The sequence below is a fragment of the Castanea sativa genome, chromosome 9 (assembly GCF_040712315.1).
Source record: "Castanea sativa cultivar Marrone di Chiusa Pesio chromosome 9, ASM4071231v1".
Taxonomy (NCBI): domain Eukaryota; kingdom Viridiplantae; phylum Streptophyta; class Magnoliopsida; order Fagales; family Fagaceae; genus Castanea; species Castanea sativa.
The window spans coordinates 13,825,023-13,897,111 of NC_134021.1; the positions used below are offsets into that span (position 1 = coordinate 13,825,023).

Consider the following 72,089-nt stretch of genomic DNA (forward strand, 5'->3'; position numbering starts at 1 on the left):
TTGTATGGAGCTATGAACTTTGTGTTGGAGCTCAAGCCATGCTAGACCTAGGCTGCCCATGAATGTGTGGCTGGATATAAGTATATAGCTATTAACATATTGAGAATTTTCCTTCAATGATTGTTCATTTTTTCTTATTCTCTCACTCTTTTCTCCCATTAAAATTTTGCATTATGCAATTGTGTACTAAATATATATATTATAATTCACGTTCTTTCTTTTCTCCCATTAAAATTTTTGCATTATGAAATTAAGTACCAAATATTATATTGTATGAAGTATTTTGAGTGCAGTCACTCAAGCATTCATGCTAGCTACCTTTTAACTTTAAAGAATATGTTAAAGTTATTACTAATTTTAACTATAAATGATTTACAAATTAATGTGATATAATAGTTTCACTTCAATTACATAATTATTAAATATTGTTTAAATCATCTTTTATGTGATTAGTAATATACTAATTTGCAAGCTTTATGTAGTTAATTAATTTTTTTCATATCTATAACATCACTTTAACTTTGATTTCACATAATAAACCCGACACTAAATATTTTTATCATATGTTAAAGTTATTATTAATTTTAACTATAAATGATTTACAAATTAATGTGATATAATAGTTTCACTTCAATTACATAATTATTAAATGTTTAAATCATCTTTGACGTGGTTAGTAACATATTAATTTGCAAGGTTTATGTAATTAATTAATTTTATCATATTTGTAACATCACTCTCACTTTAATTTCACATCACAAACCTAACACTCAAAGTCAGAAATCATCACAAGAGACTCAGTTTTCCCACGAAGTCAAGTCATGTGATTTAAGCTTTTTCTCAACTTTCGATAATATATTGAATTTTTTTTTTGATAGTGACGGAAATATATTGATAAGACTAAGACTTGCCACGTTTTCAATTTTAGAGCTCCATAATAATTGCTTATAGAATTATACTTAGTATGATTAATTAAATCTTGTAATTTATATTTCTCAAGCAGTTTCATCTGTTTAAATCATTTTTTTCCTTCTAATAAAAATGATTTGCGAGGATATAAAATATCAACAATTAAATGAAATCAAAACCATAAACCAATCATATTTCATTTAATCCGAAAGCAAAAGTCTATCATCGGTTGAAGAATCATACCACCTAAAAAAGAAGAAGAAAATGAAGTACATAGATATTACACCCTCTAGTTGTTACGAGACCACTGTGCATTAATAGTAATCTCTTAACAAACTCATTAAGACAATTGAGTACTTTTCAATATTGCTTTCAAGTTTTATAGTCTAATTCATTCTCAAAAAAAAAAAAGTTTTATAGTCTAACATGTTGATTTTGATCTCTGGGTAACGTGTAAAGGTGGTGCTGAGAAATACTACCAGACTCTGTTCAACCAAGCCCATTGTCACCGTGAATGGGAAGTTTCCAGGACCCACACTTTATGCCAGGGAAGACGATACAGTGCTAGTGAAGGTCGTCAACCATGTCTCGTATAATGTCTCCATCCACTGGTAAAACTACCAAATCATCCACTTCAACACTATAAATTACTCAACCTTTTATGCCAATATATTCAACATGCATACATAAAACTAGCCACGATAGCGAAGCATGTGGAATGAGATATTTTTTTTCGTGGTCCTATTTTGTAAAAAAAACTTTGTTTTTATTTTATTTTATATATATAATTTTTATTTTGAAAATATAATTTATAAAAGGATAAAATAATTTAAAAATTTACAGAAAAGTAGTTCTATTTTTTAGACAATATTTTAATAGGAGTTAGAGTTGCATTTTTAACAGATTATCATGTAGTTTTATCTCTACTTAAACATAAGAGTATAAGAGTATTTTTAAACTAAAAAATAAAGAATCCAAATATGAGAAGCCCTTTAAATAATAGTATGGATATTTGAATAAGATAACTAGTCATGGAAGCTTATCCGCATCAAATATAATAAATCAATCAGTCTATACTCTATAGACAAACAAAAATTTCACCATTGTAAAGACAATAAAAATGACATCAGTGATGGACCGTATAAAATTTTTAAAAGGTGCTACATTCACAACAAATTATAAGTAATTAATTGTTATTAGTTCAAATTTGAATATAACACTAAAATTATTTTCTTGCTTCGACAATAACAACCAGTAACAACTTGTCACTTAAGATTTGTTGTAAAAATGTTGTAGATATATCATTTTTTCAAAAATTATATTACAATAATCACAATTAAGTGAATAACTTTGTTTTCTTAATGATTTGGTAGGCATGGAGTTAGGCAACTCCGAACAGGTTGGGCAGATGGGCCAGCGTACATAACTCAATGTCCAATCCAGACAGGGCAGAGCTATGTGTACAATTTCACCCTCACCGGCCAACGGGGAACACTCCTTTGGCATGCACATATTTTGTGGCTAAGGTCAACTATCCATGGTGCCTTAGTTATCTTGCCAAAGCGTGGTGTCCCTTACCCATTCCCTAAGCCAGACAACGAAGTCGTTGTCATATTAGGTGAGAATAACATTTTTTTTTTTTCTTTTGAAATTTCGTATAGGTTGGTCAGTCAATCTTCTTTCCTTTTTTTTTTTTTTTTTCCTTCAAATTATGTAATTAATGGAACGTTGAGCTTTCTATTCTTTGAGAAAGTATTTTGTGTACCAGTTTCATGGAGCGGATCGTTAACAAGGATGTGGGCTAATAGTGTAGGCCCAAGTGTTTGTGATAGTCTTGCTTCATAAAGTGGGTGCACAAGACAATTTTTGCTATTCTTAGGGGCAAAATTGAGCTAATCTGATATTTTAAAGATGAATATTGAGCCAAACCAATATTTAGAAACCAAAATTGAATTGACTTCGTTGATAGGGAAACAAAATTGTTTCATTTTTTAAATTCAAAAACAAAAATCCCAACTTTTTAAATTTGAAGAACCAAAACCAAATTAATACTATAATTTACCCCATACAAGTAAAATGCTATCCACATTCTCTCTCTGCTTGTAACACGTTCTGGTTAACTTGGATACAATTATTTTTACTATCCTACAGTAATTCAAATGCAAACTCCTAAGCAATTTTATTCTTTCATATGAGTTGCAGCTGAATGGTGGAAATCAGACACTGAAGCCGTGATCAACGAAGCTCTCCAGTCCGGACTAGCTCCAAATGTCTCGGATGCTCATACAATTAATGGCCATCCAGGGCAAGTCGCTAATTGTTCCTCAGAAGGTACTTTTTAATAAATATACCCAACAAATCACATAAAAACTTCTATTCTAAGTTATAAAGCAAACATTCATTGCACAGAGATGTTTGGTAACTTATCTCAATCGTGTGCAGGTGGGTTCACATTGCCAGTCCAAAGTGGTAACACCTACTTGCTACGCATAATCAATGCTGCGCTCAATGAAGAGCTATTCTTCAAAATAGCTGGGCATAAACTCACAGTAGTAGAAGTAGATGCTACCTATGTAAAACCAGTCAAGCTTGACACAATTCTGATTGCCCCTGGCCAAACCACCAATGTCCTAGTAACTGCTAATCAAAATTCTGGAAAATACTTAGTAGCTGCCTCACCATTCTTGGACACTCCAAATGTTTCTGTTGATAATGCAACAGCGACCGCCACATTGCACTATTCAGGCACACTAGCTAATTCCCCCACAACTCTTACTATTCCACCCCCAACAAATGCTACAGCAGTTGCAAACAAATTTATAACCTCTCTCCGAAGCCTTAATTCGAACAAATACCCCGCTAAGGTCCCATTGAAGGTTGATCATAAGCTTTTGTTCACTGTCGGACTAGGAATCAACCCTTGTGCTACTTGCAAAGCCGGTAATGGAAGCCGGGCAGTGGCTTCTGTTAACAATGTCACATTTGTTATGCCAACCACTGCTTTACTTCAAGCACATTTCTTCAACATTAGTGGTGTTTTCACTACTGATTTTCCTGGCCAACCACCACATGCTTTTAACTATACGGGTACTCCACCATCAGTTTTACAGACCAAAAATGGGACAAAGGCTTATAAGCTGTCTTACAATTCTTCAGTTGAACTTGTTTTGCAAGACACTGGAATCATTGCCCCTGAGAACCATCCAGTCCATCTACATGGGTTTAATTTCTTTGCTGTTGGTAGGGGACTCGGGAATTATAATCCAAAGACAGATCCCAAAAGTTTCAACCTTGTTGATCCTGTTGAGAGGAACACAATTGGTGTGCCATCTGGTGGATGGGTTGCAATCAGATTTCTAGCAGATAATCCAGGTAATGTTTATAGGTCCATCCACATTAACTCAGGACCCCAGCTTTTAAATTTGGCTCCTAAATATTTCTTCAATTTCATTCTCACTAGTCTCTACTTGGCTTCTTGATAATTTTTTTCCCAAATAAGTATAGGGATATATATAACATTTTTTATAACTGCTAACATAATCTGTTGTGCTTGGCGCATAATAAAGTTGTATGTTGCTCACAAGAAGCTATAAAACATTGATACAACCAATACCACAATTGCTGAAATGGTAATCTGTGATTGTAAAAACATTGTGAAAAGTTTTGATTGATTAGACTTAACTGTTTTTGAAGAAGGTTCCTTATTGACTTCTGACTATTGTGCAATTGTAGGAGTTTGGTTCATGCATTGTCATTTGGAAGTGCACACAACATGGGGACTTAAAATGGCATTTGTCGTGGACAATGGAAAAGGACCAAATGAGTCAATTCTACCTCCTCCAAGTGATCTTCCTAAATGCTGATCCACGGAGAATATATTTATAACCATATTTGTAGAGAAAGCATCACCTGAAAAAAGAGGGTGGAAGAGATAGAGGCAACTCGAAGAAAGACTTAAATAGTTATAATAAACAACTAAGACATAAGATTCAATTGTTTCTTGAGTGAATAAAAATGTTTGCTCAAGCTTTGTTTGAATAAATTTGTGCAAGCATTTTAGTTCTTGAAATACAAATGCGTTTTTCTTTTTTGCTAATGTAAGTGTATTTATTGGAATTTGCATGTCTAATTGTTATCTTATTATAAAGTTCCAATGGATCTTGCTTGTGCCTTCTTCTTTTTTTTTTAATTTATTTATTATTTAATCAAAGCCATTAACTGAAACAACACAAATTGAATCATTATAATTGATAGCAATAATAGTTTGGAATCGAGATCTTTCGTTTCATTTGTGCTAAGTGCTCAGGAGAATAGTTGTTAAAGTTGAAATCTCATTTCCGATCATACGATCTTAATAGTAAAATTCGCACTAACCTCTCTTTAAGTTTACTTGAATTACATTAATCTCCTCCTAGTTTTAGATTGTACACTAATAGCCCATATTTTCAAAATAAATTACACTCACCTCACCTACACCTTAACACCGTTATATATCTACTAACGGAAATTAAACAATTAATTAGAAAATAATTTTTTTAGAGGAAGTTAAATTCCAATTTTACCTTCCTTGAACTACACCTAAACAAAACTTTCGAACCCTACACGTGAAAGAAGCTTTCAAATCACCTTTACCAAGCAAGATGGCCTCAAGTCGAGACCATGATTGATGATATGACATCTATAATAAACTTACAGTGCGATCCATTGCTAGCTCCACATTTACGACTTCACCATAGTTACCTATGGAGTCAAAACTCTAGCAAGAATACCACTAATTAGAAAATTGACACATAAATCATCATTAGCTTCTAAAAGTCCTTATGATCAATAATTAACAAGTGCTTTGTTCAATAATTACTTACTCATGTGAAGCTCTTTACTTTACATATTCAATAATCATAGGGCAGAATTAATTTCACGTTAGAAAAGGAGAAAAAATAATGGGAACAGAAAGAAAGTTCGAGTGAGTGGAGGGTAAAATGGGAAACTTCACCATTTTTAAGTGAGTGTAAAATGAGAATTTCAATAAAAAAGTGATGGTGAAAGCATAGATGTATTTTATCATACTATTTTGAAAGTAAGGACGGTTAGCGTACAATCTTATACTAGGTGGGAAGTCAGTGTTACTTGAATAAATCTTAGGGAAGGGTAGTGCAATTTTCCTGACTTTAATATACTACAATCTTAATAATCGTTAAACGAACAATATCGCTTTAGGATCCATAATTATTAGAGTTCAAGAGGTCATTATTGCAAAAATCATAAACGCCTTGGAACTTCAAGCTTCTTGTAGTATGTTGTCTTATAGTTAACGCAGGAAGACAAGCACATTTTTCAAGCTCAGTGGCGATGCCTGGTTTGATGCAGCTGATTCACAGAATTCCACTTCTTTAGTTCTTTATTTTTTGGATAATTAATTTCACTTCTTTAGTTGTGATTGCCTGAAATGAAAATATTAATTTTTTTAAGGTCGAAATGAAAATATTGATATTCTTAAAGCTTGGGACAAAAGTCATTAATTTGTTGTGTGATAGTCTGTCTACAGAAGCAGTTGATATTGTTTGGCATCTTCATTTGGCTAATGAGGAAAATTTCTAAGTGTCATTGTGGAAAGAGACACAAAGATATGTATGGATGCCCTTAACAGTGCTAATGAGGATGGTTGCTGGCATGTCTATATCTAAAAATAAGTTATGCTTTAGAGCTAAGCAAGTTGTTTTCTGTCAGTACTTTTGAATGGGTTAAAAGAGAGGCAAATGGAGTAGCCCTACCCAATTAAAATCTAGCTAACTTAATTAATTCTCCCAATAGTTATGTCGGTTGTAAGTACTCTTTCCTCTTGGGTCCTCTCTTAGATGCTCAAAAGAAAGACAGTTTAATGAAAGTTTGGATTTATGCTCTAAGAAAATAGAATTAGGGTAGAATACTAGAATCTAAATCTAAATAATGGGATTGCTGAATACAAAAAAGTCTCTAATATAGATTTATCGACTCTACACCACATGAAGACAATGGGTAATACTATGTGTACCACTGACTTGATGAGGTTATCATCATAGGCACAACGCATTTGTTGAAGCGTCACTACTCGAACCGCTCAATTCTTACTAAATATTATGTGAAACGATACAAAAACTCTTACCACCAAACCACACCCCACAGTGGTGATAGGATCGATATCATAACCCTGCTATGATCTCAATGCATCCTACTATCTAATTCAAAAGATACCCATACTAATTAATCCTACGTAGCATGTTCACAAGCCACAAAATCAATAATCTTAAATTGAAATTATCTTAGGCAGTCAAAAGTGTATGGCACATTGACAACCCCACAGTGCCAAGTGCCCTCCTTTTAGCCGGGAGCCCCACATGCATGACCACACTTACCTGGAATTTGGTAGGGAATATATAGTATTACTATTTTCTTGGGAGCAGCAGCATATACTATATTCTATATATATGGCTTTGCAAGTTGCACTGCCACTAAGATGAGCTAATGCAGTAATGGACATCCCCAGTAGTCAGAAGATTATATTATTTTGCTCATAATAAAGAAGAAGAACAACAACATACAGAGAGAAACAAGCTTATTAACATGACCAAGTATAATCAATTGTCATTGTTTATGGAAATTAGGATAAGAATCTTTGTTTAATTTGTTTATGGAATCCTCTCTGCTTTGTTTAATATGTAGTCATTGTCATTTCCAACGAACACTAAGCTTAGAGTAAACCCTTTCAGAGGTCGGAGTGGGAGACATTAACTTTTTCAGATTAAGGAAAAAAAATATGTATGTATATTACTATTCTTCATGAATTCAAGGGTGGATCGAAAAGCAAGCAGGGCCAATGGGGCACCGCCCTCCAGAAATAAAAAAATTAGTAGGGTTTACCCTATTGGACATAGTGCTTATCCCCAATCCAAATGAATATTAACCATAACATTGCATTACTATATTTTTTTAATAATTCAAAAATTAGGTGCAGGGTTTGAATCCTAGTGTCTCGTGTATTTGAAACATCTTGGAATTACCCTTAAAAAATTCATTCCTTAACAATGTGGTGTGCGTAAAATGAGAAGGCTGCATACACTTCAGAGAATAATCAGATATTCGAAGAAATTTAGATACTCTTATTTGTCAAACAATTTTTTATTTTAAAAAAAATTATAAAATACCAAGTTACCATCTAATTAAGTTATAAAAATCTTGGCCTAAAATTACATTATTAATAATTAGAAATATTTATATAAAAAAGTAAAGAGATACCTATTTTTCTATATCATAGTAATTCTAACAAAAAAGAGTCTCAATAAAAAAAGCAAATAATAAACAACAACAATAAATTAATTACAAAAGTACCGAAGTTCAAACATTCATAATTAGTGGTTGGATCTTTTGCTCCACTACACATAAAAAGTATTCTCTCTTGTCACTTTTTTAGTTTCTTATTTCCTTAAGTTTTTATTTGACACGTGTGGGACTAAAATGTAAATTGCTGCACTTAAACTTCTATACAATTTGAAATAAGAAAATTTTGTACGATATTTTTGGCGTTTCCTTACAAATGATTAGAGCGCAGTCATAATACATAGATCTATGGCTAGCTTTTGTTAAATTAAATGAAAATCAATGTGAAATATGTTATAATATAAAAAAATGGAGAATGATTATCTTAAAAACTGACTTATAACTGGAGGAAACACTCAAACAAGTGGAAAGTTTTAGTGAGACATAATTTTAAATGATATTTACTTCTACAAAAGAATGATAGGTTCGACTCAACTCAAAATAATGGGTCAAAATGGGGTTTTATCCCTTTATGCAAATCAAGTTTTTAATTGAAACTCAATTTTTAAAAAATCGAATTTAAAACAAAGGCATATCATTAAATAGTTTCAAACATGGCATGTTTTGCTGGAAAGTTTCAGCGAAAGAGGTATATCCCTATTTTAGCCCAAAATAATGGGTTGTATTTAAAATTTTTAGTTTGTTTATGACTATTTTAGTTCATTTAAGGTGCCATTTGAATTGCAATTCTTCAATTAAGTATTTTCTAAATTCTCTTAATAATTAATTAATTATTAAAAAATGTTCTACATTTTATGAAACATATACTTTTTAAAAGTCTGTCCAATACTCCAATATTTATTCAATATCCATTCTTTCACATAAATCATCTCATCATGAAGTTTACGGTTTACCTATAAAACCCATTATCTCAAAGTACTAAATAAATATTCGTAGTAGTTACTCCAAGATTGAATTATTGCCCTCAACTTTGCATACATTATAGGAATTTTTATATAAACAACTTCTCAAACTCAAACTCCATCAAATGCATCCAAATTCTCTTAAACTAATTCATGCTTTAACCATAATTTGAATAACTTCGTGACAATTGTGATTGAAGTCTATCAATTGAATGGCAGGTCCTTCCCAGAGTTTTTCAATTAATAAGTTACTTTTTCCTCTCTTATTATACTGACCTAGAAATATATTGTGGATCACATGCATGTACACGTTAAAATGTGATTCAAAATACCTTATCGTGGCTGAAAGAGCTTATTAACAATGCATGTGCTAGTATTTTTTTACGTTTAGGCTAACATTGACAATGTTATGAAACACCCTCCCCAAATAAATCACCCTCAAAAATATCAATCATGTAAAATTTTTTAATGATAATTAGTATATTATATAGTAGTATTTATAAAGACATTGACCAATGTATTTTACTTTTTCATCTTTTTCAATGAAAATGGTAGGGTTTTTTTTTTTTTTTTTTTTTTTGGCTTTAAACAAGTAGGTAATGATGGATTTAAACCCTAATTGACATTGAATTTCAAAACTCTTGACCAAAAAATAATAATAACTTTGAGTATTTGGGAAGATGGTAAAAAGGGGAAACCATTACATTTTAAATTTAGAAAGGGATATGATTGAAACAGATGTTGCAGAAGTTTTCAAATAATTTAAATTTTAGTTTAAATGGGTAGTTGTGAGTGTTTAAGAGATTGAAAATCTCTAATTGTCAAATTTGAGAGAACTGATTAGTAATGGTAGTTGTGGCAACTAGTTCAAATTCAAATTATAACATGATTTTACAATGAATATCCTTAAATTTTAAAAAGATTAAGTTTTTTATTTGTAAAATAAGGATATTAATGAGAAAATAGAAGTTCACTATAGCTTCAGCTTCACTTGAGGATTACCTATGGATAATAGAATGTATACCTGTGGATTGTTCTTTGTTTAAGAGAGAGAGAACTTGAACACCAAATTGATTCACAGAAGGGACAAAAAAAGATGTATTTAATAATTTGGAACAGCAAGTGGAGCATATGAGTTAGTGGAAAAGGGTTCTGGTTGTTAGTTGTGATTGTATTTTCCTATTAGTAAAGAAATAAAGAGAACATTTTTGCTCATATTTTTATGAAGATAAAGCAGAAGCTACCTATATATGTAGGCTACAGCCTACAAATAGAACCAACTACTGTTATATGGATTGAAATCCGGTGTTGAGATTAAAAATTCAAAAAAGAAACTTTCAATCTCAACCATTGAATAAAAAAAAGTTTAAAAAATTAAAAAGTGAAAGTTAAAAAATGAAAATGATAAAAATTAATGTAAGAGGGAGTGTTGTAATTGCATCTAGTGCAATACTACTGAATCCAAATCCCTATTACATTTAAATATTTAAATACAATTTTTTACTGAAAAAAAAATGAAGCCACAGAAGTAATGGTGGTAATGGTTTACCTATACTTTATTCATTAGTCAATTGCATGATGATAAAAAAGAATGAAAAAAAATAATACACCAACTTAGGAAGCCATTTTTGTAATGTATCAAGTAATTTCTTGATACCTTAATGTTGTTTGTGAATAGTATAATATTGATGTCCACAGTGTTGTCTACCTAACCAATAATTCTTTAATCTAGCATTTTGTTTATGAGTAATGACAACCTTTACATACCTTTTGAGTCATTAGCCCCAAGTACCATGAAAAATCTCCTTTTCTGTTAAAGTAATCAACAGATCCCACTTTTGCTCCCCCATTTCATTTGGACCCTAAGATCCCTATGTGTGTGTGTGTGTGTATAAGTGTGTAACCTAGCTTTAGCAAAGCCATTTTGCATTTCTTTATAATTAATTAATGTGACTAGGAACATTATTAAATACAAAAAGGGTGGTTACTCTGATTAGTCCAACAAAAGGTTTCATTAAGATTGATAAATTTAGGTTTTATTTTATTCAAAATGTTAGAAGTCTCTTATTATCAAATAAAAGAACTGAGATTTAATTTCAATTATAAAAAAAATATATGAATTTAATGATAAAGAATAATTATCATATAAAGAATGTTATAGTTTTAAATTTTATCTTATCTATCTAAAATAATTTTAAAAAAAATGCAAAATTATTACGTTTGAGCTATTATTTGTCCTTAGCAAATTAAAATGACTATTAATTTGGAAATTTTATATGAATCATAATGAACTAAATGTGGAGAAAAATTCAACATATTTTTTCTTAGCGATGAAATTATGTGACTTAAAAGACAGATTCAAAAGCCTCGCGATTTAATTGGTTGGCATTTCTTATATTCCCATCGAGACATTTAGGGTGTATTTGGTTTGAGCAAAAAATGGAGTATTTTGTATTCATTTTCAGTTTTTTGTGGGACTCACCACTAAAAATCTTGTTTGGCTTTGTATTTATATTCAATTTTTATTTTTAATATAAAAAATAGGATTTGAATACAAAAACTAAATATAACTTTTTGGTGTTTACATTTTCTTAAAAATGAATAAAGTGGCATTTTCGTAAAAAAATCAAATTTTTAAATCCTACTATCACTGACTTGTCACATCAAAAAACACTTTTTCTTTTTATTTGTTGGTGGTTGGCATAAAAAGAATTAAAGGGGAAGAAGAAGCAAAAAATGATACCAAAATAAAAGAATAGATGGAAACAATACAAGATTTAAGTATAAAAAATAAGTTTGACTTATCTCCAGTACTTTTTTTAGAAAAAGTCTAGGACTACATAATTTTTCACATTTTTTTGCCACAACTGAGATGTGGCAGAATGTAATTAGTAAAGAAAAAATAGTGAGTTCATGTGTAAGTGATAGTTTTTTTTTTTCTTCTTGAGAAAATGTGTAAATGATAGTTAATTACTCATAATCTGCCATATCAAAATTATAATAAAAAAAATTATGAAATAATTTATAATCTTAAAACTTTTTTTTTTACCGAAAATCTCTTTCTGTTTCAAATACACAACAGCAACCAAACAGCCTTAGGGTCTAAAACGGGACGAAGTATTACTATTACTATTACTATTGATGTTAACCCATCAATGGGTTATCAACGAGTGTAGTGGACCATTAAAGACCGAATTAATTAGAGCATGTTGTACCCGTACAACTGAAGCCGGTAGCACTGCAACACATTAATGCATTTTGACAGGGAATTTTGACTCTGAGCATCCGTCCCAACATCATGATTAATTGATTATATGCCACAAGGTAAATAGTAAAAGCATATATAATTATCAATATGATGGGCTGTGCGTGTGATTAAGAAATAGTAAAAATAGTGGATTTCAGTTAGTTCAACTGGTAAAGTTTCTGATGGTTGTATAAGAGATCTGAGGTTTAATTCTCGCTTATACCAAAAATTGATTAATGTCTTAGTTTGATGATAAAAAACTATCATCAGGAGCGGAAGCCATAGGTTTGAAACTCTCTCTCAAAAAAAAAAAAAAGTAAAAATAGTGTTAGTGAATATAAATAAAAGTGATTTTATTCTTACTATTAGAATGTTATAATTGTGTAGTTAAATAGTTAAATTTATTTAAGTTTTAATAGTTTAAATTTTTTGAAAAATCGTTAATTTAATATGGTATTAAAGTAGGAGGTTCTGAGTTTGATCATTGTCTCCTCTGCTTTATTTCTTATTTAAAATATCACATGTTGAGTCTTATCTATTAAAATAGAGTTTAAGCGCACACGTGAATGGGAGTGCTAGAGTTATGTAGTTAAATGATTAAATTTATTATCTTCATATAGTTTAAATTTTTTGAAGAATCAATAATTTAACATATAAGACTATTTTTAGTTGATTAAGATTTAGGTTAAAATGCAAATTGTATTCTCTAAGTTTGATTAAAATTTATTTTAGTTTTCTAACTTTATTTCATTTAATTGAGTTTTCAAAGTTTAAAATTTTATTCAGTTCAAGCATTTCGTCTAATTTTATGCGAGATTTCTTTTTTCATTAGTTAATTGCATACTTAATGAAATTTTTTTAAGAGAAATAATATGTCTACAATATTTTCACAATATTTTTACAGCAAATCTTGTTACTGGTTGTTATTATTAAGGCAAAAAAGTAATCTTAATTTTATGTTCAAATTTGAACCAATAACAACTAATCACCTATGATTTATTGTAAAAATATTGTGAAAATATTATGGACGTAGCACCTCTCAATTTTTAACGAAATTAAAAGAAAAAAATTGAATAAAATAAATTTAAAATTTAAAGGACTCAATTAAATGAAAATAAAATTAAAATGCCAACATAAATCATTCCCTAATATTTGTCAAAGCTATGGGATTCATCATTGTAACTTATAAAGTGGATGACGGCTTGAATAAAAAAGATGAAAAGAATTAGTCCTACAACTTATGTAATTTAAATGTTGCTTTCCAATTGGTTAAGATTTTCAACTTGCAATTGTTTATTTTGGGAGAGAGAAGGAATAAAATAGCTGCTTTGGATATCCTCACTTTTTAACTTTTAATGGACACCCACAATAATTAAGTATGATATAGTCCCATTAGCTTTAGCTTAGATCTTGCTTTGTAGACTGTAATTCAGTTATTAAAAATAATATGTTTAACATAACTGTCTGAACTCATTTGGATCAATAATTTAAACTTCTTTCCTATCTTTTAAATCTTTTGCTTTTCCCTCTCTCAATAATGTGTTCTAATTATTTTTGCTACCTTTTTTACTCAACTTTTTGAGCAACCGAATGAACTAACAAAGCCCCCCTATATTCTCTCTTAGAATTTCACATCAAATTTTATATTATTAGTGAGTATTAGGTATTTGTAAAGTGATGATTATTATAATAACAATAATCTTGTTTTGTATTTAAATTTTTAAAAAAACTACCGCCTATTTAATAGAGTATTGAATTCAAAAAAAAATATTGAATAATATGAATCTTCTTGGATAGGTTGAAAAGAATGGATAATGTTATGCTACGATTGAAGAAGAATAATTTAAAGAAGATTCAAGTTAGTTCAACGGGTAAAATCTATGTCTCTCTCTCTTGCTATAATTTTAAATTCTCATTCTAAAAAAAAAAATTAAAAGACAAAAAGATCATCCACAATAAAAACGGATTTTTGTTTCCCTCCTAATTAGCTTAGATCTTGCTTTTGAATAACTTGGTAAAATTCAATTAATCAATTTTAAATTGTATGGATAGAATTTGCAATTATCAAGAGCAAACTTTATAAATTAAAACTTTCCCCCTAAAAAAATGAATAATTTAAAAGACAAAAAAAAAAAAAGATCATCCATAATGAAGAGAGATTTTTTCCCCTGGTAAGTATCTATTCTAGTTTTTGAATAACGTGGTAAAATTCAATTAATTAATTTGAAATTGTATGGATAAAATTTTAAAATCTTCATGATAAACTTTAGAGAATTTTGAATCAAAGAATCAACAATAATTTTGGTTTGCCATTAGGACATAATGCAGTTAAACGTCAACACCATTGGCCAAGGTAGGTCTACTTAATTAAATTTAGATTGTAGTTGCCACAGATAGAATTTTAAATGCTTCATTAATTAGATTTACCAAAACAAACTATAATGAATCTTAACCTAAATTATAGAATTAATGCAAAATTCTAGTACTAATTCTTTCAAAAAAAAAAAATACTAGTACTAATAATAATTAAAAATTCTGAGGTGATGTTAGTGACATGCATTTTGACATAACAAAGATAAACGTCAACAATCCGTGTCTCCAGCTTAAATAATTAATTTATTTTATTATTCAGTTTATTTTTGTTATTATTAAAGGACCTTACTGTACTTTTTGGTACTATTTATATGTCTCACTATATTATTTTAACTAATTTTTACTTTTATCTATAATACTCTTAACAAAAAAAATTTAGATTTAGCAAAATAAGCCAGGCTAAACACCCTCAACAACACGGCTCTTTTTTCATTTTTTCATTAAATTACCAAAATGCCCCGAATGCACGTTAGCCAATCAGACCTTGTCCTTCTCAAAAAGTCCCACAATTTTGATTGAGACTTTGGGAGTGATTGGTCTCTCTCTCTTTCTCTCTCTATCTCTATCTCTCTCTTCTTGTTAAGCCGCAACGCGCCCACAAGTACCATATCAACCAATCACAACTCAACAGCTTTGACCTATCTCTGTCTCTCACTTATTTTAGTCTCTTTATTCATCCCTGTTCCATAGATCCTTGTCTTGCAAACTAGTACAAAAACGCTGACATATTTGGATTCGTTTCATTCACACTCTCACCTCTCTCTCTCTCTCTCTCTCTCTCTCTTTCGGTTTTGCTTTGGCCTCCCAAGCTAAAAGCAAAAAAGAAAAATAACCCCACAAGCAAAAAAAGCCAAAATCTTTCCCACTATTACTATAACCAGTAACCACCACTTCATTTCTGAAGAAATCACTCTGCTCTCTCTGTGCTTCTACTCCTATTTTTATCAACTGGGTATTGTTTGTTTTTTCCTTTTGATTCTGGTTCAACTTTCAAGTATTTAGTTTTATTTTTTTAATTTCTTTTCTATGGTTGGAAGTTCTGTGTATCACTTTGTGAAGCTTCAAGTTGTCAAATTTATCACACAGACTTGATCTAAGCCTTGCTTTCCTTTGTTTTTCTTTTGTGGGGTTTTGGATCTGATGTGGAGGTCTAGGGTTTATCTTTGAGGAAAATAAGATCTGCTTTGTTTTCTCACTGTTCTCGAAATTTCCTTGGGTTTTGGAAAGTTGGGTCTTTTCTAGATTCTCTATTCCTCACCTTATGCTTATGTGAAAAAGGTACTCATATTCCTTTCAAATGCTTCTTATTTAGTGCCTCTTTGGCCATAAGACCTCCACTTCTCTCTGCATTTCCTATCTTGGGTTTCTCTCTCTTTGAACTCCCAGAGAGAGAGAGAGAGAGAGAGAGAGAGAGAGCTGATATTGTGCTTGGTTGTACAGTCTAACTGCTTATAACTATGAATCCGGAAATTGAAATTCAGTCTCCAGCCTCCTATTTTCAGAATTCTAACTGGTTGTATCAGGAAAGCAAGGGAACTAATTGGACCTTGGAAGAGAATAAGCTGTTTGAGAATGCTCTTGCTTTATTCGATAAGGATACCCCGGATCGATGGCTTAGGATTGCGGCCATAATCCCGGGCAAGACTGTAGGAGATGTGATGAAACAGTACAGGGAGTTGGAAGAAGATGTTAGTGACATAGAGGCGGGCTTGATTCCAATTCCTGGTTATGGTAGTAATTCTTTCACACTGGAGTGGGTGAACAATCAAGGCTTTGGTGATTTGAAACAATTCTATAGTGTTGGTGGAAAGAGGGGCGCCTCTACTCGGCCTTCTGATCAGGAAAGGAAGAAAGGGATACCATGGACAGAAGAAGAGCACAGGTATTGCATGCCTTGGTATATAATTTGTATAAAATATGTGCCCTGACAATTTGGAATGTGAATGAGATATGATTGGCAAATCTAGCACTCAGAGTTATTGTGGAGCTCGATTAATTTATTGAGGATCCGGACCCTAAATTTTTAAGATTAAGGCTTAGTTATTGTTGTTGTATGCTAGTTTACACTACAATTGAACCTATAATGGGATTTGTTTTCTCGTTCGTATCTATAAACCAAAAGGTTTGAATTGAGATGTTGAAGATAACCTTATATCATGATGTATATGTTTGCGAATTGAATTTTTCCTGATAGATCTAGTTTTAATTAGTTTAAAATTTGACTTGTAGATTAACTGTTCATATTTGCTATTAAAAATCGCTTCATCATTATTCATTTTTCTATTTGTCTGGCTTTCAATTTCTTAGCGTCCTCCTGCAAATTTTTAATTTTGTGTTAATTCTAACTACAGGCAATTTCTGCTGGGTCTCAAGAAGTATGGTAAAGGTGACTGGAGAAATATCGCTCGCAATTATGTGACCACTAGGACCCCTACACAGGTAGCTAGTCACGCTCAGAAGTACTTTATCAGGCAGCTTTCAGGAGGGAAGGATAAGAGAAGGTCTAGCATCCATGATATTACTACTGTCAATGTTCCAGAAACTAAATCTCCTTCTTCAGACAGTAAAAGATCTCCTTCACCAGATCACTGTGCAATGGTTATGCAGCCTCAGCAGCATCTAGAGACGGGCATTATCAGTAGACAGCAGCAATATGACTGGAAAACACCATATGAGACCACAACCATGGCTTTCAACCCAGCAAATATAAACATGTTCATGACACCATTTTGTGGGATTTCTTCATATGGACCTAACCTGCAGGAACAAAATCTATTCCGGAGCACCCTTCACGGATCTCAGTTTGGAGCTTACAATACAATGTTTCAGATGCAGCCAATGCAACATCAGTGAGAGTTCTGGAGGAATCTAATGCCAAACCATGCTATATGATGGTTTTATGTGAATATGTTGATAAGGACTTTTAGTTAGTCCGTAGTAATTAGACTCTGCAAAGAAATCAGTTAGTTGATATCATGATTGATATTCAAACTTGGAAGGAAAGTTTATTTTAATGTGAAGTGTAGCTTTCATCACTAATGCTGCTATGTTGTGTGTTGGGGAATTAAGGGTAGTAAGCAGTCCTTTTCTTGTGCTTTCATGTGTTTTACATTTTGCTATTGTTCACAAGATTACATTGAGGATCATGGTCAAAACTATATAGTAGGTTGATAGGCTCAAGTTATCACCCAGTCACTTCTCTTTGGATGGTGGATGAGATACGGGCATTAGCGAGATAATTATCTTGTGGAGGTATATTGAAAGCTTTAAACTTGTGAATATCATTCGTAATGTGATTTGTCAATATGCATTTGAACAAATTTCTTGTAGCTTTACTTCCCGAATACGTGGATGCGTCTCCTTTGGCGCTTTTCAATAAATTGTTTAGTTATAAAATAACACAAAAAAACCTTGGAGCTATGTTCTGTTACTTGGTGGACATGTAGACCTTTGCATGATAACGATTGTTCTGCAATAAAATAAGTTGTGTTAGTGGTTATCTAGTATCAAGTTTATTAATTATTTTAATCTATATTTACTGTTATCCCCCACTGAAGAATAGGATTGGTCTCAATAATATTCTTGTTTTGAGAATGAACTGTAGTAGTGAAGCAGAAAATTAAAATGCCTGCCTGGGGTGCAACATGAGGAACATGGTTGCTTTGCATGCATTTGCATTATTAGCCCAATTGGAAGGAGCTGATCCGAGGACAGTAGTTCCTATCAGCAGGTGCCTAATCCAATATGCCTTCTCACAAATGAACCAACGAAAAGAGGAGCAAATCAAGCATTTGATTTTGAAGTGATTTTAACTCCTATGGGTGCTATTGGTCATTTCAATTCCAGACTTTGATGCTGCATTGCATGTTAAAAGGCTCTGTCCTGAGACTCTATAAAACTACTTAGCTTTAATGAGGTGCCTCTTTTGCCCAAAAATAAAAGGATATGCCGTCTCACAATGCCTCTCTCCCTATGACATTGTTTGCTTTTCTCTAATGCCTTTTTAATAAAACATGATTTATACACTTATTGGCAATTAATATACTAAGCGTTTGAGGATCGAACCTTGACCCAAGCCATGACCAAGGGCCACTTGGATTGAGTTTGACAATCGAATCTTGACCCAAGCCATGACCAAAGGCCACTAGTGTAAGCATCATATGCTCAATTCTTCTTTTCCTTTATTCCTTCACGAGGATGACGATTTCTCTTTTTCTAGATTACTTGCTGAGGTTAAAGATCTAATGAGATGTACTAGTGAATATAATAAATTAAACAATCCATGTAACTATAATGCGTGTTTTCCTTTTTGTTCTTCTGCATATTCTTTTGAACCACAAGACAAGAATTTTTTTTCTTCACTCTAAACCAGTTTTCAATTGTACCAAAGACTTTCTATTCCTTTGGACTCTTTTTAGTCGACATCAAAGGCATCATACTTTTATGATTCTCTAGTGTACCATACCAATTAAAGAAACTTGGAAAATTGTCATGCTGTTATCCAAATCCTGCTCTCTCTTGTGACACTGCATTACAATTGAGTATCTAGCTTTTCATGACGTTTTAAAAAGCTCATGATGCTCGTTAACATTCTCCAATAGGGCAGTGAAATATTATCATCATGACCTTCCATTTTGTGAAAACACTGACAGTATCAAGAACCATCTCCCTAGTCAGGTGCAGCCTGAAAAGAATGATTTTATTATTAATTGATTAATTAATCCTACTAGTGGTTATGCGAATTGAATCCCATGCGGTAGTAATTTGACCATTTTGAAAATAAGATGGGGAAAGGAAGAAAATAAGAACACGTGTGCTACGAAATTAACCAATGTGCAACTACTTCCACAATTTTGCTAAATTAAGTGTTTGGGGACCACAATTCGACTCCCTATGATCACTCTAAAAACAAGCCCACGAAATATTATATCGAATGTCATAAAAGACTTGAGTATGTTTTTCTCGTCACCAATTAATTTTGAGATGGAGTGACACAATCTACAATTTGACAAGTCATCAGGAGACAAAGATTGTTGGGAGGACCATATTTTGGCTCCTTACAATAGCTCTAAAAATAGGCTCGTGAGGCGTGATATAAAATGCAGTAAAAGATTTGAGTTTATCTTCTTCATAACCAATTAGTTTTAAGGTAGAATGGCATAGCTTATAGTCTCGCAATAAAAACTCAACAATCTTGTAATTTTATTGTTTATGATAACCCACCACCTTTTGTGGAGAATTCACTAGCCATTGATAAGGTTGTGCTTGTTTTTCAGGATTTTTTATGTTAAATACATTTTGCTCTATTTATCCACAAAAAAGGGAAAGGGGGTGGAGAAAAGAAGACATTTTGTTAATTCCGAAAGTAGGCTAGTTTTATTAAAAATAGAGTTTCAACCTTTGAAACATTTTTAATTTTTTTCCCTAGTAGATACACAAAATTATACAAGAAAATTAATTTAAAATCTCATTCCTTTTTTTTTTTCCCCTAACACCATAGCACTACTGAAGAAAAAGATCTTTAAAAATGGTGTCTCCTGGGTATGTGCCTTATCCACTATCAAGTTATCTTTTCCATCATCTATGATGACTTTAACATATTCAAAAAGATTATTCAGCTAAAAGTTCCTCAAATATTATGCATTATCAATTCAAAAGTGATATATGACAATAGAATTTCCTGTTGCTATTGGTTTTGTTACCCTCTTTTCTTTAGCTATTGCTAATTACTGATACTGGCATTGACATTGCTATTACTTTTGCAACTGAGAAGGCTAAATGAGTTATTGTAGGACTACCATTTTTATCACCCTTTTTCACAACAATTTATGTGACAAATTGTGATTATCTGCCAGTATTTTTATATTAATCCACCATTTTTTTTTCATCCTCACACAAGAACTGTGGTAAAGTGTATAGAATGGGGTATGGTCCTAAATTTTTGAGGCTAGAGCCCACCATGTTGCTTGCACTTACTTTTTGGGGTCCTACCCACTCTCCAAACACTTCAACCAGAATGACCAATATGAAAGGCATTACCAAGAAAGAAAATAAAGTAATGTTAAAAAGTGTAAAAATTTTGTCCTTGTTAAATGACAGTATTACCCACATTCTTTTTAAAAAGGAGTAGCTTTTATGCAAGTTGCACAGGAAAGCACTTTGGCTACTTTATTCTATTTTTGATCAAGCCTTTGTGTTGATTTGAGGCCACATACCCCAGTCTCACACTTTTGGCTATTTTGTTTTCTTCTATGCTTGCTTTTTATATATATATATATATATATATATATATATATATATATATATATATTCTGATTCTTCCCACCAATACTTTCAATAAAACATTATTTGTCAAGAAGAAGAGGGGAAAAAAAAAAAAAGCTTTGCCGACTCTCTTGTTGAGGATTTATAACTGATTCCAAAAAAAAAAAAAAAAATAGGGACTAAGATTTTGTTATTATTACTCTATTGATGCTTAAAATAAAATTGGGTTACCTAGTCACTACTTTCATTAAAAAAAAAAAAAAAAAAAGGAAGGGTAGGAGGTTATCCAAAATAAAATTAAAATTGAAGAAAGAAATAAAGCAAAAGTTGTCACAGAAAGCTTTTTTCCTTTTTTTTCTTTTTTTTTTTAAGGAAACTTTATCACAGAAAGCTTAATTATTAGGACCATCATTTTTCTCTATAGTGCATCAATGCAGGTCCACAGACATTTAACAACGCTCTCTTATGGGGTCTTTTGGCTCATAGTACAGAAAATAATTGTATCAATGCAGAAAGTGGAAGATTGTATATGCCATTATATTATTGGGCATAAAAATAACTCGTGAATTTTGTGTCCAAACAGCAGAAACAAAGTTTCTTATATAATAATAGTACCAAAAGAAAACAAGTTTCTTATAAAAATACATTCCTTATAATGACTTCATCAACAAAGTGGCAAGAAATTTATGTATTGAAAAAGCAGTTGTTGGGAAATACGATTACATAACGAAGCTGACACACTGTATGAGCTGTGTGATGTGTCTGATTGCATTGGCAATTTAAGGGTACAATCCTTATCATGTCTTCATTTTGTTGGTACTAGTTGTAGAACACTTCTGCTATCATTTTCTTCTATATAGTATTTCCATTCTCTTAATTAGTACTTACTAAATTGTGAATTGGTGGATTCCATACCTCATTGTTGATATCAAACAGTTTACCCAAAAAGAGTTTTGTGTTCTGGGATTTTCTTCTTATTCATTTTTTTATAGCTCACAATGTACATAGCTAGATGGGCTTTGTGACTTTATCTCTCTGTGCAGAATGGCCCATTGCTCTATGTACCTTGCCTGTTTGAATCTTCAAGCAGGAGAGGAAAGAATAAAGATTGTCTTGGTCCATATGCTATTATGCTTCTTTTGGTTTGTAATGTAAAATCCTGTGTTTCTCTCTTTTTCTTTTTCAATAAATTATTGTTTATATAGCTGGGGAAAAAAATAGTGAACAGTCTTACATATTTGCAATGTCATTGTAGTGGAAGGTACAATGGTGATTTCTTGACCTATCAATATCGCTACTACTTGACAAAAGAAAAAAAAAAGTGTTGGCATTGCATACTGCAATATCGTTAAAGGATCTATCATCTCACAATGTGACACAACCATTGGATTTGGAAGACAATAAGCATAAATTTCTCAAGAGGTTTGCCTTTTGTGCATCAGAGGATGCTTATTGTCACCAATAATGCAACAGATCGTTTACAAATTACAATACTTCCAAGTTCGAATGATTTTAACTTTACAGTACCTATTATCTACTCTCTCACTTTTATAGCTATAAAAAAGCATACCTTTTTACCTAGTAGGAATAAGATTGATTAGTTCCAAGAAAGCATCGCGTCAAGAATAGAAGTTAAGGAATTTTGTTTGGTATAGTTCTTTAAATCCCAGTTTCACTTTTAAATATATATAATCAAATATTGTTAAGAGTCTTGTAATTCAAAAATATTGTCTAACTTTTTTATAGAACTTAAGATTTGAATCCCTCTTCCTGAATTAATATAGGCAAAAAAAAAAAAAAAAAAACTAAATATATAATCATAAAACATTGGTTAAGATAGAAAAAATGCATAAAAGTTGTATTTAATACTAGATGGTAGATTCCAGCTTATTAACCTTTTCTTTTTATTCACAATTATGTGTGTGTGGGAAATGGTTCTAGTTGGTTCAACTGAAAAAGTCTATCATAATTGAATAAGAAATATGAGGTTCAAACTCAGTTTATTCCAAAACTAACTGGTGTATTAGCCTGATAATAAGAGTGATCATTATAAAGTAGACGTCGTAAATTTAAATTCTACCTTGTCTATCAAAATAAATAAATAACCCTGAGGATTACCATAAAACTTCGTCGCCAAAATCAACAAAACGAAAGAATTTAAGAGGACACTTTTCAATCTCTTTTATATTCCCATATTTATTTATACTAGTCGCAGACTCACATGATATATGGGGATAAACAATTGTTTTGAAATTGTAATATAATGTGTAATTTTTTTCCCCTGAAACTTAAATAATTTATATATGTTCAGTCCAATTTGGTCAATTTCAATTCCATTCAATCCAATTTGGTCCACTTGTTCAATTTCAGTCTTCTTCAGTTCATTTTGGACTAATTGGGTCTTAATTGATTCTTTTTATAGGTTGCCTTTTCAAGCTAAGCTCAAAAATTCATTTTATTTTCTTAATTTTTGGGTAGAAAAGTATGAAATTTTATTATATTTAAGCTAAACTCTTTAGTTTTGATTAAAAAAAATACAAATAAAGTAGACATTAAAATTTAGAAATATGAGTCCTAAAAATGCAATAAAAAATAAATAAATATTCAAAAGTCCTATTTGGTCCATCTATCCTTTTCGATACACTTTGATTTTATTCGGTCCATTTGGTCCACACTGATCCTATTATGTTCACTTCAATGCTATTTAGTTCACATTAGTCCTATTCGATCCATCCTGTCCACTCTGGTCCTATTCAATTGACATTAGTCCACTTCGGTGCTATTCGGTCCAACTTGTTCTATTCGGTCCTATTTGTTCCTATTCAGTCCATTATGCCTACTTTGGTCCTAATCTATCTATTCGTTCTTATTCAGTCCCCTTAATCCTTTTCGGTCCACATAGGTATACTTTGTTCTATTCGGTCTATTTTGGTCCTATTCGGTCCATGTCATTCACCCTGTTTCCATTCGATTCTATTCTGTCCATTTGGTCCACTTCATTCTATTTAGGCCAACTGTATCCACATCAGTCTATTCAGACCACTTCAGTTCATTTTTGTTTACTTAAATATAGGAAAAAAACATATTTGGGTTGAGAGCACCTATTTTAAATTCAAATATATATATATATATATATATATATATATATATATATATATATATATATATATTTGAGACTAGTTATATCTAAAATCTTAAGCATATCATTTATTGTTGCTACATTTTTATTAAGTAACATTAATATAGTATTTTCGTCCACTTTAGTTTAATTAAATTTAAGTGAAAGACTTTCTAAATATAAAAGATATGAATATACAAATCTAATCTTTAGGGCAGTTACTTATTTGCAAAACAATGAGAAGCCTTAGAAGACAAAATTAAGGTAAAATCCTACTTCACAAATTAATAAAAAAAACTTAGGAGGTATTTCATAAATAACTCTTGTATAGTAGAACTATGCCATTATATATTACTCTATATATAATGAAGAATAAGTGTATTTGAAATCTATTTATTTTGCTAAAACTGAAAATTTTTTGTTAAAAGTATTGTAAATAAAGGTAAAAATTAGCAATATAAAACGAGAAAATATGCTGTGGGGTCCATGAATAATAGTAAAAATAAGCTGAATAATAAAATAAGTTAGAAAAAATAATCCATACTAAACGCATACTAAATATCAAAAAAATGATTTACGTATATAAATTAGAAAGCTACCGAATGAAAGCATGACAGCCATTATATATTATTACTCTTTCTATGATATTTACTCTTTAATTATTATATATAAAGTAATATATAATGGTACAGCTACAAAATTCATATTGGTAATCAATTATTCCAAAACATAATTTCACTATATTAAAGTATCAACTAACTATAGTTTAGTCCCTCAAAAAAAAAAAAAAAAAACTAACTATAGTTTAGAGAAGGAACAAAGAGAACAAGAAAAACACTTCGAATGGTTAGCCTTTCAAACTTCGGAAATGGTGTTGGCCGCGATGGTTGCCCTCAAATTCATTGCGCTCTTCTACTCTTCTAGTTTAGAAGCAAGGTTTGCGAGTGTAAGTAGAAAATCCCATTCACGCTTCGATGGGAGAGGAACTGGTGTTGGCCACGATGATTGCCCAACTACGAAGACATATTTTGCATATACATTGTACGCTTCCAAGCTGGAATTGCCTGATAAGATTCTTTCCCTATCTCGTAGTCGGCCGGCCATTGTTAATACCTTCGTCCGCATGTTACACATGACAATGTAATTGTGAAATTGTAAGAAAACAATTTCGCCAACATTTGGATGGAAAGCTAGCAATGAACCAGGCGGCGAGATCTTGTTTGCTATCTTAACAAGATCGGTGTACTCTGAAACCATGTCCTTGAAGTAAATTTTGTATTTCAAACACCATTTTCCTGCATTATTGTAATCCTAGAGTTCCCAAACAGAAAAATAATGGCTATTGCTATGGTTTTGAAAAAAAGGCTTTTGGAATATCCGGAGACGCCCTTGGAACACTCCAGTGTAGACGTAGTCTCCAACGCAAAGGTCACTGGGCGGATCAATATAGCGGCATCCTTGTGCTTCGTTGAATAGATCGAACACGACGAAGCCTTTGATCGTTCTATCATTTTCGTCCACCCAATGCAGCATCCCATTGCAGGCAACAACACCAGCATTCGAAGACCTTGTACGAAAGGGACTCAATGCGCGTGGTGACGAAGCAAGAGAGTCGCACCATTCACCGGTGTCGGAAGAAAAGATCTGCATATGTATTTGAGTAGTGTTGGATTCAGTAGGAGAAAGAATTCGTACCACCTTGTAACTGTAATGGGCATTGATAATACATCCCTGCTCTTTATCACAGCTATATAGATTGCATATAAAGCCCACCAAAACGACTCTGTTACTCTGCGGGAACGGAAGGCGAGGGAGCGTGATCCATTGTTTGGTAAGCGGATTGCAGATGCAATAATCCCAAAAGGCTGGCCCCAAATGCCCGAAACGGCTCAAACTTCGTACCAGCAATAAGTCATTGAACGATGCTTCAATGGAAAAGGTATTATAACCTTTTCTTGCTTGTTCGATATCGGGAAGAAAGTTGAGAAAATTGAGTCCGTCACTGCCACCGCCACTGTCCCCAGAATCATCATAGAATGTGATGATGCCGAAAAAATCACCAGTGAGTTTCAAGCACTCCTCAAACCAAAGCAATACCTGCGAAAAGAAAATAGAGAACCTAAAAGAGAGCACCGGTGTGGTGCCGGCCAAAAACCCTCCGAAAGTCAAAGTTAGAATCTTGTTTCTTCAACCCTAGAATGCCAGAGTTAAGAATATTGTGCGTACCTCGATATCTAGGGTTTCTGGGGTATTTATATTGGGTAGAATTGCCTTTCTTTTAGGATACAACTTCCCTCTCAAGTTCCTTTCCATATAGGAGTCTTCTCAAATGTGTGTTGCAAGAAGTTCAAGTGTGCACGCTTGCGTGGGGATAAAGCAAAAGTTGATTTAAAATATATCAAATGACATGCAACCTGGAATCTATAATTAATTCATACATGACGGATTCTCAGCAAAATTGAACCGTCATAGTCACGTCACCTATGGTGTCGATCCGTCTTCACACTCTCCGTCCCTTCAAGTTCTATGGGAATATCCGTCTCCTATTTTTATCCCCTTCAGAATGGAAGAGCGAGGGTATTGCTGTTAAATGGTTTGCCATAGTGTAACACAAGAGTAAAGGGGTCTGTGTCTGACTTACTGAATTGGTGGCGGTGGTGAATGTAGCTGCGAACAAACTGAGGATGGGAAATCAAAGAATGCCAGCGCTTCGACACAGACTTACATTGGAGAGCCCATCAGCAAGGGAGTCGATAAAGGACCTCGAACAATAGAGCATCAGGCAGCTTTTCGATATCGATTTGGATCGGATCATTCGCCATTATTCTTCTTCTTTTTCTTCTTTTATAACACACAACCAAAGAATCTGTGTTTGTGCTTTTGATTGACTCCACCACCGTCATGGAAACAGAAGTTTAACAAACCTGAAATGTAATTTAACTCTATGGATTTGCTTTTAAATATATGGGTAAATTACCTAGTTGGTCCTTATCTTTTACATCAATTGTTAATTTGATCCCTAACCTTTCAATTGTGTCAATTTAGTCCTTCACCTTTTAATATTGTGTCAATTTAGTTTCTACCGTTATCTTTTGGATAGAAAAATCTGATGTGTCAAACGAAATAATAAAAAATTATTTTTCTTACCACGTCAATGGTCAACTGTGACACATCAGAATTAAAAAAAAAAATAATAATTATATTCACGGTCAGATTGAAATTAGATTACACTGGCTACCACAGAGCAAAGAGAGCGACCAATAGCTGCTGTGGTTTTGATGGGTATTGATCTGTGGTTTTGATGGGTTTTGCTGGGTGGAGACGATGGTGGCTGGGGGTGGAGTGATCGTTGGTAGTGATGGACTGTGAGTCTATGAGAGAGAAGGGCAGTGAGGGAGGGAATGAAATAATAAAAAATGTAAAAAGAATGAATATTTTATTGAATAAATGTGTAGAATAGATAAACTGATGTGGGTGTTTTATAAAAGTGGAAGTGTAAAATAGAAAAAATAAGTTTTTTCGTATAAAATAAACAAAAAATTTGAACGAACTAATGTGGTTGCTCTAAATATTACAATCCAGGGTAAGATAATGCAAAGTCCCTTATTTTAAAAGCCATTAATGTTGTTTTCAGAGATTCTTTCCAATATCTATGAGGATATCTCTAGAATGTGTTAATGCAATTAAATCAACGATGCTTTTGCGCTGATTTCGTTGGAAATGGTCATATCATTTTTAATTTCAATTGAGATTTGTCAAAAAATAATAATAACTTCATGGTTTGGACTTTTGAGTTTTGAGAACCAGTAAACGTGGTTCAATTCTTTCCACAAACTTGTGGGAGGATGGCTCTAGCCTCCAGGAGACTAGGTCCTTAGGATGAGACTCGCAAACTACGTTTCATTTAATTGCATTCTTATATAATGCCTTTATTTTATAATTTGATAGTTACGTTAATAGGAAATTGAGGATTTAAAGATATTGAGAATGAGTAATTTAAACCTAAACGTTTTTGTTGATAAGAAGAGGAGTTAATAGTTAAGTTACAAGGCTCGTGGTAATATAATATATTTAAAAAATTCATTACGATAGAATGTATGTTTTAAGAAATTACACTTGATGTTTTGTTAAAAAATTATTATGTTGAATGTGATTATGCTTGGCCATTATTTCTTACTTAATGTAATTTATTTTTCAATAATATTATTGGATAGGTATAATTAATATATACTTTTTACAATTTTACATGCATGCATATATATATATATATATATAGCCATACAAAAAATAACATAAATGAAAATTTAAGCTTTTTTTTTAGAGGGCTATTTTTTTTAGAAACAAACTGACTGCTAAAAAATACACACATAATTACATTCTCTCACTAAGCTCAAATATATTATGAAAATTTAAGTTGATTGTGTGTATGTGACCAATGTTTTATAATAAGACATAAAAATTCACATGCAAATCACAGAAATTACATAAAATCCAACCTTAAAAAATCTAAAATGTAGTCCATAATAAATTCTTACATCATATAAAGTTGACATCCTAAATTTAGTGCATCAAGGGAGTGATCAGTTTGTTGAAATATTAAATTTTCAACCAAAAAAAAAAATGGTTACTTAAAAAAACAATAACGTCCAAGCAAGATTTATCAAAAAATATAAATTTTGGACAAACTCACAAGACAAATGCCCTTCAAAATTAACAAAAGTAATTAAAAACAAATAGTGGAAAAAATAATAATAGTAAAGAAAGATGTTAAAATATATATATATATATATATATATATATATATATATATATATATATATATATATATATATATATATATATATATATATATCTCACAACAACCCACACTCACATCACGTGAGTGGAGTTGTTTATGGCAGTACTACCACATTGTAATGTCGCATCCCTATTTTTAAATAAATAAAAAAAAAAAAAAAAGATAATGATAAGATGAAAGTGGGACATGTGGCTGGACAACTTCCTGCCACACGCATCACTCAAGCAATTCCCAAAAAAAAAGTATTGCACATGAAATTTAGCCACAGCTATACCGAAAGCTAGTGCAGCACTTTCTTTGCAGTTTTGGCCCATGAAGTGATCAGTTAAGAGAAAAAATGGAAGAAAACTGCTTCGGAGATCCTTTATAAATTTGAGAGGAACATGTAAAAAAAAAAAAAAAAGAGGAGACACGCTAAAAAGGCATAGAGAGAAGAGAAAAAAGAGAGGCACAGGCAGAGAGAAACATCAAGTAGAGAAAAAAATAAATAGTATAGGTTTGTACGTGGATTTCGTCAGTCCCTTTCTTTCTCTAAATCTCTCTCTCTTTCTCAAATATGAATTTTTGCTTGGTAATGCAAATAGGATCGAGTTTCATGAGGAGTTCCTAACTCCATCTATGAAGCTTTAAATACGAGTCATTGACTCATAACTCCTATTTGTACATTACCAAATAAAAATTCTCTCAAAATTGTGGTGTAATGTCCTCTTTAATTGGAGTCCTTGACTCTACCCCATCAATGGAGTCCTTAACTCTATCCCATCAATGGAGTCCTTGACTCTACAAAAATAATAGAATCCTTGTCTCTACCTCGTCAATGGAGTCCTTGACTCTACAAAAATAATGGAGTCTTTTACTCTACAAAAATAATGGAGCCCTTGACTCTACCCCATCAATGGAGTCCTTGACTCTACCCCATCAATGGAGTCCTTGACTCTTTTAAATTTATGGAGTCCTTACTCTAATTTTATATAGTGGAGTCCTTGACTTCATCTTGACAAATTCTTTGGGATTATTATTAATCAAAATTAGAGTTAATAATTCCTAAAATAAAATGACCATAAAATTTGATTTAAGGAAAATCTCCAATTCCAAGTATGTTCACAATGATTAAATTGCTTCAAAGGAGTTTTTCTTTTCCTTAATTAAATTTGGGAATTTCAATCAAATTCCTACAAAGAAGCAAATGAAAGAAAAGAAAAATTGCTTAAACATTTAATTTCTCAAAGAATAGAATCCTTGGTTCAATTTTCATAAAATTATGGTCCATAACTTACCATTGAGATTAAAATCCATTATCTCACCCAAATTCAAAAAAATATGTGAATACTTAATTAAACACCAAGTATTGACTTAAAGGTCCATCACTTAAAATTGGACAAAGCCATATTTGAGACTTTAAATTTAAGATCTCAAATTAAGAACTACGAAGAGGCTTGATCCCCGCCAAGGGTACGTAGGCAACCTAAACAAATTATTAGGTGCAGCCACAAATAAATAAAAACACATATCCCCTCAAACATAAAAATAGATAAACTTATGTACAAAGATAACGTGGTTGGAATCAAAGGGTTTTCCCTTGAAATAAAGGGTTGTACTTAAGAGATACATTATCTTGAATGGGCACTACTCACATCAATAAAACTCATACGCCCAAAGGCCTATGGGTGAAATTATGTTTGATGAATTGTTAAACATAAGTTGACAACGTTTGTTAAACATAAGTTGACGACATTTGTTAAACATAATCTAACAATCATTGTTAACAATTTTCGTCAACACAGTTAATAGAAAAACATCCATTAATCGACATTGATAATGGATACATAGTGTACATTACATAAAAAATAAAAATAAAATACTCCTTTTTTTTGGGTAATAAAATAAGATACTCATACTCATGGAAGATAGACAACAAATCAAAGTAAATTATGGAGTAAAACAGAACAAAATACAACCCCATAGGTTTGCTATAAGGAAGGGAATGGATGGCTAGTCAAATATGACCAATCTATTAACTTCTCTGGATTGATAATTGGACATCCCTTACCCTTATCAAGAAAATTATCCCAAGACCTTTAAACCAAAAAATGAGGCATCTTTGAAAGTTTGTGACCTTTGGGAGGCGAAAATGGCCCATTACTACTATGTAGCAAAAAAAATTAGCAGTCATTGTTTTGAAAATATGTAGGAATTTGCCACCTTTTTGAAATTCAAGTATGTAAAACTCGAGTTTGCCATAAAACTCAAATTCCAGAAACTCAAGTTCTTTGAAAAAATAGCTTTGTTGAAATTTTTTTGATGGAATTCGATTTCGCCAAACTCGAGTACCCAAAAAGTGGTAGATCCTTACATATTTTTGAAACAGTAGTAGATTGATAAATATTACGATAAACAGTGCTATTGTGTCATTTTGACCTTTGGGACCCTCTTGAAAATTGGTGCTTCAAGCTTTAATAGCCTCTCTTTTACTCTGCCCTGTGACCTTGAAGGAATATGAAATCACTCTCTCCAACCCATACTGACTATCTCTGCTGGATTCATTTCAAATATGGCAAATTCAGTACCAAATCAGCCTACAAGATCGTCCTTGACCTAAAAAAAACTATCCAAAAACTCGTCCCAGATTGGAAATGGTTGTGGAAAATTGCTACCTTGCCACTTTTTCCCACGGATTTATTGGGAGGATGTGTTTCTAGTAGCAGCTTAGAGTCTTAGACATAAATGACAAAAATTCCCTTAAATCATTAATAATTGTTTCATTTGGATCGATGTATGGGTATGTTTGGTAACTGTTTTTTTTCCTTATTTTTTGTTTTTAAAAATAATTATGTTCACACATCAAAATTTTTTTTTTTATTAAAAAAATCAAAATTAGAATACACCTCCTAAAATTTTCTAAAATGCCTAAAAGGCTGAAAACCCAGCCCAAGAACACGCTCTCGTCAACATCCAATACCTTCTCAACATATTTGCCATCGATTCCATCTGCTGCGGCATCATCATCCTCTCCATCAAGCTCCGCAACAACCCACCGCTCTCAATCTTCCTAATTCTCCCTATCAACCTCTACGCCGGAACCACTTCTCTAAAAGACGATCGATTCATCAAAACGCCAATCAACCACATCACCAAAGGCTCTCCTTTACTCTGGATTCTTTTCCTCTTTGTTGTCGTTGTCATATTGGTTTATTTCTTTCTCTACGCAACCTTTAATCCAGTGTGTTTTTGGGCTGGGTTTTTAGGGATTTTAGAAAATTTTGAAAGTTTGTAGGAAGATCAATATGACTCCGTGGGAACATAAATTTTAGGTTTTTTTTTTTTTTTTAAGAAATTAAAAAACAAATAAAATCTGATGTGGCTACACAGTTGGTAATGATGTGTTGGAATTTTTTATATATATTATTATTCCGTTTGACATATCAGATTTTTTCATTTAAAAGATAACGGCAAAGACCAAATTGACACGACACTGAAAAGTTAAGGACCAAATTAACACAGTTAAAAGGTTAGGGATTAAATTGACATTTGATGTAAATGATAAGGACCAACTATGCAATTTACCCTAAATATATTTATAGATGACCATTAGGTGTCAGTTTCCTAGTCGATTTCTGATTGGGGTGGACTAATCCAACCCGTTTCTTTTTATTCAGAAATTGCAGAGTTATTTTTGAATTGACTTTTTTATTTTTATTTTTTTCTTATTCTAATAAATAAATAAAGGATAAATTTCATTTTGAAAAAAGTTAAATGGAAAATTACAAAATTGGTCACTATACTTTACATTATATCTCAATTTGGTTTTTAATTATTTAATTATGTTAATTTGATCTCTAACTTTTTTAGTGTAGTCTTGAATTAGTTACTGTCATTATCTATTTGACAAAAAAAGCTAATGTGTCAAATAATTATAAAAAATATTTTTTCCTACCACATCAACCGTTAACAATATTATCATGTTCAAGATTGGGGAAAATTTCAAAATTCTCTCTATCGTCAGATTACATCTCCCTCTCTTCTCCCTCAGCCTCACTCTCATGCCATTGAAGTATTGAACCCAAAGTGGATAAAACAAACTAGGGATAATTACAGATTATCCACCTGTGGTTTAGCCCAAATTTAACTTACTCATCCGTGATTTCATTTTTGACACTTTACTCACCTGAGATTACTTCCGTTTAATCTCTGTTACCCACCTCTATTAAAAAAGAGGGATAAATAAATCCTTTTACTCTCATTTTATGTCCTGTGGGGAGTAAAAAGATCCTAATGGGAACGTGGGCCTTTTGGGCCGTGTTAAGGAAGGCCGACCTGACCCTGGGTTTAGAAGTTGTTAGTGCTATGAGTCGGCCCATACGCCAAGGATCCGAGGATCCAGCCGAGGGTGAACTTACCCTCGGATGAGCACCAAAGAACTCGGGATTTCATAGTAAAGGTTAGGGGATGACACAGTTAAGGCCAATGGTTAAAAGGGGTGAACCCTAGAACGCCCCAGAAGCACCGGTGTTGAAGAAATGTCAAAGATAAAGGCTGCTACCTCCACATTAAAGACCCTGCACCTACCACCCTGGCCACATTTATGGGGAAGTGACACCTGAACAGTGGAAGAGAAACTTCTGGTTACTATTCAAAGGCACTGAGAAAAGAAATATCTAGGCTAAGGGGGAGGTGAGGCAACACGTGTACAAAGCATTCAAAAGAGTAGTATATAAAGAGCAATTTAAGACAGAAAGGAGGGACGGATTTTTTGTAACCTAAAAAGAAAAGAAACAAAGAGAGAGATAATATAAGAACAACTCGTGGCTTATGTCCGAGGAGGCTGATTGACTATACTCCTTGTTGTTTCCAAGCATTTGCAATCTTTAGTTTGTCATTTAATCCTCATACGCTTCTAACCTGGGTTTCAAGCCCACACTCTACAAATTCATATTGTTTAAGGCTCATTGGGCCTGAGCCCATAACTGTTCTTGGGATCAGGTACAGTGTGCGCTTACAATTGGCGCCGTCTGTGGGAAATCTAGTCTAGAAGAAGTAGGGATATTATGGCAGGCTTAGGCTCTCACCATGCAGAGTCACAAGGATCACAACCGGAAGATCACAACCGGAAGATCACTTTGAACGTCTTGAACATCGTAGGGATCGTGAGGGAAGCGTCCATACAGAATACCCAGGCGCTAGCCATACTCATGGAGGAGGTAGCACTACTCACGATGAGGGTTCTAAATCCATGCAGAAGGAAATCAATCATTTGAAGAGGAAGTTACGCCGTGCTAAACGTAAGGTTTCCCCGTCCTCGTCTAGTTCTTCCTCAGAGAAAGATAGGGGGGTTGTCTACAGTTCAAGGTCACGTTCCCCCACCAGCGCAACATCCTCCGGTGAAGAGGACGATCAACCAACAAGCAGACGTAAGAAGTTTCGTTCTAGGGGCTTAGGCAACGATACCATGAGTAGGGCGTTGCACCAACTCTCTAAATCTCCGTTTTCACGGAGGATTGAGAGGGGGAGGCTTCCCAGGAGGTTCACCCAGCCCACGTTTACCATCTATAATGGCCGGACCGATCCGGTGGAGCACGTGAGTCACTTCAACCAAAGGATGGCAGTGCATTCTCACAACGAGCCTTTGATGTGTAAAGTCTTCCCCTCCAGCTTGGGACCTGTGGCTATGAGATGGTTTAACGGTCTCAAATCAGGATCTGTAGGCTCATTTGGGGAGCTAACCAGGGCATTTGCTTCGCGGTTCATTACGTGTAGCAGAGTCCCTCGGCCATTGGACTCGTTACTATCCATGGCCATGAAGGAAGGGGAGACACTGAAAGCATACTCCGACCGATACTGGGAGATGTTTAATGAAATAGATGGCGACTTTGATGAGGTGGCGCTTAATACCTTTAAGGTGGGTCTCCCTACTGATCACGACCTAAGAAAGTCTTTGACGAAAAAGCCCGTCCGTAGCGTACGCCGTCTTATGGATCGTATTGATGAATACAAGAGGGTAGAGGAAGACCAGTAACAGGGGAAAGGAAAGGAGAAGGTTATCCCGCAGGAGAGAAGGGATTTCAGGTCGGACAGATATCACAACAAGCCGAGGAGGGATTACTTCGGACAATCCGGCTCGGCAGCACCCCAGGCTGTAAATACTATGTTCCGAGAACCAGTGCATCAGTTATTAGAAAAATTTCGTAAAGAGCCCTTCTTCAGATGGCCCGGCAAGATGGCAGGGGACCCTGCGAGAAGAAATCAAAACCTTTTCTGTCAGTACCATCAGGATGTGGGCCACACTACCGAGAACTGTCGGACCCTGTGGAACCATCTAGAGCAGCTCGTCGGTGAGGGAAAGTTAAAGCAGCACTTGTGTCAGCCCACCGGGCAAGTCAGTCAAGTTGGTTCAAACAATCAGAGGAACAGTTCATCTCGGCCAGCATTGGGAACAATTAATGTTATCTTCGCTGCACCTGGTAGGACCGGCTCAGGTCCCACTAGGGTTATGGTGGTTTCCCATCCGCAGGCCGAGGATGTGGGTAGCAGGCCGAAGAGATTAAAAAGCACTTTACCTGTCTTGGGTTTCTCCGAGGAGGATAAGGTAGGGACTATCCAGCCCCATGACGATGCTCTTGTGGTTACCCTCAGAATAGGGAACTATGATGTGAGAAGGGTGATGATAGATCAGGGCAGCGGTGCAGATATCATGTACCCTGATCTATTTAAAGGGCTGAGATTGGGGTTGGAAGATTTAACCCCTTACGACTCCCCACTTATAAGCTTCGAAGGAAGGGCCGTTGTGCCGAAGGGACAGATCCGTTTACCCGTCCAATTCGGCACAGAAACGGTTGAGGTGGATTTCATTGTGGTTGACGCGTACTCTCCATATACAGCCATCCTCGCCAGGCCATGGCTGCACGCTCTGGGAGCTGTCTCCTCTACCTTACATGTTAAAGTGAAATTCCCCTCGGGGGAGCATGTTGAGGAAATCCTCGGCAGCCAGGTAGTGGCTAGGCAATGCATATCGGCTGCGGTGCTTCGTCAGTCGGAAATTGAGTCATCAACCTTGCCCATCCAGGAGTCATAGCAATTAGCAGCTCCGGAGGCACCCGGAGCGATGACAGGAGACGAGGCTGTTTGTGAGGAGTTAGAGAAGTTTATAATAACAGACGATCCAGAGAGGTTCTTCCAAGTTGGCAAACTTTTGCCACACCAAGAGAAGATGGAGTTGTTGAAATTTCTGAAGGATAATTTAGATGTCTTTGCGTGGGACCCCTATGAGGCTCCAGGCGTAGATCCGAACTTTATTTGTCATCGTCTAAACGTCAATCCTGCCATTGTTCCGAGGAGGCAGCCACCTCGGCGATCTTCCCGAGAACATTCTGAGGCTGTGAAGGAAGAGGTTCTTAAACTCAAAAGGGCGGGGGCTATCAAAGAAGTTTTCTACCCTGAATGGTTGGCTCATACTGTTGTTGTTAAAAAGAAGAGCGGTAATTGGAGAGTATGTGTGGACTTTACTGATCTGAACAAGGCCTGTCCTAAAGATTCGTTCCCAATGCCACGGATTGATCAACTGGTAGATGCCACTGTTCGACATCCTCGGATGAGTTTCTTGGACGCCTTCCAGGGTTACCACCAAATTCCCTTGGCGTTGGAGGATCAGGAGAAGACTGCTTTCATTACTCCAACCGGGAACTATCATTATAAGGTCATGCCGTTTGGATTAAAAAACGCTGGGGCTACTTATCAAAGAATGATGACCCGAATGTTTGAACAGCAACTGGGGAAAACCATCGAAGTATACGTGGATGACATGGTGGTGAAGAGTAAGACAGTACCTTCGCACATGACAGATCTGGCCGACACCTTCCAGATGCTAAGGAAGTATAAGTTGCGCCTTAACGCCTCCAAGTGTTCTTTTGGCGTGGGATCTGGAAAGTTCTTGGGATATATGATTACTCATAGGGGCATAGAGGTAAACCCGGTGCAGGTTAAGGCTATTCAGAATTTGCAGCCGCCTAGGAACCCAAAAGAGATTCAGAAATTGACTGGAATGGTGGCTGCGTTGAATAGATTTATTTCTCGGTCAGCTGACCGATGCCGTCCTTTCTTTCAGTTGTTGCACAAGTGGAAAGGGTTTCAATGGACTGAGGACTGCGATTTAGCTTTCCAACAGCTTAAGCAATATCTTTCTCGGCCACCTATTTTATCTCGCCCTGAGGTGGACGAGGTTTTATTCGCTTATCTGGCCGTGGCTATTCACGCGGTGAGCTTAGTCCTTATAAGGAATGAGAGCGGAGTACAGAGACCGATCTACTACGTTAGTAAGTCCTTGAATGAGGCCGAGGTGCGCTATCTGCCCTTGGAAAAAGCACTTCTGGCTGTAGTCCACGCCACGCGCAAACTTCCCCATTATTTCCAATCTCATACTGTGATTGTTTTGACCCAGTTACCTCTTAAGGCTGTGCTGCGTAGTGCTGATTATTCTGGCAGGGTGGCAAAATGGGGAACCATTTTGTGAGCCTTCAATGTTAAATACAAGCCTCGCACTTCAGAGAAGGGACAGGTCCTCGCTGATTTGGTGGCAGAGTTTACTGAACCATTGCTAGAAGAAGCTTCAAAAGAAGCACACATGGGTGAAAAATCAGTTGGTGTGATTACAGCCGTATCACCCTCGGCTTGGAAAGTTTATGTGGATGGGGCTGCTAATCAAAAAGGGTCTGGTGTTGGACTTGTTCTAATGTCCCCTGAAGGAATTGTCTTCGAAAAATCTTTGAGATTGGCTTTCTTGGCTACTAATAATGAGGCCGAGTATGAAGCAGTCTTAGTAGGCATGAAAATGGTACATAAGATGGGTGGCAAGGAAATCCATGTGTTCTCAGACTCTCAGTTGGTGGTTGGCCAGGTCATGGGAACCATGGAGGCTAGAGACCCCAGAATGCAGGAATATTTGGCCCAGGTCAAACGCCAGCAGGCTGAATTCGACTCCTTTTCCTTAGCTCACGTTTCTAGGAGTGGAAACACTCATGCAGATTCCTTGGCTACGTTGGCAACGTCCTCGGCTCAAGGGTTACCAAGGGTTATCCTCGTTCAGGATTTGGTAGAACCTTCTCTTGTAACTGCTAACGCACCTCGCATCCATCTAATAAGGCCTGGTCCTAGTTGGATGGATTCGATCATATCTTTTCTTAAAAATGACATCCTTCCCGAAGCCAAGGTTGAAGCAGAAAAGATACGTCGAAAGGCGCCGCGTTTCTGGTTGTCCGAGGACCAGAAGCTATACAAACGATCCTTCTCAGGACCGTATTTGTTATGTGTGCACCCTGAATCAACCGCAAGGCGATCGGAGGAATTGCATGAGGGAATTTGTGGGAGCCACACTGGGGGAAGGTCTTTAGCCCATAGAGCCCTGATTCAGGGTTATTGGTGGCCTAATATGCAGAGGGAAGCTCAGGACTATGCCAGAAAATGTGATCAATGTCAGAGGTTCGCCCCTAATATCCACCAACTTGGAGGGGTTCTTAACCCTCTCTCCAGCCCTTGGCCTTTCGCACAGTGGGGCTTGGACATTGTAGGGCCATTTCCGAGGGCTGTTGGCAACAAAAGATGGCTGCTAGTGGGAACAAACTACTTCACTAAATGGGTTGAAGCTGAACCCTTAGCCAATATCCGAGATGTCGATTCAAAGAAATTTATATGGAAAAACATCGTTACTAGATTTGGTGTACCACACACACTCATCTCTGACAATGGTGTCCAGTTCGATAGTAAGGCTTTTAGGAAGTATTGTGGTGACATGGGTATCATAAACAGTTATTCCACCCCTGTTTATCCTCAGGGAAATGGACAAGCCGAGGCCGTTAACAAGGTCATAGTTAACGGGCTCAAGAAGAGGTTGGACGATGCGAAAGGTAGATGGGTAGAGGAGCTCCCTCATGTCCTGTGGACGTATCGGACCACACCGCGCAGATCCACTGGAGAAACTCCATTCTCTATGACTTATGGAGCCGAGGCGGTGATACCTTTGGAATCTGGTTTTCCTACTCTAAAGACAAGTTCTTTTAGCCCAGAGAATAACAAGGGACTTCTAGAGAAAGATCTTGATTTACTTGAGGAACGGCGTGAGGCAGCTATGGTCCAAATGGCCTATTATCAGCAGAAGCTAAAACGAGGATATGATGCCTATGTGAAGCTAAGACCACTTGCACCTGGTGATCTTGTATTAAGGAAAGTTGTAGGCACTTCTAAGAACCCGGCTTGGGGTAAACTGGGACCTAACTGGGAAGGCCCCTATCGCATTGTTTCAGTAGCAGGTATAGGGTCATATAGGCTAGCTGATCTAGACGAACGGATTGTACCACGTCCATGGAATGTAAATAATCTTAGAAGGTATTATTATTAATAAAATGAGCTTTTGTCAGTTTGTATTTCAAAGTTATGAGTAGCTCTGACGCTCGCAGTTACGATTTTAAGAATCAAACAGAAACTTGGTTAAGTGCAGTCCTCGGACCACAAACCTTGTGGAAATTGATGTCTTGTCATTTGTTAAATAGAACCTTAGTTATGTCGGGTCTTCGGACCTCCTACTTTGGGAAAATTAACATTTGAAGTTACAATTTTAAGGATCAAACAGAAACTTGGTTAAGTGCAGTCCTCGGACCACAAACCTTGTGGAAATTGATGTCTTGTCATTTGTTAAACAGAACCTTAGTTATGTCAGGTCTTCGGACCTCCTACTTTGGGAAAATTAACATTTGAAGTTACAATTTTAAGGATCAAACAGAAACTTGGTTAAGTGCAGTCCTCGGACCACAAACCTTGTGGAAATTGATGTCTTGTCATTTGTTAAACAGAACCTTAGTTATGTCGGGTCTTCGGACCTCCTACTTTGGGAAAATTAACATTTGAAGTTACAATTTTAAGAATCAAACAGAAACTTGGTTAAGTGCAGTCCTCGGACCACAAACCTTGTGGAAATTGATGTCTTGTCATTTGTTAAACAGAACCTTAGTTATGTCGGGTCTTCGGACCTCCTACTTTGGGAAAATTAACATTTGAAGTTACAATTTTAAGAATCAAACAGAAACTTGGTTAAGTGCAGTCCTCGGACCACAAACCTTGTGGAAATTGATGTCTTGTCATTTTTTAAAGATATCATTAGTTATGTCGGGTCTTCGGACCTCCTACTTTGGGAAAATTAACATTTGAAGTTACAATTTTAAGAATCAAACAGAAACTTGGTTAAGTGCAGTCCTCGGACCACAAACCTTGTGGAAATTGATGTCTTGTCATTTGTTAAACAGAACCTTAGTTATGTCGGGTCCTCAGACCTCCTACTTTGGGAAAATTAACAATTGAAGCTACTGTTCTAAAGAATCAAACAGAAACTTGGTTAATTGTCGTCCTCGGACCACAAACCTTGTGGAAATTGATGTCTTGTCATTTGTTAAACAGAACCTTAGTTATGTCGGGTCTTCGGACCTCCTACTTTGGGAAAATTAACATTTGAAGTTACAATTTTTAGAATCAAACAGAATCTCAGTTATGTTGGGTTTTCGGACCTCCTGCTTTGGGGAATTTTACTTTTGAAGTTATAACCTTTAAGAGTCAAACGGAGAATTGATTAAACCTTATCTTCTGACCACAACTTTTATCAAAGTCATTCTCTTATTATGTCTGGATGTTAAGACGTTACTGTTTCCTAACTCGGATCTTACATCTTACTAGAAACAAAGCTATGTATTACGAGGGTTTAATCGTATAATCAGGCCCTCTGTTCTTCTTAATCGAGGCATTATTCAAATATATTAACCATGTCACCTTTTATTGAATCTTCAATAATATACGCGTGATTATGTGGAAGTTATGATTGTGCAGTCCTTGGAGTTAGATTTGCGTACTCTGAGAAACTTTTGCTATGGCTTAATGGGAAGGTTTTGTAATAAGTACAAAAAGAATAAAGTAAAAATAGATATAACCCAAATAAAAAAGTAAACAAGATTGTTCTTCATTAATCTGTTAAATGTACGTTACATATATAATTCAAAAATGGAAAAAGAGAAGCCCTAAACTAAAGTCCTAAGCTTGTGGAGGAGGATCTTGCTGAGAGGTACTGGTGCCCTCGGTCTTTCTCAACTCTAGCTCAAAGGGAGTCAAGACTTGCTTTCCCTTATCTGCTGTCTTCATTGAAAGGACGTTGGGTTCTGCTGTCTGGCTCAAGCCTTTCTCTGCATCCCCTCCTCCTTCCTTCTCTTTGTGGGAACCAGAAGGTTCTGTAGGATCAGGAATCTGCTGTGTTACCACCAGAGGAAGAGCAGGAAGAATTGTCTCGGGGGTAGGAGTTGCAGCAGGAGCCTCTTCAATCTCCTGTATTTCCAGAGGAAGCCAAACGTTCTCGGATTTCCTCAGATCCGAAGATGGAGGAACTCCTGCTGCGTTTAAGGCTTCCCCCCATACTTTTTGACAGTATTCCCGGCATAAAGCCGCGAACTCCTCTGTCAGCTGCTCCTCTGTGGTTGCTACCCCTTCATCGAAACTTTCCTACTTAGCGGCGAGGAGAGAAAGTTGGAAGGAGCTGGCTTCTTTCTTCATTAACTCCAGTTCCTTCTTCAGATCCGAGCACTCCCTTTGAGCTTGGGAGAGCTCTTCATCTCTTTCACGAAGGAGCTTGCGCTGTCCTTCTATCTGGGTCTTCATGGTCATCAAATCTGACTCGACCCCATTTTTCTCTCTCCTCAGATCAGCCACCTCCGAGGTCAACTTCTCATTCGCAGCAAGGGCTGTGCCCAAGGACTTCTCAGTTTCCATCCTGATTTCGAGCTCAGTCCTGGCTATTTTTCGAGTGTCTTCAATAAACTTCTCAGCTACGAAGACCTCCTGAATAGCCTGTAGTAAAGTATGATGGAGTTAGGAACAGTAAAAAACAAACTTACTTATAAATATTGTTAAAAGGAGAAACACTTACCAGCGCTAAGTCTCTTTTTAGGGAGAGGAATAGTTGTGGCTGGCCCATTTTTTCCAAGGTCTCCATGTCCTTGAGCAGCAGGAGAGGGCGTTCCAGGACCTCGGCCAGGTGGTGGGCATGGCCTTGTTGAACCGCCCTTATACTGGACTGGCAGGAGATGGGAGCGCCGTCCAGTCTTAAATCGGGGGACCAGGTGGTCGGTGCTCGGCGCACTTCAGCCTCGTCCCTGATTTCCCCGATTTCAACCGAGCGGGCCCTACCCTTGCCCTTATCCACCTTCTGCTGCGGGGCCGGTGGGAGTTGTTGTCGTGATTTCTTGGGGTCTTTATTAATCGTCCCCTCGTTGTCCCCCTTCCTCTTCTTCTTTGGATCCTCGGTTGGAAGTTTTGGCTCAGCTGGAGGAGGGGGAGGTGGTAAGGATGGGGGAACTTGAGATGTCCCCCTCTTTTTCTCGGCAACCTTAGCAGCCCTATTGGTGAGGAGACCCTCCATTCTTCCCATGTCTTCTTCAAGTTCGTCCTCCGGAAGGGCAACCACAAACCCTTCAATTCCAGAGGCCTCGGTGGCTTCTTCCTCCTCGTCGGAAAGTACCACAAACTGGTTCCCGCGAGGTCTCTCGGTGTCTTCGAGATGGAATTGGTCTATCTCGTCGTCGAGTGTGTGTGAAGAAGACACCTGCTCTTCTGGAACGACAGTTGCTTGTGAGTGCACGGCGAGGGGGACTGCTGCTATCGGCCGGTTGTACAAAATGGTATTAGGAGCGTCCGGGAGGTCACGGTCGTCCAAAAAGTGGGGCCGAGCTACGTTTATCCTCTTTCGTCTTCGGTCGCCCGCAATTATGGCGTTCTCTATCTCCTGGAAGTCTTTGGAAAGGGGGGTGTACCCAAGAATAAGGTGAGCAGCCCGGAGTTGTAGGTCTTCACTAACGAACACCTCGGAGCGAAGTACCCGGTTTAGATCTGCGATGTTACAGTGACTCAGGCGAGGACGCACGTGTTGCTTATCTGCAAAAAAGACGTCAAAACAAACAAACTTGGTCAGATTTACATAGATGTTTAACAAATTTAAGTAAGTACGAATACGCATTTCTGTGTGTGTGTTAGGAGAAGTTGTGTTGTGGGGAGATTAATCCTACGGCGTCGCACCTGGATCCCCCCACTCAACTGGGCAGTGGAAGCCGTCGTGCCAGTTCCCAGACACAATCAAGTAGTCGTCCTTCATGCCTTTGTTTGACTTGGGCAGACAGGAGATTAGCCTAACGATGCTGGACCGAGACTTAATATAATAACCTACCTTAGAAAGTTTATGGGACTCATATAGGAACACGACATCGTGCCATGTGAGGTTTAAACTCATTTACTCGTTTAGAGCATCTACACTACCCAACACTCTAAAAACGTTTGGGAGGCATTGATCGGGACACAACCGGTGGTTGCGAAGGTACTCCCTTGTTACAGGTTTCATTGGAAGGGTCATCCCACCCTCTATAAAGGATATCATAGGAATGATAACCTCTCCCTCCTTCTTAGAACCGGCCACGGCTGTTGCCGGGCAATATTCTAACCCTACGTCGCTGGGAATACGGTATTTGGCTCTAAAGCCTTCCATCCCAGCAGCGGTATCAACTAGACACTTGAATTTTCCCATTACAGAGGAACGATAGACTAAACTCTAAAAGGGATAGTGTTTGTAGTGATAGCCGAGGACAAATATCAGGGAGAAAAAGGGTAAGAATAGGAGCAAGAACTTACAAGGTTGAAGGAGTGCAAATTTCCACGGTTTTCTGCAAGTAAGGAATGATGGCTGATGTCTTGATGGGATTACCCCCAGAGGAATTAAATGAAGGCGCAGGTTCCCGAAGCGTCACGACGTGCGAAAAGGCGGCCTCGAAATTATATTTGTCCCGCCTAAAATTTCGTGGAGTGATGTGGGCCGTTGGATGTCCATCTCACCGTTGAACGTGAGGGACAAAATGTAACTGGCAGTAATAAATATGCGCGTTGTTCAAAATAAAACCGCCAAATGGCATACTCTGGGACGCGAAACGATTTCCACACGTGCCATTACTCGCAAAGTGAGTAGAGTAGGTTCTCGTCGGATCAAAACCCTATTTTTCTCCTCGGACGTTGAAAATTAGAGTTTTGAGGGGCTATTGTGGGGAGTAAAAAGATCCTAATGGGAACGTGGGCCTTTTGGGCCGTGTTAAGGAAGGCCGACCTGACCCTGGGTTTAGAAGTTGTTAGTGCTATGAGTCGGCCCATACGCCGAGGATCCGAGGATCCAGCCGAGGGTGAACTTACCCTCGGATGAGCACCAAAGAACTCGGGATTTCATAGTAAAGGTTAGGGGATGACACAGTTAAGGCCAATGGTTAAAAGGGGTGAACCCTAGAGCGCTCCAGAAGCACCGGTGTTGAAGAAATGTCAAAGATAAAGGCTGCTACCTCCACATTAAAGACCCTGCACCTACCACCCTGGCCGCATTTATGGGGAAGTGACACCTGAACAGTGGAAGAGAAACTTCTGGTTACTATTCAAAGGCACTGAGAAAAGAAATATCTAGGCTAAGGGGGAGGTGAGGCAACACGTGTACAAAGCATTCAAAAGAGTAGTATATAAAGAGCAATTTAAGACAGAAAAGAGGGACGGATTTTTTGTAACCTAAAAAGAAAAGAAACAAAGAGAGAGATAATATAAGAACAACTCGTGGCTTATGTCCGAGGAGGCTGATTGACTATACTCCTTGTTGTTTCCAAGCATTTGCAATCTTTAGTTTGTCATTTAATCCTCATACGCTTCTAACCTGGGTTTCAAGCCCACACTCTACAAATTCATATTGTTTAAGGCTCATTGGACCTGAGCCCATAACTGTTCTTGGGATCAGGTACAGTGTGCGCTTACATGTCCCTCATCCCAAAACAAGAAAAACAAAAAAAAAAAAAAGCAAAAGAAAACAAGATTAAAATGAGCTATTTTAAACCCAAGAATATGCATCTCTTAAAACATGGCTCAAATTAAATTTTTTTTCAAACCCAGAACACAGGAAGACCACTATAATCACCTTCATCGTGAAAGCCAACCTGCCAAAAAAAAAAAATCCTAGGGCTACCGTTCATATATTCCTTTTGCCTCTTGGATTCGTTTATACATGATCTTTTGTCCTTCTCTCTCTCTCTCTCTCTCTCTCTCTCTCGTACAATCAGAGAAGCCATGTATGGGGAATCAGCCAGTGCAATTCACAGAAACCAAGTACGTTTTCTGGGTTCTCAAATTTTCCTTTTTAAAATTTTTTTTCTTTGTTTGTTTCCTCAGAAACCCTGAGAAAATCAATGGAAAAAGCCAATTTTAAAATCTGTGAACTGGGTTGTTTTAATAAAGAAATTATCTTTCTTCTTTGTGGTTTAAAACCCACTTTCAAGTTTCTTTCTTTTCTTTTTCTTTTTATTTTTTTCTTTTTCTTTTTTTCTTTTTTTCTTTTTCTTTTTTTCTTTTTTTCCTTTCCTTTTCCTACCAATTTCTTTTGGCGACCAAATTAGAGAGTAGAATGGAAGAGTTAACATCTTAGTTCCAATTTTTCTTATTATTTGATTGGTTTCTGGGAAAAGTTTGGAATCTGAAACGTGTTTTGGATGTTTTGAAAGCTCAGTTTCCAATTTCCCATTTTCTTTTTTTAGCTTGAAGATTCAGAAAGTGGGTCTTTTTAGTTTATAAACCTAGCTTTAAGAATTAAGATTTGCAATTTTCTTTTACTTAACCATAGTTTTTGTCAACAAACCCCAAGTCTTTTTGAAGAACCCTAGGTTTCAAAGGAAAACAACAAACCCACAAAAAAAAAAAAAAAAATTCCTCAATGCTAAGAGCATTAACCCAGCTTTCACGATGGCTAGTGACTTCTTTTTTCCTTTTTGTTGTTGCACAAGTTGCTGATTTTGTGGTACATCTTTCAGTTTAGATGTTCTTGACTTTATCATAATTATTGATATGTTAAGATGTTCATATTGTATGTACTCATGATTTTTAAGCAAATTAGTAGATCTACCTCATGTGGATGGGACTGTGTTTTGCGAGAGAGGAGTGTTTGATCTGTTTTGAGTTTTGTTTTTGATAAAAAATGTGTTAGAGTAACGTCTAAAAGGGAGGAGGGTTACAGAGTAGTAACGGAGTGAAGTACAAGTGGGTAAAGTGTCAAAAATGAAACCACGGGTGGGTAAGTTAAATTCGGACTAAACCACAGGTGGGTAATATATAATTATCCCAATAAACTATTACTTGACTTAAAACATTAAAAGTATATTGGATTGGTTCACTCACTAGCTTTGGCGATTTGTTTTATGATTCTTGGCCTATTAATTACACTTTTCAAACTCAAATTTCAAAAATTGTGTTGGATGAATCTGGGGAGCTTAAACTTCAGTCATAATTAGAAGAAGGGAAAAAGTGGAATTCCTCATTACAGTCATCTAGCATCCAGGTGTGGGGATAATGCTTTATGCAGTGCTTTAATAGTGATTGTAAGGTCTTGTTTCGAACCTTAATTCGAAAGAAGATGGATGTAGGCCCAAAAAGCCCAATCCAATAAATTTGTGAAGAGTGGGCTATCAATCTAGGTTCTAATGAGTCGAGTCAACGATGGCAACAGGCTAAATCTTCTAGTGAGATGGAGATAGATCAATTAAAGTGTTGTGATTTGTCCTCGGACTTAAGCCAAGGAGTTTAATTCTTGTATTTCTCTTTTCCAAGACAAATTACATATATTGTTCTTGAAGTTACAGTGTTTTCTTTCTCTTTTCCTTTTTTCTTTGATTCTCTTCCTATGGGGGATCTTTTAGCTTATATAGACATTTTCAGATGATCCTGGTCCTCCATCTGTTCATTGCACAGATCATCTCCCCTTTTCCAACCCCTTCTCCACTCTTCTTCACGCCCCTAAGAGGTATGGCGCCCAAGATAACACTGTTCACAGGTCTCCTCCATATAAATGCGGTCAGAAAACACTGTTCGAGGGTTTTTTCCACATAAATGCAGCTAAAAAGTTTGGTGGGATGCATTAAATGTGGTGGCAGTATCTAGCCTTTCAGTCCCGTCATTGCCATTTCCCTTCCTAAAACCCTTTCTGCACAGTAGAGCATCCTCTGATAGCGTATTGATGACGTGATCATAAAATCCAAGGACAAGGCCTCCTCGGCCTAGCAACTGTCCTTCTTGGCCAGGCACGACACGTGGCGTGATGAGCTTACTCGGAGTTCTTATACCCCACAGTGATGTTTAGAAATTAGAATGATGGATTTCTTCTCATATCTAACATTGATTGGCTCCATAATTCGCTACCAAAGAACATTGACAGTGATAAAGAGTGTCAATCATCTTGCTTGAACAATTGTTCTTATATTGCTTATGCTTTTGAGCAAAAGTTTGGTCCCAAATAGGACCAAGTCTCTGGTTGCTTATAATGGCATGGTTCTTTTTCATATTTGAAGAGTTGAAGCAACTATTAATGAGAGTGAAGATAAGGAAGAAGAGAGGGAGATATAATTTGACGAGAGTGAGAGAGTAAGGGATAATGGCATTGGCAGGGAGATATAATTTGAAGCAACAAAAATATTTATAGACTTTTTTTTTTTAAGAATTTGATTTGGCGGTACAGTTGACAATTAATGTGTAGAAAAAATAAATTTTTATATTAGATTTTTTTATTTAAGTGATAATAGCAGGGACCAGATTAACACGATATTAAAAAGATGAGAACCAAATTAACACAATCGGAAGGTTATAGACCAACTATATATGTAGATAACCTTTAATTAATTAATGTTTTCCATAGAACACATGGAAATTGTAAAAGAAAATAGTAGAATGATTGGATAAGATGTTAAACTTCTATGTTGCATATGCTTCCCTTGATTATTTTGATAACATACTGAACTCAAGTACATAATTGGGATTAAGATTTTGCTATTATTGTTGTATTGGTGCTTAAAATAAAACTGGGTTATGGGTGACTATTTTTGAAAAAAGGGGGGGGGGTATCTGGAATAAAATTAAAATTGAAGAAGAAATAAAGTAAGAGTTGTCACAGAAAGCGCCATCATTTTTCTCTATAGTACATCAATGCAGGTCCATAGACATTTAAGAATACTCTCTTATGGGGTATTTTGACTCATATTACAGAAAACAACTGTATTAATGCAGAAAGTGGAAGATTGTGTATGCCATTATATTATTGAGTATATAAATAACTTGTGAATTTTGTGTCTAAACAACAGAAACAAAGTTTCTTATAAAATACATTCCTTACCATGTCTTCATTAACACGGGCAAAAAATATATTTATTGAAAATGCAGTTGTTGGGAAATACCAATAAATAAAAAAGCTGATGAATTGTATGAACACTTCTGCTATCATTATCATGTCTTCATTTTGTTTGTACTAGTTGCAGAACGCTTCTGCTGTCATTTTCTTCCAGTCTATATGGTATTCCCATTTTCTTAATTAATACTTGCTAAATTGTGAATTGTTGGATTCCATACCCTATTGTTGATGTTAGAGATATATTAGACATATTAGCCTAATGTAATAGGCTTAAGCCCACTCTTACTTGTACTAGTATTCTAGGGTTTAGTCGCATATATATACTCATGTTAGGGTTCATTGTAACACAGGTTATTGTACTACACTTTTACATAATAAAGATGTAGCCCTTAAGGGATTCTTCTATGGATGTAGGCCGACAAGGCTGAACCACGTAATCCTTATGTTCTCGGTGTTCCTATTCTATGCTTCCCCTTCCGCATCCACTCTAGCATATACAACATGGTATAACATATCGTGTTGCTAATAATGTATTTTTAACATGGTATCAAAGCCAAAATTCGTTATTGGCATCAAACAAACGTCTCCAGCAAGTAAAGAAGATTATCACGTGCACACCACCATCTAAAATCACACATGATTTCCTATTGGATCTAGACTCCACAGCATCTCGTAGCCACCATGGCTCTGTGCAGTGTCAAAATCCACAACCAACCAAACCATGACTTAACTTATCAGATCTATGCAAATCCAAGCTTCACCTAATGAAACCAACACCACAGACGTACTCCACGACCTCCCGTGACCAAAAGCCAGGAACTTGGCCCCCAGCGGCAGCATCACATGCCACCACGTGCGGTTAACAGCTCCAGAACCTCCCCACGCACCGCCACAATTTCCTCATTTGTAGCTCATCCATCAGCCACACGCGTCGCCTTATCAGCCATGTCGACTGCCAATTTGCCTACAGAAGAAATTTGGCTTTCAACCACTAAAGCACGCACCTCCATGTGCCTCTTGGTTTTCTAGCTTCTACTTCACGCGCTAGTGGTCATCACACGCTCCAGCCATGCGCCAAAGAACTCCTGCTGATGCCATTTAATGTCACTGGATGATGTCATCACTCCACGTCATCAACCACGCAAGCCCTAGTTCATGTCAACGACACGTCATAAGATGACGTCAGCGGCTCTGCTACGCAATCCATGACCCGACCCGAAAACCCGAAACAACTCGAACAATGTATCTGTTGACTTTGACTTTTTGCGTTGACCTTTAACCAAAAGTCAAAATTTCTAAAAGAGCCTATCTTGCTCAGTTTTTCGCGTAGATTCCAATTTTGGACTCTATTTCTTCATTTGAAACTCCAAAATTAGTCAATTGGCACATTCTTCATTGCGGTTTCTTCAAAGGCATTCTGCAAGGCATCTCCAAGGGATCTTCTCATGCTTATCTAATCTCAAGCCTTCATCGAGCTTCCGCCTTGAGTTTAAGGGAGGGTGTTAGAGATATATTAAACATATTATGTAATAAGTCCAAGCCCACTATTGCTTGTACTAGTAGTCTAGGGTTTAGTCACCTATATATACTCATGTTAGGGTTCATTATAACACAGGTTATTATACTACACTCTTACACAATAAAGATGTAGCACTTAAGAGATTTCTCCATGGATGTAGGCCGAACCACGTAACCCTTGTGTTCTCGGTGTTCCTATTCTATGCTTCCCCTTCTGCATCCACTCTAGCATATACAACATGGCATAACACATCGTGTTGCTAATAATATATTTAACAGTTGATATCAAATAGTTTACTCAAAGAGCTTTGTGTGCCTTGTATTTTCTTCTTATTCATTTTTTTATAGCTCATAATGTGCATAGTCAGATGGGCTTTGTGACTTTGTCTCTCTGTGCAGAATGGCCCATTGCTCTATGTACCTTGCCTGTTTGAATTCTCAAGCTAGAGGGGAAAGATAGTTTGGGCCATATGCTTCTTTTGGTTTATAATATAATGTAATCCTCTGTGTTTCTCTCTTTTTCTTTTTCAATAAATTATTGTTTATATAGCTGGGGAAAAAAATAGTGAACATTAATCTTACATATTTGCAATTTCATTGAAGTGGAGGGAACAATGGTGATTTCTTGACCTATCAATATCGCTACTACTTGACAAAAGAAAAAAAAAAAAGAGTGTTGGCATTGCATGCTGCAATATCGTTAAAGGATCTATCATCTCACAATGTGACACAACCATTGGATTTGGAAGACAATAAGCATAAATTTCTCAAGAGGTTTGCCTTTTGTGTATCAGAGGATGCTTATTGGTCACCAATAATGCAACAGATCGTTTACAAATTACAATACTTCCAAGTTCGAACGATTTAACTTTACAGTACCTAGATCTCTACTCTTTCACTTTTATAGCTATAAAAAAGCATGCCCTTTTACCTAGTAGGAATAAGATTGATTAGTTCCAAGAAAGCATCGCGTCAAGAATAGAAGTTTTTTAGGAGTTTTATATGGTGTAGTTCTTTAAATCCCCATTTCTCTTTTAAAATATACAATCAAATATTGTCAAGAGCCTTGTAATTCAAAAATATTGTCTAACTTTTTTATGGAACTTTGATTTGAATCCTTCTTCCATAATTAATATAAACAAAAAATAAATAATAAATAAATATTATGCCACATCATCACTTTAGTAATATAATCATAAAACATTGAATAAGATAGAAAAAATGCATAAAAGTTGTATTTAATGCTAGATGGTAGATTCCAGTTTCACCTTTTCTTTTTACTCACATTTATGTGTGTATGGGAAATGGTTCCAGTTGTTTCAACTAATAAAATCTCTTATTATCGAATAAGAAATATGATGTTCAAACTTGGTTTATTCCAAAAACTAACTGTGTTTTAACATGATGATAAGAGCAATCATTATAAAGTGGATGTCATAGGTTTAAGGGTGCGGCTTCTGTCTAGTGTCCTATGACACTGGACCCACTGCAATCATGACACATGTTCGAAAATGGACACGTGTCATGTCCCAACGGGTCTAGTGCACTGGAGGCACTGGACAAAAGCCGCACCCTAGGTTTAAATTTTACCATATCAATCAAAATAAATAAATAACCCTAAGGATTACCATAAAACTTCGCCCCCAAAATCAACAACACAAAAGAACTAAAGAGGACACGTTTCAATTTCTTTTATGTTTCCATGTTTATTTCTACTAATTACAGATCCATGCAATATGTGGGAATAAATAATTATTTTGTAATTGTAATATAATGTATAATTTTTTCTCTAAGTTGAAGATAATTTTTTCTCCCTAAAACAAATAAACAATGTCTATTCGGTCTAATTAGGTCTACTTCAGTCTCATTCGATCCAATTTGGTCCACTTGCTCAGTTTTGGTCCTCTTCAATCCATTTTAGACTAATTGAGCCTTAATTTATTCTTTTTATAAGTTGCCTTTTTAAGTTTAGCTCAAAAATTCATTTTGTTTTCTTAACTTTTGGGTAGAAAAGTATGAAATTTTATTATATTTGAGCTAAACTCTTTAGTTTTAAGTAAAACAATACAAATAAAATAGACATTAAAAATTAGAAATATGAGCCCTAAAATGCAATAAAAAGAATAAATATTTGAAGGTCCCATTCGGTCCATTCTATCCTCTTTGGTCCATTCCGTTCTGTCCACTTCAGTTCTATTTGGTCCACATTGGTCCTATTCCTTCCATTCTGTCTACTTCAGTCCCATTAAATCCTTTTTGGTCCACATTGTGCACTTTGTTCTATTCGGTCCTTTTTAGTCCATTTCGGTCCACGTTATTCCCATTTGATCCTACTCTGTCCATTTGGTCCATTTCATATGTGTCCACTTCATGTCTACATTTTGTTGGTGCTAGTTGTAGAACACTTCTGCTATCATTTTCTTCCAGTCTATATAGTATCCCTATTTTCTTAATTAATACTTACTAAATTGTGAATTGTTGGATTCCAGACCTCATTGTTGATATCAAACAGTTTACAGAGTTTTATGTGCTGAGATTTTCTTTTTATTCTTTTTTTTTTTATAGAACTTGGATTTGAATCCTTCTTCCCAGATTAATATAAGTAAAAAGAGAAAACAAAATAATTATAATGCCACATCATCACTTAAGTAATAGAATCATAAAACATTGGATAAGATAGAAAAATGCATAAAAGTTGTATTTAACGCTAGTAAATTCCAACTTATATGATGTGCCGTTGTGTTAGAACTCTTTTCCCTCTTCCTTGTATGTGTGTTTTTGTTTCTCAACAGCAACAAAAAAACCTAGATAGTAAATTCGAATTTAACCTTTTTTTTAAGAGGTTAAATTCAATAAGGACGCAGTGTAAAACTTTTATTTTATACCTCCAATTTCAATATGTCACATCATTATTTCACAATAAAATTACAAGTAATTAAATAGGGTATGCCACACAGTCACACACAATCAATCCTCACTTATACCTATCAGAAAATCAAAACTTAGCAACGCAAACTCAAATGAGTCAAATCCAGACAGTCTTCTATGGCCTTTGCTCCAACCAGCAGCAGCCCATCCAACCATCTTCATCAACGGCGAGTTCTTGGGTCATATCAATTCCATCATGGCCTGACAAGAACGCAAAAGTCAAATCTAAGATTAGAAAGCTTCATTGATACCAATTTCCATGCAAATGCAACACACTCTGACCATCCTACCAAGAACCCTTTAATCCCATACCTCTTGTGAAGAATTGAAAATAATTTTTTGTGAAACAAACCCAATAACAAACATTCACACAATAGCCTGACTTTACCACCCTTTATTGACCCTCATGGCCATGATGGTCTCAATGAGACCCAAGAACTCGCCGTCGATGAAGATGGCCGGATGGGCTGCTGCTGGTTGGAGTAAAGGCTGTAGAAGACTCTGCATTTGAGTTTGTGTTGCTAAGGCCATCTGGCGTATTGAGATTGAATTTAGTCTCTTTTTTTTACTCACATTTTTGTGTATGTGAAAAACATGTGAAAAACAGTTCTAATTAGTTCAACTGATAAAGTCTCTCGTTATTAAATAAGAGATATGAAATTTAAATTCTATATTTCTATTAATTCCAAAAATTAATTGGTGTTTTAGCTTGATAATCAAACAATTATTATAAAGTGGATATCATAAGTTTAAATTCTACCATATCTATCTAAATAAACAAATAAGCCTAAGGACTACCACAAAACTTGGTCACCAAAATCAATAACACGACTTTCTAAAAAAAAATATCAACAACACGAAAGAACTAAGAAGGCATTTTTCAATTTCTTTTATGTTCTCGTATTTCTTTCTATTCTTTGCTCAATTTGTTCTAAAAATTCCTCTCGCCTTTGTTTTTCCACACAAATGCATGGTAGATCCATTATAGCACCTCTTATTATCATCCCTATGTAATGCTTGGAATGTATTTTTTAATATGTATATTTATATACTATGTATTTTAATTTATAAGGAAGAATCCTTTAAAGATGGTTCCAAACTATTGCTTGGAGATTTTGAATGTATGAATCTCATGAGGTCTTAGAATCACTGGGTCAATCTTTTGAGGGGGTTTTTTTTTAAAGGTCAATTAAGGCAAGGTATATTTGCATATTTCTTCTCTCTAAATTATTCCTTTGGATGCAGGATTTTTTTTCCCGAATTAATTTGTTGGTAAAATATATGAGGGTTGCTAGCTACACCACAAAATACATTAGAAGGAAGCAATAAGACCCATTTGAAAAATAAAAATACATTATGCCATTTTCAATAACAATGACAAAGTAAAACAAATATGCAAGTAGGTTCTTTTAACACTTGTAGATCCTAAGTTGTTTTTGTTAAATGATCTATTAATATTTAATGTAGCAAAACCTATGTAATCTTATGCTGCCTAAATACTATACATTACAAATAACTTAACACCTCTACCTCCATCTGGTGGGCGTGCCGGAGTGGTTATCGGGCATGACTAGAAATCATGTGGGCTCTGCCCGCGCAGGTTCGAATCCTGCCGCTCACGCTTTTTGTAATCTCTTTTTTAAAAAAATAATTTTTTGTAAAAGAATATAGTAGCATCATTGGATAAGATGTTATACTTCTGAGTTACATATGCTTCACTTGATTTTCACTTGATTATTTTGATAACATAATGAACTCAGTTCATAATATTCTTCTTCTCAAAAAAAAAAAAAAATGTACATAATATTCTTTTGCAATCAGTTCTTTTTCTTTCACTGTTTTTCAGTACCACATTATGGCTTTTGCATGTAGATGTAGAAGTGCATCATATAAGTATGTGCTAAAAATGTGATTAGACTTTGATTTACTTGAGATAGAAACTTAAACAGACCGTGTAGTAAAAGGACAACTGTCACACCCCAAACTTAAAAGGGTCCAAAGCATGAGAAATATATCTCAAAAATACTTGTAAATTTTTCCTTTTTGACAATTCAATCTAAACAATTCATTCCAAATACCAACATTAAGAATTTTCATAATAATTTCATTAAAAATTACTCCCACAGTAAATCAGAGCTATTAGAAACTTTTCTCACACTCTTTTTTCCACAAGAATTTAACATTCTTCTGAGTTAACTCTATTAAAGGAGTTGCAATGCTGGAAAATCCATTTATAAATCTTCTATAATAACTAGCAAGGTCCAACAAACTCAAAAAGGGAAACCCCAATTATTTGGGCAACTCGTCTCTATGGATATACATCTACTTCGGAACCATATGGAGTTATGGACCATCAATATTTTTAAAGACATTTCCTAGCGTGCAATGCAAAGTTCTTGTTGTCATTATCCAAGCTACTATGGACCTGTTCTAGAACTGTGAAGTATTTAGTTGGGAAACATTAGAATGTTGCATAGCAATTGAGGTTTTATACGTATTGTTCGGTCCAGTCCAATCTATTCGGTCCATTAGGCCAGTCCAGTCCATTAGGTCATTTCAATCCAATCTAGTCTATTTTTTGTGAAATCTAGGATCGGGACCAAACCCAGATTTTATAAAATTTAGAACTGCCAGTCCACTAAGAGTTTTTCAACGAGTTGTTTATGCAGATTAATAAAATAAAACTAGCACGTGATCGCTCGTACTCAAAATCGTTTCTATTTTTTGGATAAAATTTAATAATTTATATTAATTTTAATTTTAATATTTGGTACAAATGCATAACACTCATCGCACCTCTAAGTTTTTTTTGTAATTGAAAAATGTAGGGTCCGTTTGGATACAGCTTATTGCTGAAAACTGAAAACTGAAAACTGAAAACTGAAAATACTGTACTAAAATAATTTTTAAATGTGTGAATAGTGCCGTGAGTCCCATTTTTAATTTTAAAAAATCTGAAAAGTGAAGTTTGTGGGTCCCGTGAACAGTACACGGGACCCACAAATGTGCTGAAAAGTTAGCAAAAGCGGGCTACTGTTCATGCACAGTGCATGAACAGTAGCCGCTGTCCCCCCTGACCCGTGCATCAGCAGAAGAAAAAAAAAAAAAAAAAAAAACGCAGAAATTTTTCATCAAAACGCAAACGCCAAGTTATCCAAACACACGCGTAGTAATCTCAAATTATAATTGATGCAAATTATTAAATTTTACCCAAAAAAAATTTAAAATTTTTAATGTGGGTTTCTAAAATAAAATAAAATAAACTTTTTAACGTGGGTTAAAAAAAAGAGAAATATTTTCAGCCAATTAAAAATATAAAGAAAGAGAAAAGTTTAAACGTAAAGTTTGTTTCTAAATAAGTGGATTAGTAGGAGAGTAATCCTATTTTGTAGGCAATGTTTTAGTAGGAGTTATAGATGTATTTTTACTTTGTTGTCTTTTAGTTCTGTCTCTACTTAAACTTAGGGAAATAATGGTATTTTGAACAAAAAAAATCCGGTCCAAACAAGAGAAGCCTCTTAGATAATAGTTTAGATAAAAAGGTAAAAATGCAAAGTGCACCATCTAAGTTTGATCAAAATTCATTTCAGTCCTCAAATTTTATTTTTGTTCAATTGAATTTTCTAAGTTTCAAGTTTATTCAATTAAGGTCTTTCCGTCAACTTCCATTAATTTTTTCAATAATTAATTGGATTTTTTAATTAAAAATTTTTGAAAAAAATAAATAAATATTTGGACACTTAGCGGCAACATTTAAGGAAATTTTATGGAGATATCTTAATTGAATGAAGTTTCTTATAAATTAAAAATTAAATTAAATGAACTTAAAATTCAAAGAACTCAATTGAATAAAAGTAAAATTAAATTACTAAATAAATTTTGGTCAAATTTAGAGTATAAAATTTCTATTTTTACCAAGTAATTAAACTTATAAATAATAATAATAATAATAATAATAATAATAATAATAATAATAATAATTTACATGGTACTTGTAGGTGCACAATTGCACCTGAACCCAAGAACAACTACGGGCTCAGGCCCAATGAGCCTTCAACAATATAAATTTCTAGAGTGTGGGCTTGAAACCCAGGTTAGAAGTATTGAGGATTTGATAACAATTCCAAAGCTAAAAACACTTATTAACAACAAACAATTATTGCAAATAAACCTCCTCGGACGTAAGCCGAGAATTCCTTTTCTATTATTTCTCTTTTCTTTCTTTTTTCTGTTCCCAAAAGAAGATCTCCCTCTATTGTTCTAAATTCCCCTTTAAATACTTCTCTTTCTGATACTTTTCCCACGTGTTGTTCTCACCCCCTTCCCCCTAGATATTTTTCTCCTTAGTGCCTCTGGATAGTGACCAGAAGTTTCCTTTCCACTGTTCAGGGGTCACTTCCCCATTAATGCGGCTAGGGAGGTAGGTGCAGAGTCTTTAATGTGGAAGTGGAAGCCTTTATCTTTGGTATTTCTCAAATATCGGTGCTTCTAGGACATTCAAGGATTCACCCCTTTTAACCATTGGTATTCACCGAGTCGTCCCTTAACCTTTATAATGAAGTCCCTGGTTCTCCCATATCCGTCCGAGGAGCAAATCACCCCTCGGATGAATCCTCGGATCCTCGGCGTATGGGCCGACCCGTAGTACTAACAAAATCTTAACCTAGGAGCAGGTCGGCCCTCCTTAGCATGGCCCAAAGGCCCATATACCCACCGGGGTCGTTTCACTCCCCACAATAGCCCCTCAAAACTCTAATTTTCAACATCCGAGGAGAAAAATAGGGTTTTGATCCGATGAGAACTAACTCTGCATACTTTTGTGAATGATTGCACGTGTGGAAATCGTTTCGCGTTCCAGAAGACGCCACTTGGCGGTTTTATTTTAAAAAACGCGCGCATTTATTACTATAAGTTACACCTTGTCCCCCACGTTCAACGGTGAGATGGGCATCCAACGGTCCTCGTTATTTCACGAAAATTTGGGCGAGACAAATATAATTTCGAGGCCACTTTCCGCACACCATGACGCTTCGGGAACCTGCGCCTTCATTTAATTCATCAGGGACTAATCCCATCAAAACATCAGTAAACATACTTTACCCGCAGAAAACTGTGAAAATTTGCACAACTTGAGATTCGTAAGTTTTTTATTCTTCTTTTCTTAACCTTTTCTCCTCGGATCTTGTCCTCGACTATCCTTGTAGACATTTTCCCTTTTAGATTTTAGTCTTTCGTCCCTCTCTGATGGGAAAATTTAAGTGTCTAGTTGATACCGCCGTTGGAATGGAAGGCTTCAGAGCCAAGTATCACATTCCCGGCGATGTAGGTTTAAAATATTGCCCCGCGGAAGCCGTGGTCGGCTCTAGAAAGGCTGGAGAGGTTATCATCCCAATGGTAGCCTTTGTAGAGGGTGGGATGACTCTCCCAATGAAGCCTGTAACTAGGGAGTACCTCCGCAACCACCGGTTGTGTCCCGATCAGTGCACCTCAAACGTTTTTAGAGTTTTGGGTAGCGTCGATGCTCTGAACGAGCAAATGGGTCTAAACCTCACTTGTCACGATGTCGTCTTTCTGTACGAGTGCCATAAACTCACCAATGTAGGTTACTACATTAAATCCCGCTCCAGCGTCGTTAGGCTAATCTCTTGTCTGCCCAAATCCAACAAAGGCATGAAGGATGACTACCTGATCGTCTCTGGGAACTGGCACGACGGCCTCCACTGCCCAGTTGAGTGGGGAGATCCAGGTGCGACACCTTAGGATTAACCTCCCCACCGCACAACTTCCTCTAACACTCACAAAAATGCGTATTCACATGTATTCATGTTTATTTAAGTTTATTATATGTTGTGTGAATCTGACCATGTTCGTTTGCTTTGATGTCTTTCTTTGCAGATAAGCAACACGTGCGCCCACGCTTGAGCCACTGCAACGTTGCAGATCTAAACCGAGTACTGCGCTCTGAGGTGTTTGTCAGCGAGGACCTACAACTTAGGGCTGCTCATCTGATTCTGGGGTACGATCCCATTTCTTCGGACTTCCAGGAGATAGAAAATGCCATAGTCGCGGGTGACCGAAGGCGAAAGAGGATAAACGTAGCCCGGCCCCACTTTTTGGACGACCACGATCTCCCTGACGCACCTCATACCGTTTTGTACACACAGCCCATAGCGGCGATCCCCCTCACCGTGCACTCTCAGGGCATTGCTGTCCCAGAGGAGCGAGTGTCCTCTTCAAACACTTTGGACGAGGAGATAGAACACTTCCAGCTCGAGGACTCTCCACGACCTCGCGGAAACCCATTTGTTATCCTCCGACGAGGAGGAAGAAGAAGTCGAGGCCTCTAGGATCGCGGGTCTAGTGATAGCGCGTCCAGATGACAGTTCAATCGAAGAAGAAATGGACAAGCTCAAGGATCTCATGACCGATAGAGGTGCCCGAGTGGCAAAGAAAGGAGCAAAAGGGGCCCAAGCTCCCCCTGCTTTGCCACCACCCCCTCCTCCAGCCGAGACAAAACCTCCCACAGATGATTCTAAGAAGAAGAGAAAGGTGGACGCCGAGGGGGCTGGTGGGGAGAAAGCAAAGAAACTAAAACAGCAACCGCCGCTGGCCCAACAACAGAAGCCGGACAAAGGCAAAGGGCGCGCCCACTCAGTTGAGAGTAGGGAGATCAGGGAAGTGGCCGAGGTGCGACGAGCACCAGCCACCTGGTCTCCTGACTTGAGGCTGGATGGCGCCCCTATTCCCTGCCACTCCAGCATCAGGGCAGTCTAACAAGGCCACGCCCACCATCTAGCCGAGGTGTTGGAGCGTCCTCTTCTGTTGCCCAAGGATATGGAATCCTTGGAGAAGATGGGCCAGCCGCAGCTGTTCCTCTCACTGAAAAGGGGTTTAGCTCTGGTAAGTTCCACCTCGCACTTATATTCTGTATTTATTTATAAACACTTTACTGTATTGACCTTCCTAACATTTTTGCAGTCCATCCAAGAGGTTTTTGCGGCCGAGAAGTTCGTGGAGGATTCTCGAAAGCGCGCTGGGATGGAGCAGGAGTTAAGACAAGAGGCAGAAAGGTCTCTGGACCAGGCCCTGGCAGAGAAAGGGAAGCTCACTTCACAGCTGGCCGACCTGAAAAGAGAGAGAGACGGTGACAAGGTCAGCTTGAAGACGATGGGGAGTCAAGTGGAGGGGCAGCGTAAGCTCCTCCATCAAAAGGATGACGAGCTTGCCCAAGTTCAACAGGCACGCTCCGACTTGGAAAAGGAGCTTACACGGGCGAAAGAGGAAGCTCACGCCCACAAGCACGCCCTAGAGGCCGCGAAAAAGGCCAGTTATCAGGAGGGGGTTATCAAAACGCAAGAGGAGCTGACAGAGACTTTTGCGGCCTTGTGCCGTGAGTACTGTCAGCAGGTTTAGGGGGAGGCCATGAATGCAGCAGGGGTTCCTCAAGTTTCCGAACTGAGGAAGCCCGAGAACATTTGGCTTCCCCTAGACATACAGGAAATTGAAGACCCTCCTGTTCCTGTCACTCCTGCTCTTCCTCCTGTGGTGCAAGAGCTTGCTCCTACTCCTACAGAACCTGAAGGTTCCCATATCGAGAAGGACAAGTGTGACGGTGCCGAAAAGGAGGAAGTCCCCGCGTGGAGCCCTCATTCCTTCAACGGACAAAGGGAAACAGGCCTTGTCGACCTTTGAATTGGAATTGAAGAGTACCGAGGCGGCAGCTCCTTCAAGACCCCCTTCCCTAGTTTAGGGCCTAGTCTAGGAATTTTTTTGTACTCCCCTTCCTTGTATATAATTAATGAAAAACATTTTTATTCGGCTTTCAATATTGTTGCCTTTGTTTTGCTTTATTCTTCTTGTGTTTGCCATGAAAGTTCACAATAACAAATAGTTGACGGGAAAACGGAATAAATATGACTCCACCATGCAAACCATTAGGACTTCTAAGTTGCCACATAACCTTAGATATTAAATAATGTCACGGTGTAGATAACTCACATAACCTTAGATGTTAAACCTTTGTAACCTGACGTATTACTTTCAGTAGGGCGTAAGGTCCAAAGACCATTCCTCACAAGAATTGATTTGTCACTCAAAAATGAAGAACTTAAGATCCAAATTAACGAATGGAGAGATAATAATTTCCCTATAACATGTGATAAGAATAAGAACAGTGACAAGATTTGCGGTCCGAGGACTGTACTTAGACAAGTTCCTGTTTGATTCTTAACAGTTGTAACTTCAAACGTAAATTTTCCCAAAGTAGGAGGTCCGAGGACCCGGCATAACTAAGGTTCTGTTTAACAAATGAAAAGATATCACTTTTCACAAGGTTTGTGGTCCGAGGACTACACTTAACCAAGTTTCTGTTTGATTCTTAAAAGTAGTAACTTCAAATGTTAATTTTCCCAAAATAGGAGGTCCGAGGACCCGGCATAACTAAGGTTCTGTTTAACAAATGAAAAGATATCACTTTTCACAAGGTTTGTGGTCCGAGAACTACACTTAACCAAGTTTCTGTTTGATTCTTAAGAGTAGTAACTTCAAATGTTAATTTTCCCAAAGTAGGAGGTCCGAGGACCCGGCATAACTAAGGTTCTGTTTAACAAATGAAAAGATATCAATTTCCACAAGGTTTGTGGTCCGAGGACTACACTTAACCAAGTTTCTGTTTGATTCTTAAGAGTAGTAACTTCAAATGTTAATTTTCCCAAAGTAGGAGGTCCGAGGACCCGGCATAACTAAGGTTCTGTTTAACAAATGAAAAGATATCAATTTCCATAAGGTTTGTGGTCCGAGGACTACACTTAACCAAGTTTCTGTTTGATTCTTAAGAGTAGTAACTTCAAATGTTAATTTTTCCAAAGTAGGAGGTCCGAGGACCCGGCATAACTAAGGTTCTGTTTAACAAATGAAAAGATATCAATTTTCACAAGGTTTGTGGTCCGAGGACAACACTTAACCAAGTTTCTATTTGATTCTTATGGATAGTAGTTGGAAACTCCTGCGGTATTTACAACTTTGAACTGATTACAAACAAAAACACACTTTATTAATAATAATACCTTCGCAGGTTATTTACATTCCATGGGCGTGGTACAATTCTTTCATCTAGATCAGCTAGCCGATACGACCCTATACCTGCTACTGAAACAATTCGATAGGGGCCTTCCCAGTTTGGTCCGAGCTTACCCCAAGCTGGGTTCTTTGAAGTGCCCACAACCTTTCTTAATACGAGATCCCCAGGCGCTAGTGGCCTTAGCTTCACGTGGGCATCATATCCTCGTTTAAGTTTTTGTTGATAATAAGCCATCTGGACCATGGCTGCCTCGCGTCGTTCTTCAAGTAAGTCAAGATCTTTCTCCAGGAGTACATCGTTGCTTTGGGGGTTAAAAGAACTCGTCTTCAGGGTGGGAAAGCCAAATTCTAAGGGTATCACCGCCTCGGCTCCATAAGTCATAGAGAATGGTGTTTCTCCAGTGGACCTACGCGGTGTGGTCCGATACGTCCACAGGACATGTGGGAGTTCTTCCACCCATCTGCCTTTCGCGTCGTCTAACCTTTTCTTCAGCCCACTGACTATGACCTTGTTAACGGCCTCGGCTTGTCCATTTCCCTGAGGATAAGCTGGGGTGGAATATCTGTTTATGATGCCCATATCACCGCAATACTTCCTAAAAGCTTTGCTGTCAAATTGAACACCATTGTCTGATATAAGTGTATGTGGTATTCCAAATTTAGTGACGATGTTCTTCCACACAAACTTCTTGGAATCAACGTCTCTAATGTTTGCCAGGGGCTCCGCCTCGACCCATTTAGTAAAGTAATCCATTCCTACAAGCAGCCATCTTTTGTTACCTGCTGCCCTCGGAAATGGCCCAACTATGTCCAATCCCCACTGTGCGAAGGGCCAAGGACTGGAAAGGGGGTTAAGAACTCCTCCAGGTTGATGAATGTTAGGGGCGAACCTCTGGCATTGATCACATTTTCTGGCGTAGTCTTGAGCCTTCCTTTGCATATTGGGCCACCAATAACCCTGAGTCAAAGCTCTGTGGGCTAAGGATCTTCCCCCAGTGTGGCTGCCACAAATCCCTTCATGCAGTTCTTCCAGAAGCCCTTCCGTTAAGTCAGGGTGCACACATAACAAGTACGGTCCTGAAAAGGAGCGTTTATACAATTTTTGATCCTCGGACAACCAGAAGCGTGGTGCCTTTCGACGTATCTTATCAGCTTCAGATTTATCCTCGGGAAGGATGTCATTCTTAAGAAAAGACACGACCGGGTCTATCCAACTAGGCCCAGGCCTTATCAGATGAATGCGAGGCGCGTTGACAATGGTAAGAGTGGGTTCTAGCAAATCCTCGACGAGGATAACCCTGGGCACGCCTTGAGTCGAAGACATTGCCAGCGTGGCTAAGGAGTCTGCATGGGTATTTCCGCTTCGAGAGATGTGAGCTAAGACGAAGGAGTCAAATTCAGTTTGCTGACGCTTGACCTGGGCCAAATATTCCTGCATCCGTGGATCTCTAGCCTCCATGGTCCCCGTGACCTGGCCGACCACCAACTGAGAGTCCGAGAACACATGGATTTCCTTGCCACCCATCTTGCGTACCATTTTCATGCCCAATAAGACTGCTTCATACTCGGCTTCATTATTAGTAGCCAAGAATGCCAATCTCAGAGATTTTTCGAAGACAATTCCCTCAGGGGACATCAAGACGAGCCCAACACCTGACCCTTTTTGATTAGCTGCCCCGTCCACATACACTTTCCAAGTCGGAGGAACTGTAGCTGTGATCACACCAACTGATTTCTCATCAGCACGCGCCTCTTTTAGAGTTTCTTCCAGCAATGGTTCGGTAAACTCTGCCACTAAGTCAGCGAGAACCTGGCCCTTCACAGAGGTGCGAGGCTTGTATTTAACGTCAAAAGCCCCCAGGATGGTCCCCCACTTTGCTACCCTGCCCGAGTAATCGGCGCTACGTAGCACTGCCTTGAGAGGTAATTGGGTAAGAACCACCACAGTATGGGACTGAAAATAATGAGGAAGCTTTCGTGTGGCATGAACTACAGCCAGAAGTGTTTTCTCCAAGGGTAGATAACGCACCTCGGCATCATTTAAAGACTTACTAACGTAATATACCGGTCTTTGCACACCGTTATCATCCCTTATGAGGACAAGGCTGACCGCGTGGACGACCACGGCCAAATAAGCAGACAAAATCTCATGTGCCTCCTGGCGAGAGAGAATGGGTGGCCGAGAGAGATATCGCTTAAGCTGTTGAAAAGCTAACTCGCAGTCCTCGGTCCATTGAAACCCTTTCCAATTGTTCAACAACTGAAAGAAAGGACGACATCGGTCAGCTGACCGAGATATAAATCTGTTCAAGGCGGCAATCATTTTGGTTAATTTTTGGATTTCTTTTGGGTTTCGAGGAGGCTGCAAGTCCTGAATAGCCTTAACCTGTGCTGGGCTTACCTCTATGCCTCTATGAGTGATCATGTACCCCAAAAACTTTCCAGACCTAACGCCGAAAGAGCATTTTGAGGCATTAAGGCGCAGCTTGTACTTTCTTAACACCTGAAAGGTGTCAGCCAGGTCTCTCACATGTGAGGGTATTGTTTTGCTTTTAACCACCATATCATCCACATATACTTCAACGGTCTTCCCCAGTTGCTGTTCGAACATTCTAGTCATCATCCTTTGGTAGGTAGCCCCAGCATTCTTCAAACCAAATGGCATGACCTTATAATGATAATTCCCCGTCGGAGTAATGAAGGCAGTCTTCTCTTGATCCTCCAATGCCAAGGGAATCTGGTGGTAACCCTGGAAGGCGTCCAAAAAACTCATCCGAGGATGTCCGACAGTGGCATCCACCAGTTGATCAATACGCGGCATTGGGAACGAATCTTTGGAACAGGCCCTGTTCAGATCAGTAAAGTCCACACATACCCTCCACGTTCCATTCTTCTTTTTAACAACAACTGTATGGGCCAACCACTCGGGGTAGAAAACTTCTTTGATAGCCCCAGCCCTCTTGAGTTTAAGCACCTCTTCCTTCACAGCCTCGGAATGTTCTCTGGAAGAATGCCGAGGTGGCTGCCTTCTCGGAACAATAGCTGGGTTGACATTTAAATGATGACAAATGAAGCTCGGATCGACGCCTGGAGCTTCGTAAGGATCCCACGCAAAAACATCAATATTGTCCTTCAGAAATTCTAACAATTCGATCTTCTCTTGGTGTGGCAAAAGTACGCCGACTTGGAAGAACCTCTCTGGGTCATCGGCTACTGGAAACTTCTCTAACTCCTCACAATGTGTCTCCTCTCCTGTCACCATCCCAGATGAATCAGGAGCTGTTAACTGCTATAAGTCTTTGGTGATTAAAGCCAAAGACTCGGCTTCTGTCTGATGCAGTACTGCAGCCGATATGCACTGCCTGGCCACTGATTGGCTGCCGAGGATTTCCTCAACACATTCCCCCGAGGGGAATTTAACTTTAACATGCAAGGTAGAGGAGACAGCCCCCAGAGCGTGCAGCCAAGGTCTGGTAAGGATGGCCGTGTATGGAGAGTACGCATCAACGACAATGAAATCCACTTCCAACGTTTCTGATCCGGACTGAACGGGCAAACGGATCTGTCCCCTCGGCACGACAGCTCTCCCTTCGAAGCTTATAAGTGGCGAGTCATAGGGAGTAAGATCCTCCAGCTTCAGTCTTAACCCTGTAAATAGATCAGGGTACATGATATCTGCACCGCTGCCCTGATCTATCATCACCCTCTTCACATCATAATTCCCTATCCTAAGAGTGACCACAAGAGCATCATCATGAGGTTGAATGGTACCAGCCTTATCCTCCTCGGAGAATCCCAAGACGGGCAAAATGGCCTTCAACCTCTTTGGCCTGCAGCCTCCTCGGCCAGAGAATGGCAAACGACCATCACCCTAGTCGGAGCCGAACCGGTCCCCGCAGTGCAGCAAAAATAACATTAATTGTTCCTAAAGCCGGCCGAGATGAATTATTCCTCCGATTGTTTGAGCCGGATTGACCGCCCGGCCCGCTAGGTTGGCACAAGTGTTGCTTCAGATTTTCCTTCACCGACAAGCCGCTCCAAGTGGCTCCAAAGGGTCCGAAAATTCTCGGTAGTGTGGCCCACATCCCGATGGTATTGGCGAGAAAAGGTTCGATTCCTCTTCGCGGGGTCTCCTGCCATCTTACTGTGCCATTTGAAGAAGGGTTCCTTACGAACTTTCTCCAAGAATCGATATCTTGGTTCTCGGAACACAGTGTTCACGGCCTGAGGTGCTGCCGAGGTGGACTGCCCAACGTAATCTCTCCTCGGCCTGTTATTGTGGTACCTGTCCGACCTGAAATCCCTTCTCTCCTGCGAGATAACCTTCTCCTTACCCTTTCCTTGCTGTTGGTCTTCCTCCACTCTCTTGTACTCGTCAATACGGTCCATGAGGCGACGTACACTGCGGACGGGCTTTTTAGTCAAAGACTTTCTCAAGTTGTGATCAGTAGGAAGGCCTACCTTAAAGGTATTAAGCGCCACCTCATCAAAGTCGCCATCTATTTCATTAAACATCTCCCAATAACGGTCGGAGTATGCTTTCAACGTCTCCCCTTCTCTCATGGTCATGGATAACAGCGAGTCCAATGGCCGAGGTACTCTACTACACGTAATGAACCACGAAGCGAATGCTCTAGTAAGCTCCCCAAACGAACCTATAGACCCCGATTTAAGGCCGTTGAACCACCTCATAACAACAGGTCCCAAGCTAGAGGGGAAAACTTTACACATCAGGGTCTCGTTATGAGAGTGCACCGCCATCCTCTGGTTAAAGTGACTCACGTGCTCCACCGGATCAGTCCGGCCATTGTAGATGGTAAAAGTGGGCTGGGTAAACCTCCTGGGAAGCCTTCCTTTCTCAATCCTCCGTGTAAACGGAGATTTGGAGAGTTGGTGCAACGCCCTACTCATAGCATCGTTGCCTAAGCCCCTAGAATGAAGCTTCTTATGTCTGCGAGTTGGCTGGTCGTCCTCCTCACCGGAGGACGTTGCACTGGTGGGGGAGCGCGACCTTGAGTTGTAGCCACCTCCCCTATCCTCCTCTGAGGAAGGATTAGATGAGGACGGTGAAAACCTACGTTTAGCACGGCGTAACTTTCTCTTCAAACGATTGATTTCCTTCTGCATGGATTTAGAACTCTCCTCGTGGGTGGTGCTACCCCCACCATGAGTATGGCTAGCGCCTGGGTATTCTGTATGGACACTTCCCTCACGATCCCTTCGATGTTCAAGACGTTCGAAATGATCTTCCGGTTGTGATCCCTGTGATTCTGCATGGTGAGAACCTAAGCCTGCCATCCTATCCCCACCTCTTCTAGACTAGGTTCCCCACAGACGGCGCCAATTGTAGGTGCACAATTGCACCTGAACCCAAGAACAGCTACGGGCTCAGGCCCAATGAGCCTTCAACAATATAAATTTCTAGAGTATGGGCTTGAAACCCAGGTTAGAAGTATTGAGGATTTGATAACAATTCCAAAGCTAAAAACACTTATTAACAACAAACAATTATTGCAAATAAACCTCCTCGGACGTAAGCCGAGAATTCCTTTTCTATTATTTCTCTTTTCTTTCTTTTTTCTGTTCCCAAAAGAAGATCTCCCTCTATTGCTCTAAGTTCCCCTTTAAATACTTCTCTTTCTGATACTTTTCCCACGTGTTGTTCTCACCCCCTTCCCCCTAGATATTTTTCTCCTTAGTGCCTCTGGATAGTGACCAGAAGTTTCCTTTCCACTGTTCAGGGGTCACTTCCCCATTAATGCGGCTAGGGAGGTAGGTGCAGAGTCTTTAATGTGGAAGTGGCAGCCTTTATCTTTGGTATTTCTCAAATATCGGTGCTTCTAGGACATTCAAGGATTCACCCCTTTTAACCATTGGTCTTCACCGAGTCGTCCCTTAACCTTTATAATGAAGTCCCTGGTTCTCCCATATCCGTCCGAGGAGCAAATCACCCCTCGGATGAATCCTCGGATCCTCGGCGTATGGGCCGACCCGTAGTACTAACAAAATCTTAACCTAGGAGCAGGTCGGCCCTCCTTAGCATGGCCCAAAGGCCCATATACCCACCGGGGTCGTTTCACTCCCCACAATACTTTTTTGGTGAAAATGCACTTTTGGTCCTTACATTTTGGGTCAATTCTCATTTTGGTCCTAAAATTGATTTCATTACTAATGTCATCCTTAAAAAAAGAAAATCGTTTTTAAAATGGTCATTGCCATCAGTCAACCAACGGAAAAATCCTACGTGTCTAATGGAATGCCCTACTTGCTGACATGGCGCTGACGTGACCATTAAAATATTATTAAAAAATATTATTTGACATTTTTTAAATACCACAACAGCATTTTAATTAATAAAATTAAAAAGCCAAATTTCACAATTTTAATTTTAATTAAAAAACTAAAAAACAAACCAAAAAAAATTTACTTTTTTTAAGCTGTAAAGATTGAAGCTCAAGCTCCATTGTGTTCTCATTCAGGAAAAAAAAAAAAAAAAAAGCTCTCATCGTGTTCTCATCTCTCATCTCTTATCTTTCACTCTCTCGGTTTCAAGAGCCAAACAACATGACCACTCAAAAATCAAAATCAAGATCAAGAGAACCCATAACCCTTTAAATTGAAGACCCACAAAACCCATCCCATGATCAAACCATATCTAGTTTGATCATAGGATTTCTTGGAATTTTGATGATGTTGGAGTTGGTTCTGAGGATGGAGTTTATGGGGGTTAAGTTTCATAGATTGATGAGAGTAAGGATCGTGATTGGGATGATATTGATGTTGGTGATGATTTGGTGGGGTTGATTGAAGAATGTGAGCAGCGAGGGCTTGGAGAAGTGGGTCTGGTGATGAAGAGCGTCACCACTCGGTGAAGAAGAGCGCGATCTCAGCCATGATCAAAACTCGGATCTCAGCCGATCTAGTGAAGAAGAGCGTGATCTCAGCCTCTCGGATCGGTGGGTTGTGATTTGGCCCGATCTCAGCCATGACCAAAATCCTCTCCTTCACCCATGCCGTTCACCAAAGCCGCCACCCCAGGCAGTGGCTCTCAAACCCATATGATTGGGTTGACGAGGGAGATGGTGGGTTTCTATTCTTTTGTTCTTGGGATTGAATATTCTGGGTTTGTTATTCTAGTGTGTTCATGATCAAGATCAATTTGGAATAGGAATTTGATAATTTGAATATGAAATTTATGAGTTTATGGGTTTGTTGGAGATTGGTTGGTTTGTTGGATTTATTTCTTATTTTCCTGGCATTGATGGAGGTTGGATTTGGTTGCTGGGTTTGTTTCTTGGATTTGGGAAGAACATGAAGAACTGTTCATACGAAAAAATAATGAAAAGAAAAAAAATGATTAGATTAGATTTAAGGCTTTTTTTAATTTAATTTATTTTTTGTTTAAATTTTTGACTTTTAAAAAAATTAAAATGCTGATGTGGCTTTTTTAAATGCTAAATTTTTTTTTAAAATAATATTTTAATGGCCACGTTAGCGCCGTGTCAGCAAGTAGGACATTCTGTTAGACACGTAAGATTTTTCCGTTGGTTGGCTGATGGTAAGGACCATTTTAAAAACGATTTTCTTTTTTTAGGATGATATTAGTGACGAAATCAATTTTGAAGCTAAAATGAGAATCATTTAAAAAAAAAAAAAAAAACTAAAATGAGAATTAATCCAAAATGTAGGGACAAAAAGTTCATTTTCGCCTGCTTTTTTTTGCTGAAGAATTTACATGGTACTTGTCTTCCAGGAAGTAAAGGACGTGTATTTTTATTTGGCGTAAATGCACTTTTAGTCCCTATATTTTGACCCGATTTCTATTTTGGTCCTTGCATTTTATTTTAACCACTTTTAGTCCTTAAACCAATTAACACGTGACATTTAAGTCCTTGCCGTCACCCAACTAACAGAAAATGCTGACGTGGCTGACGAAGGAATTAAAATATTATAAAAAATGCCACATCACCCATGCCACATCAGCATACAAATTTAAAAAATTAATATATTGATTTTAACTAAATAAAAAATTAAAAACAGAATTAAAAACTAAAATTCACATGAATTAAGATCTAAAAGTTTATTGAACAAGAACACCAAGAACTCCAACCCAGAAATTTAAAAAAAAAAAAAAAAAACAACAACAACAACAACAACAAACATCCATTCAACACCAAATTCTCCAACAAATCACTAATCCACATGATTTTCACAAAGTCCATAATTGAATAACTAATCAGCCAGCAAATCAAACCCATAAACCCAATAAAAAAACCAATCTCCAACAAACCCATAGACCTATATTTTCTTAGGAAACAAACACACACAAAAAAACCTAAAAAATTTAGCTCAAATACAAAGGAATAGATCTCCATTGTCCGTTGCCGTGTTGGTCTTTGATGTTCATGTACATCTTCAAATCTCGAGGCTTTAGTTGTACGATTTCGTCGGAAAAATCAAACACAAAAATTCAAACCAACAAAAAAACAAATTATCACAGTAGATTCAAACCCAGAAAAACACAATCTTCGCTAATCAAATTACCCAGAAAAACCCAATAATTTAGTCCCTAAATTACCGAGATCTGCTTATTCAATCTGGATTTTCGGCAAGGCGGAGTTGTCATGCTTGACTACGAAGGAGAGATTGAGAGAAGGGACTGAGACCCAAACCTAGATCTGCTCCAAACCCAGACACGGCGCCATTGGATCTGCTCCATACCCAGAAACGGTGCCATTGGAATTGGTCCAGGTTACCTTGGCACCGAGGAAGTTGTTGTCGATGGTCTAGTTCGGATCAAGACATAAAACGATGTCGTTCGGCGATGCCCTTCTGTATTGTTCACCGGAAGTGAAGACGTGAATGAGATGCTGGTGAAGGAAGACAGGCAATTTGTGAGGTTAAACAAAGGAAGAATGGTGATGAGGAGTGAGATTGAGATTGAGAGTGGTTTGCACGAGAGAGTGGGATTTATTGTATATTTTGCTTACCTGTGAGTCCAAATTAAGAGAGAAAGAAACTTTTAGATCTGGGTTGAGATTCTTGGTGAGCTTGTTCAATAAACTTTTAGATCTTAATTTATGTAAATTTTAGATACTAAAAATGATAAAAATAAAATGTAAGGACTAAAATAAAAAAAAAAAAGTTCAAAATATAACGACTAAAACTGGATTTATGCCTTTCTATTTTACTAAAACAACGCTGTCAAGCGACAACACAACCTTCTTTCTTACTCTTACGCTGTCTACTGCTCTACCAAGTACCAGTACCACCAATGCTCTTCTCAGTTCTCACTCCCCACCAACCACACTATGCCCGGTTCAGGGACTTGCCAGTCGGGTCGGGTTACGAGGCCGGTGTACAGTCTCTGTCTCTGAGAGCGATTGTTTGTGAAGCTGTGTTGCAAGTAAGGAATTAAGGTTCTTTCTGTTTTCGCATTCTCTATTGTGATAATCGGTTTCGCCCTCAAGTATGTGTCTTTTTCCTTCTTGGGTTTTAAATGATTGAAAGAGTTATGGTCACTAATGATGGAGATGGAAGTTGAGTTTTCAATGGAATTATTTGAAATGGGTAGCTTGTTCAGGTCAGCATGCGCATTTGATAAACTATTTCACTTCATTCAATTGTTACATATTTTAGATTGAAGTTGAGTTTTCATTTGTAAGATGCTATGTTTAGATTGAACTAAAGGGTATTGAATTGAATATTTGGTTATGTGAGACTTGCAGAAATTGAGTGGCATGGATTGGTGAGTGAGTGAATGATTACAAAGGACCACTATTTCTGGTTGAGTGAACTGATTTTTTGTAAATGAGGTTTGGCTTTCCATTTAGGTAGATGGAAGTTGAATATGGCAGTGTAAGAGGTCACTGGTATAACATGAACTATATCAACCTGAGTACCTGACCATATTGCATCCTATTAAAGTCTTAAGGTACCTATTTAACAAAAACAAATCTTTAGCCCAAATATTTTTGGGGTAGGCAGTGGATCCTCAACCTAATAGCCAAGATCGGTCACATCTATTCTATCCAAAGTCTTAAGGTATCTATAATGTTTCATAATGATCCTGTTGCTGCTGCTGTATTTCCTATAGCCTCATTTGTGTTCAAAGCTGTGCGAAAGTTATCATATTTCTTTTGTAAATTTCTTTTTCAATAAGTTGTTGTGGCATATACATTTACAGAATTTTTTGTTTTCTTTCCCAGGTTAGACAATAGTAGTTGATCTGTGGTGTAGATTGAGACTTTTCAGCCTCTGGTGAGTGGTCTATATTTTCATTCAGGATCTTTTTTATGTGTGTATCTAATGTAATTTTACAATTGACCTACACTAAATTGTTCTTTGCATAATCTCCACACTGTCCAGTATGACAGATTTTTCAT

The 72,089-nt window shown here is 37.1% G+C and overlaps 2 protein-coding genes, 1 non-coding gene and 1 pseudogene across 3 annotated transcripts in view; 3 read left to right on the top strand and 1 right to left on the bottom strand.

Annotated features, from left to right (window-relative positions):
• LOC142608600 (laccase-4-like) overlaps window positions 1–5,065 on the top strand; it is a 5,287-nt gene extending 222 nt beyond the window's left edge. The window contains exons 2-6 of the mRNA XM_075780289.1: window positions 1,369–1,520; window positions 2,283–2,527; window positions 3,112–3,240; window positions 3,352–4,281; window positions 4,642–5,065. Coding sequence (XP_075636404.1) covers window positions 1,369–1,520; window positions 2,283–2,527; window positions 3,112–3,240; window positions 3,352–4,281; window positions 4,642–4,772 — 1,587 coding nt within the window. The 3' untranslated portion in view covers window positions 4,773–5,065. The remainder of the gene's footprint in view (window positions 1–1,368; window positions 1,521–2,282; window positions 2,528–3,111; window positions 3,241–3,351; window positions 4,282–4,641) is intronic.
• Window positions 5,066–15,492: 10,427 nt separating this feature from the next.
• Window positions 15,493–17,784, top strand: LOC142610876 (transcription factor DIVARICATA). The gene is made up of 2 exons (XM_075782845.1): window positions 15,493–16,627; window positions 17,097–17,784. The coding sequence occupies exons 1-2, from the start codon at window positions 16,203–16,205 to the stop codon at window positions 17,596–17,598; spliced, it is 927 nt and encodes a 308-aa protein (XP_075638960.1). The 5' UTR covers window positions 15,493–16,202; the 3' UTR covers window positions 17,599–17,784.
• Window positions 17,785–18,077: 293 nt separating this feature from the next.
• LOC142608782 (putative F-box protein At3g23970) lies at window positions 18,078–26,949 on the bottom strand (annotated as a pseudogene).
• A 27,216-nt stretch (window positions 26,950–54,165) lies between these two features.
• TRNAS-AGA (transfer RNA serine (anticodon AGA)) lies at window positions 54,166–54,247 on the top strand. Its single transcript has one exon. It is a non-coding gene; the product is annotated as a tRNA-Ser (tRNA).
• Window positions 54,248–72,089: the final 17,842 nt, after the last annotated feature.

Coding starts and splice junctions, on each gene's coding strand:
- LOC142610876 (XM_075782845.1), top strand. CDS start 16,203: ATGAATCCGGAAATTGAAATTCAGTCTCCAGCCTCCTATTTTCAGAAT. Junction 16,628..17,096: donor TGGACAGAAGAAGAGCACAG/GTATTGCATGCC, acceptor TTCTAACTACAG/GCAATTTCTGCTGGGTCTCA.